This window comes from Ochotona curzoniae, unplaced genomic scaffold (assembly GCF_017591425.1).
Source record: "Ochotona curzoniae isolate NIBS_2020 unplaced genomic scaffold, NIBS_Ocur_1.0 contig_3520, whole genome shotgun sequence".
Lineage (NCBI taxonomy): Eukaryota > Metazoa > Chordata > Mammalia > Lagomorpha > Ochotonidae > Ochotona > Ochotona curzoniae.
The window spans coordinates 282741-344429 of NW_024465894.1; the positions used below are offsets into that span (position 1 = coordinate 282741).

Below are 61689 nucleotides of genomic sequence, written 5' to 3' on the forward strand. Positions count from 1 at the left end.
AAAGGGAAGGATGCACTGGGATCCCCCATGTGCTGGATCACCCCCAAAACAGCCACAACACCCAGAGCTGGGGAGGCCAACGCCAGGGCCCCCCTCCGGACCACCTCCTTCCTCTTTGCAAGCTGCTTTAGCAGGAGCTGCATCCGAAGTGGAACATCCCTGTGCTCCACAAGAGGGAGACTTGGCACTGGTGTGTCTGGCGTTCCCTCCCCACCCCCACCCCCACCTCCAAGTGAACTTTTGCTTAACGCCTGCAGGCCAGTCTTGGACAAAAGATCCATCTTGCTCAGGAGCCATCAACAGTTGTATTTACTTACGGTGGTGTTAGATGGCTCTGAAAATCTCCGCCCCCTCCTCCTCGTTTGAATAGTTGGGTGGGTGTTCTCCCCAGAGACTCCAGTAATATCTAAATGGAGCTTTTTCCATACCAAAGCAGGCAGCAGACTCATACTTAGCAAGTCTAGGTCTTGTCTCTGGGCAGTTCTGCATCTTACAGTCTTGGGGTTTTGTGGCCCTTGATACCATCTCGTTGCTTGTAACCCCAGAGGCATTCCATTGTATGGAGATACCTCTGCTCCCCTTAATGGGACCCTTAGTTATTCCCGTTTTTCCTGCTTTTATTGAGAGAGATAAAGGAGCATCCTGCTGAATCCACACCTGTCTGTGCACACCTGCTGCCTGAGCTTCAAGAACTGAAACTGCTGAGTCACAGGGTCTGTGTAGGTCTAAAATCTTGTCGGCAACAATCCCATCTCCCATCACGGCTCAAGTATTACTGCCCAAAGCAGCCAGGTATTACCTCCCTCTGTGTGTGGGAGCTGAGTTCCTTCGGAAAGCCAGAGGGAAGACCATGGCTCAGCCCCTTCCCGCCCGCGAGTCCCAGACCCTGCTAGAAGGCAGCGTTGCTCTCCAGGCTGACAGGAGCCCTCTGATCAGGGCTGTGACTTCCTGGGTGTGATCATTACAAGGAAAAAACCCATGTGCTGTGGAAGTTGGGGTCAGCCCCAGCACCTCCTCCGTCCCCCCAAAAGGCCCAGTGTGTCAGGGTGGGGGAAGGGTGCTCTGGCTCCCTCTTCTGGTTCTTGCCTTGGTGTGGAAGGACCAGTTTCCGAGGATAGGAGCAGGAGGAAGACCCCGTGTGTTTAAGGGAGGTTGAGCAGGCCATGATGGCCGTGAGGGTGATGATGAGGAAGGAGAGCCAGGAGAGTTGATTGGCCGTGGAAGCAGTCTCCTTCCTGGGTCACCTGCCAGGAAGCGCGCTAAGCATCTCCCTTTGAGCATAAGATCATCTTGAGGTCACACTGTGTGCTCTGCGCTGCTGGAGGATCCACAACAGGGTCCTGGGCTGGGCCCTCGAGGACTCCTGAAGCTAAAGAACAGAGATGTTGAAGTCATGCGCACACGTGGATCTACCCCCTGCTCCACACACAGCCGCACCTGTCTGCTTTGCGAATCCTCCGCTGGTCTGCCCCCAGCAGCTATGCACACCCAGGAGTGTTAACTTTCTGTGCTGTGCCGCTGCACCCCTGCACTGTAAACACCCCCTTCCAGCTCCCCTCCAGCTTTCCCTCCCTGTCTCCCACCCTCTCTGGGCTCTCCTCCCGTTCCCTCCCCCCTCCAGCTCCCTCTCCCTCTTCCTTTACAGCTGTCACCTGTGGAAGGACACCTGCCACGATGCTGCTGGTGCCCGTGGGGGAGGGGGTCCCAGCAGGAGCCAGTCCACTGTGGGCAAAGGGGAAACAGGTGGTCCCACTCACGTGGCCCGGAGCTCGCCTCCCCAGGCAGGTCCGAGCAGGCTCACCCTTGGAGTGGAAGCGTGTGGCTCCTATGGCAGAGAGCAGGGTTATGTGAAGACCTTTTCTTTCTTTTGCTTTTTATTTTTGATGATGTTTACATGGTTGACCAGGGTGGGTGAGACCATTGTTTACACATTTTCTTTTTCTTCTTCTTGTATATGGGGGCTAGGGGGATACAAGAGGAGAAGCCACGCCCAGTCTCCCAACTGCTGTATTACCCAGGGGATGGGAAACTGCCACCCGATGTCACCCCAGGGTCCCCACTGGACTGGAGCATTTTTGGGGGGTTCTGCTCATAGTTCTGAGATGCTGCCGATATCACTGCTCCACAGATGAGCAAATCCTGCTGAGGTCAATTGGCTGTCCTAGTCCACCTCCAAGTCTCCATTAGCCCAGATACTTGCTGTCAAGCTCCACTGGGGTAGTTGATCAGTTTATTCTGCCCTCCAGCCTCAAAAATCTGACGGGTGCTACCGCCCAGCCCAGCTCTGCCCAGCACGCGTTCCGCCCCAGGTGCCACCGGGGGAGCTGCAGCCCAGTCAGAGCGACTCCCAGTAACCCCCACTGGACCGGCCCCCCAGCTCTGGTTCCTGTGCCTGCCAGCATGTGCACTGGACTGTTCCAGTCTGCCCTGCATCCCATTAAGATCTCGTGTACATCATTGGGCATTGAAACCTAACTCAACCCGACTGACTCCACCCTCTAGGCCACACTCATGCCTGTGGGTGCCGCTGCCTATCCAGCCAGGCCCGCCCCCAGTCCTGGTACTCTCGCATGCCAGTGCGAGTTGTAACCCATCAGAGAGGAGCCTACAAGCTCCCCAATGGACCCACTCCCTGCTGTGGATATTGCACTCTCCACGTGGTTCTGCAGTCTAGTTTGACAGGGCTTGTGCCCAGTCCCAGCACTTGCCAGCTGATGCTGCCACACCAAGAACTTACAGATGATGCTCACCCGACAGGTGGGTGCAGGAGTCAGGATGTTCATGCAACACTAGAAAAAAAAAATAGAACTTCACATTTGATTGCTACGTACCACTATTCATTCATTTATTTTTCCTTTTGTTTGTATCCACTGGTTCACTCCCTATGCCTGCAGCAGCCAGGGTTCAGTCAGGCCAGAACCAGGAGCCCATAATCCCATCAGGATGCCAGGAACCCACATTCTTGAGCCACCTCCTGCTGCCCCCCAGGATCTGCATGAGCAGGGAGCGAGAACTGGAGCTGGAGCCAGGCATCTGGCATGGGATGCACATTATTGGCTAATTAACCCCGATAAAACACTCTTAACTACACTAAGTGAGGTTCAGTTAAAGCACTTGCCGCTCGGGGTTGCAGTGACCACCCAGAGCGTGTCCGCTCGCCTGCTCTGCAGGAGACACTCCCACGTGCGGGCATAATGGTGATGGCAGTGCGTGAGCACTGAAGCCCACGTAGTTCCTCTCCGGTCCTCCAGCTTCCTGCTCCAAGAAATACCTGCGCAGGGAGATAAGATCCTACGTCTGCTCTGGTTCCAAGCCCTGCCGCCTGGTCCCGTCTCTCCAAGGCTGTTATGGCCAACACTGCCCAGCCCCGGCCACATTCCTGGATTGCCAGACCCGCTGCAGGCTCACACAGCCAGGCCCCGGCAGCCCTGTAAATACCATTCTCCACTGCTCCCATTTGACTGCGCTCACGTGTTCTTCTCCATTACTGTAAATCTAATAAACCCAGTTTTGCCCGACAAACAGGTTTTTCTGGTGGAATTGAGTCAATAGACTTAAGGTCCAACATACTTTTGGTTGTTATTCCACAAAATGGGAAGGCCTAATGTAGTAGACACGGAAGGCCTCCAAAGTCATCCACCTGCCAGTCCGTGCCACCTGGGACACTTAGGTCACCTGACACGGAGGAGGATCCATGATGTGCGGGAGACCCTGGCCCGGGCAGATCTGGCTCTTTGGCCGGCCCAGGGCTGCAGCCCACGGCCTCCTCTCCTGCTGATGCCAGTCCCTGTGGCAGCGTGGTGGATGAGTGCCTCAAGTCCCTCCTTGACCCTCGTCATCCCATTTAGAAGGTGAGGGTGACACAGGAATGCCTGGCCAAGTCCCTGTGCCCACACAAGGAGACCCAAGCAGACAGAGCCCTGGGCGAGGCCTGACCCACAGGAAGCGCTCTGCCTCCCTGGAGGGAGTCAGGGTGAGGGCCACGATGGAGCAGGGCTAAACACAGTCTTGTGACGTGTCCTTTCTGAGCCATGTGGCCTGTGGGATGTCCCCGCTCACGGTGTGTCTGTGCGACAGCCTCTAAATGCTGCTTTGTATTTGAGAATGTATTTTAGGATTCATTCCCAGGGAGCTGGGTCTGAAGTGGAGCAGCTGGGACTTGAGGCAGCACAGCTGTCATGAGCAGTGGCTCACCCTGCCACTCTGCAATGGCGGCCCTTGGTAGAAGAGCGTGTCCCAGGAGCCTGAAGGACGGGCGTGAGAGAAGAGCTGGCTGCGGTTGCCTTTCCCTCCCCACTTCTGCCCTGCTCCGCGATGGCCCAGGAGACCTTGGAGAAGGAAGGCTGCAGTCGGGGCCTGGGAGTCAGGGTGGCGTGCAGACTCCTGCTGTGGGTGACTCAGGAGCTGCAGGTGCAAGTTCTGAGGACCCCACAGGAAAAGCCCACCTCAGACTTGCGCCCCCCAGTTGGGATTCGGTGGGGAGTGGGAAGCTATGCCTGTGTCCTGTTTCAGCCTTGGCCAACACTTTTTTAAACCATAGCAATAACTTCTGCCATCATTCTGAGTGAGGATTTCTTGAGAGCAACCAAATAATATAGTCTCAGTACAAAGATTAAAAAATAACTCAGTAGATTCAGGAATGGACATTCATATCTGTGCAAATCTGATATACTGTAAAAAGTAAGTTTTATGTTTTTTTTCTAAAGAGTTCGCTTATTATTTTGAAAAAGATTTATTTTTATTATAGTCAGATATATATAGAGGAGGAGAGACAGAGAGGAAAATCTTCCGTCCGATGATTCACTCCCCAAGTGAATGCAATGGCCGGTGCTATGCCGATCCAAAGCCAGGATCCAGGAACCTCTTCCAGGTCTCCCACACGGGTGCAGGGTCCCAAGGTTTTGGGCCGTCCTGGACTGCTTTCCCAGGCCACAAGCAGGAACCTGGATGGGAAGTGGAACTGCTGGGATTAGAACTGGCGCCTGATGCATTCAAGGTGAGAACTTTCAGCCACTAAGCCACTGCACCAGGCCCAAGTTCCTTTATTTATTTGAAAACTGAAGAGATGGAGAGAAAAGGAGGGACACATGGGGAGAATCTTCCTTCCACTGGGTCCCTAACTGCTACCATGACCAGGGCTGAGCTGGGTGGAAGCCAGGAGCCTTGACCTCCATCCTGGTCTCCTGTAGCAACCCAGGGGACCAAGCACTTGAGCCATCATCCACTGCCTCCCCAGGGAACCACACCAAGTTCCCAATGAGTGGGGCCTGGGAACTTGGGATAATGATGCTGTTACAGAAGAGAAAGAGGAAAAAGAGGGGTTCCATTCACTGGTTCACTCTCCTAAGGGCTACACCATAGGGCTGGGCCGGGCTGCAGCCAGGAGAGACGAGTCCCACCCCGGTGCCAGGAACTCCACCCAGGGTTGGCAGTGGGCATCTTTTCTTCTTGTAGGCACATTACCTAGGCCGGAAGCGGAGTGGCCAGGATGAGCACCAGCCCTCTAATATGGGATGCAGATGTCACAGCAGCAGCTTAAGCCCTGTGCCACCTGCCGGCCCTGAGACCCATTTTCCCACAACTTTACATCTGCCGAAGTCAGAGGCAGCGTAGGTGGTGCGGGCAGGCACGGCATCAGCTCTGGGTGCCGGGTGCAACTTTGCCTACAACTCCTCCTACCAGCAATCCTGGTTAGGGGATCCTTGCAGAAACTGCCGTAAAAGCAAGGAAAAGGTCCCTGGGCCCCGTGGACATGGGGAGCATGAGCCACACTGAGCGCCCCCCGGGCAGCACAGGGCGAAGGGGGCGGGGCTGGTAGTCTCAGGATTGTACAGGGGATTTCTGCCAGGACTTGCATTCCCCAGTGTGCTCCTTATCTAGCTGCTACCCACACTCGGTGAATCTGTTATCTCCCATGGTCACTACAGGTCACTACAATCGCCAGTCCTGCAGCTGCTGGCTGGGCCGGGGAGGGGCCGCCACCTGGAATCTTGATCGGCCCTAGGATCTGCAGCGATGGCTCAGTCACATGATGGACAGGTCCTGCTGGTGCTGGTAGAAGGACTGCTTCTGGCAGATTGCAGAGGGGGCGAGACAGACGCCGCCATGCCTTCCACAACCCGGCTTCTAAAATAACATCAGAATTCCTGCAACACTCCATGCATCCCCACACCTCTGGGGCAGGAGCGCCAGGGCACAGAAGTTGCTGGAACTCTCTGGAAGGCTGGTTGTCCTCTGGCCACTATGGTCCCTGTCTTTCCTTCCTGCAAACTACATTCACCCCCAAAATGCTGTCATGCTTGAAGTCCAGGTATAGCGGGCAGAGCCACTGGTAAGGCATTGCACAGAACTGTGGAAGCTCCCGGAAGCTCCTCGTTAAGGTCACGCCACCTCCGCGCTGAAGCTGGAGTGTGGAGCCCAAGGGCCCCCAGGATGACATGGAGCCCCCATCAGCCCTCGAGGCCTCCCACCCTGGGGGTGCAGTGTCCCCTAGGAGGGGTTGAACCCTTTGCAAAGGGTTGACAGGACAAGGAGGGGTGGGGAAAGCTGGGCAGCCCAGGGAGGGGAGCCAGCAGGCAGGAGGCGTCCCCACAGGCTGAGTACAGCACACAGAACAATATGGCAGCCCAAAGTCTCCCGCCTGGAGGGCTCCGGCAGGGATCTCTCCTGGGCCCCCGGAACCACAGCCGTACAGAGAAGGGAACTGTGGGACTGTGCCGTGCTTGGCCACCTGCCTGTGGCACAGCGGCACCGTGGTGGGAGCGCCGTTTATTTGCTGAAGTTGTGTCCCTTGGGAGAATTTCACCCCTTCATTTCCGAAGGTTTTACACGTCTTTTGCTCAGTTCAGCCTATGTACTTTATAGTTTACGTTGCTATTCTGTGCAGTATCTGTTTTAATTATACTTCCCTGTTACTCAGCTCGCTGAGTGAAGAACCCTGTTGAGTGTTTTCTATTGAACTTCTTCCGGGAAGCATCGTTCAGTGACTTACTAATTCGGTTCATTTATGGTCTCCTGGGTTTTCTACCAAAAAAGACTTATTGTCTGGGAACAAAAACATGCTTGCTTCTAGACCTTCTGAATGCCTTTTAATTTTTCAAATTAACTTTTTTCTCTGTTTATTTGAGAGAGGGAGAGGAAGGGGGCAGGGAGAGCAAGCAAGCGTGAGAAGCAAAGCTCCCTTCTGCTAGCTGACTCTCCCATGTTGCTCTGAGGTTGGAGCCAGGAGCGAGGTGTTCCATCCAGGCCAGTCACCGGCCCAGGCGAGACCTGGTTCCCCGAGCCAATTCCACAATCTCCCAGGGTCTGCATGGGTGGGAAACGGGCCGGGGGTCAGGGGCCAGAGGCAGGAAGGGGGCCCAGGCTCTTGGCTCTCAGTGCAGAATGCCAGCATCTCTGGCTGGAGTCCCCTTGTGATGGCAACAGACGCCCTGGTAAGGGATACGCCTGTCCTGACTGCAAGGGGAACAGGATTAGGAACTTGAGTGACAGAAATAAGAGGGCGACAGACACTACAGCAAAACAGCAGCAAGTGTGGAAATGGGCCAGGCCGAAGATGCCGTGTCCATTCCTCTCCAAGCAACCTCAGCCTGAGCAGGCAAGGCGAGGGTGTGGAGTGGGGCTGGGAGTTACTCCGAACAGGCAAGCACCAGCCAAACGCCACAGTGCGAAATCGGTGCATGGGTTTCCCGTGGGGTGTGGCCTCTGCTAGCATTTTGGAGACCCCTTATTGCATCTTTTGCCGCAGTAGTGGGGCTTGAGCCCGGGGTTGAGCCTCCCTTTGCAAAATACCTGCGTTTGATGGACATGTCCAGCTGCGCTCCCAGTTCCAGCTTCCTGCTGGTGTGCACCCGGGGAGGCAGCCATGGTGGCTCAGAGATTCAGATTAAGTTCCCAGCCTGGCTTCTGCCCGTTCGGCCTTGACTGTTGTGAGTATGTGGGAAGCGATGAACAAATTATAAGATTTCTCCACTGTAATCAAGTGAAATAAATGCTTTTTGGAGGGGAAAAAAAAAAGTATTTGTACCAAGTGAATTGTATTTTAATTCCGTGTTGTCATGAACTTTATGACCTATCCTTTTGGTGAAGTCGTAAGTACGATTTTCATCAGAACACTTCAGAGAAACAAAGTGATGGTCTATCAGGTCAATCCTCCACTTGCAATGTTGGCATCCCACGTGGGCACCTGTTCCAGCCGTGGATGCTCCACTTCCCATCCAGCTTCCTGTCTGTGGCCTGGGAGAGCAGGGGAGGGCGGCCTCGCGAAGCTGCACCCGTGCGGGAGACCTGCAAGAAAAATCCAGTGTCCCGACTTCAGGTCGGCACAGCTCTCACAGTCGGGACTCCCAGAGGAGTAAACCAGCGGATGGAAGATCTCTCTCTCCCTCTGTCTCTTTGTCACTTTGCTCCTCCTTTGTAAGTCTTTCAAGTAAAAACAAATAAATCTTTTTTAAAAAGCGGGTGGGTAGACTTGCTAATGGTTGCAGTGGCTTGGTAGACACATGGACACTGGTTGGATTTTTTTCTCTAACAAACCAATGAGGAGGAGGCCTCTGCCCACGCCTGCGAGAGGTCACCACGAATGGCTTGTGATGCGTGTAGTCACAGCCGATTTCCTAGTGCTGAAAGTTCCTGGGGTGAGTCCACGGAGCTGCACACAGGACAACCCTCTCCCATATGTGTACTTGTAACACACACATGGCCTAACACATGTGCACATGTCCTCACACTTAGAGGAACGGCCTCACGTGTTCCCACACAACCTCCTCTCAAATTCGCCAGCTTCGAGAAGAAGGGTGCTTTCTGCACGGTGGCAGCCCCACTCTCTGCCCTCCTGGGCTCCTCAGCCCCCCACACCCTTAGACACTTCACGGCCTTTTGTGGACTGCCGTGGCCAGGACCCACACTGGGCTCAGCCCACACTGCCTCACTTCCTTGTGAGAGAGCCAGGCTGCGTTCTCGCCTCGGCCGCCCCGGCGGGGTCGGCGCGAGCTCCTCCTCTCCCATGAGAGATCACATGACTCTGATGAGTCTTATGACAGGTGATGTCGACACAGATGTCCTGATAAGATGACGTTTGTTGAAATTTCTCCATGAAAAGTTACTTTTTCTCCTGCTGTGGTTAATAATTATTTTGGGAAGTTACTTTTTCATTCCTACTGCAGTTTCACCTACTAGTTTTAATGTCCATTGATATTTCTTATCTGAATTAACTACTGTAATCATAGCTAAATAACAATATTGAACTCCATCATTGCCTGTACATGTATCAGCTGGATGGGGGTGGACACTGGAACACTGGTTAAGTCCTGCTTGTATCTCTCACATCTCATACCAGAGTGCTTGGTTCGAGTCCCGGCAACTCCGTTTGTTTTTTCAGTTTGAAAGACTTGCTTTATTTATTTTTTTAAAGACTTACTCATGTTTATTATGAGTAAGAGGCAAGAGTGGCAGAGAGAAAGATTGCTCTCGTCTTCTGGTTCACTCCCCAAATGGTCACAGCCAGGAACCCGGAACTTCTGGGTCTCCCAAGTGGGCACTGGGCCCCAGGAACTTGGGCCATCCTCCGCTGCTTTCCCAGGGACATCAGCACGGAGGTGGATTGCAAGTGGAGTAGCCAGGATTGTAACCAGCACCCATATAGGATGCTGCATGGGGGCTCAACCTACCACACAACACTGGACCAATCCCAGATCTATTTATTTATTTGAAAGACAAAGCAACAGAGAGGAGGAGACCTTCTACTCGCAGGCGTTGACCCACTGCTCCCCAGTACCGGCTCTGCAACTCCACTTCCCATCCAGCTTCCTGCTAACGGGCACTCGGGAGGCTGCGCATGGACTGACCCTCGTGGGGAAGCCAGGACGGTGATCAGCCGCTGGCTCAGCCTGGCCCACCCCGTGTGTGTCAGACAGGGAGGGAGTGAGCCAGCAAGTAGAAGAAAACCTCCTCCTCGGCTTTTCAAATACATTTATTTTTAAAGATTTATTTTTTTATTGGAAAGGCAGATATACAGAGAGGAGGAGAGAGAGAGAGAGGAAGATCTTCTATCCAATGATTCACTCCCCAAGTGAGCGCAACGGCCGATGCTATGCCGATCCGAAGCCAGGATCCAGGAACTTCCTCCGGGTATCCCACATGGGTGCAGGATCCCAAAGCTTTAGACCATCCTGGACTGCCTTCCCAGGCCACAAGCAGGAAGCTGGATGGGAAGTGGAGCTGCCAGGATTAGAACCGGCGCCCATATGGGATCCCAGTGTGTTCAAGGCGAGGACTTTAGCCTCTAGGCCACGCCGCTGGGCCCTCAAATACATTTCTAATGAGTTGGGGAAGTTTTCCTTCACTTGGTATTTCCTGGAGCAACATCAGGGCTCCTGTCATGGTCTGTTTTTGTTTTTATGGTTGGCTATTAACACTCTGATTCAACCTAACGGATGTAAGCATGTTGCAGGCGTCTGAAATGGTTTAGATAGGTGTGTTTTCTCAGACAATCATCATTAAAAAGCTCTTTTTTAATGCACTGGCACACAGCTGCCGCCGTGGTTTTCATCCCCGTAGCACACGTAGGCATGCGCCACTTGTCCTGTCCCTAGATAACATCAGGGTTTCACCTACGTGTTAAATTATTGTACTGATAATATGAGTTGATTCTAATTCATTTCTGCTATTATTGATATCATCCACTTCCTTTTTGGGGTTTTCACTACAATTTTCTTTTTTTCTTAGGGATTTGTTTCTTTGAAAAGCAGTTACAGAAAGAGGAAGAGACAGACAGACAGCGAGATCTCGCCTCCTGTGGGTTTCTCCTCAAATGGCCGCCATGGCCATGGCCAGGCTTGGGCCAGGCTGAAGCCAGGAGCCTGGATCTCCTTCCAGGTCTCCCGCAAGGGTGCAGGGGCTCCAGGACTTGGGCCACCTTTCACTGCTATTTCCAGGCCATCAGTAGGGACCTGGATTGGAAGTGGAACAGACAAGGCTCAAACTAGTGTCCTTACAAAATGTGGGTACTCCAGGAGGCAGAACACCCCACTGTGCCACAGCCCTGGCCCGATTTCCAGTTCTGCTTGTTTGAGTCCCGTGCTTCCCGCAGGTCGATGTGGGTAGGGCCTTCCTTGTTGTCAATATTCGCCCTGTCACATACAACTTCCCCTTGACTCACGCATGATTTAGGAGTCTTTTCTTCAGGTTTCCAAACACTTAAGATGCTGTCGTTTTTCTTCGAGTAGCTTTAGGGAAAACACGATGATGTTTGCGTCACAAGGACCAAGGGAACAAGTTTTCCTGGCGGAATTGAGGTATCACTGTTTCCATTTACAGCAAAGAAGACAGCTGTGGACACGAGTGTGGTGGGGGCTTTGCCTGGGATTTGTCCTTCATGGGGCGACCCTCCTGGAAGCGAGGAGGTTGTTGTCCCAGGTCAACCAGGCTCGAGGGAGTGGGAGGAAGTTGTAGGCAAACATGAGTTCCCAGGAGACATACAAGATACCCCCTGGCTCGGCAGAGCCCAGGGACAGCACCGCCGGGTGCAGGGGGAGAGGGGAGAGGGGTGCCCAGTGACACCAGCCTCCGCCCTGGGGACCCTCTCCCTGGCCCAGCGACTCTTGTCGCTTTTCAGACACCGGGCTGCCCTGGAAACATTTCCTTCCTGCCCACAGCAGCCAGGGTCCCTTGAGGGTCCCCCAAAGCCAGCTTGATGCTGGGAGAGCTCCGGTGCGGTCTGGAGCTGGCGGCCTTGAGCTTGCTTGTTGGGGTTCAGGATGGAGCTACCTCCAACCCCATCCCCTCTTACTCCCTGCAAAGTTTTGTTTTGCGTTCCCTGCTGGGGCTGCCCTGGCCGCCCAGGAATGCCCGCTCCTGTGCACTCAGGGGGGCTCCTGGCCAGTTCCTCTCTGACTCCAGGTGGGGGGCTCCCGAGGCAGGGCTGGTTTGATGACCTTGGGGCAAGGACCTTGGCTACCTGAAGAAGCCATGCAAGGTGAAGGCTGGTATTTAGTGTCCGTAATTTTATTTATCCAACAGCAGACTAGGGAGAGAATTTGGTCCGTCAGCATGCCTGACGCCCCATCCCAGCTCTGCTCCTGATGCCAGCTTCCTGCCAGCATGTGCCCTGAGAGACAGTGGGGACGTGTGCTGGGTCCCCGCCACCAGCAGGGAGGCCCAGCTCTCCGAGTCCTGGTTCCTGATTCTACCCCGGCAGTTTCCAGCTCTTAAGGAGGGAACCAGTGGATGGATGGCAGATCTCTGTTTTTCTGCCTCTCAGAGAAATAAACAAGCAGGAGGGGAGCTGGTTTGCTCTGGGCCACCGAGCAGGTCTAGGGAAAGCTGAAGTCGGTCTCCTAGCCATCTCTGTGTGCCTGCCAGGCCTCAGCCTCAGGTGTGGGGTCTGGTGGGCGCTGGGGATGTCTGACCCTCCCTCAGCACACATCTCTCCCTGAATCTGTTTCCCCAGCCCGGAAATCAGCACCGATGAGCTCAGAGGCTGTAAAGCACAGCGTTCCGTGGCCTCTGACGCACATGGGCTCTCTGGCCACAAGTGGACAAAGGGCCACAACCTTCGGCCCATAGCTCGCTGCTCTGGGGATGGCTGTGTGACCCCAGGCCAAGCCGCGCCTCTGTCGCATCTGCTTCCTCTTCGGGAAGGGACAGGAGGGTTAGGCAGGACCTTCACGGACGCCAGTGGTTCTGCACGATTTCTGACACCTGCGACACGCCTGGGCCCGCGCACTTGGCCTCTCCAGCGAGGGAGAAGGGAACGGGCCTTCCAGAGAGCAGGATTCGCTCATCTGGAGCCTGAGCCCCCTCCTGGGAGCCCACTGAGGCCTGCACACTCCCCCATGTCTTCCAGGCCTGGGCTCGTGGGCTCCCTGCCGGGCCCAGGCATCCCGCCCCATGCTCTGCTCTCCGAGTCTCCTTTCTACTCTCCCAGAGCCTGGTTGTTCCCTTCCTTGCTAATGTAAGGAGGTTGCACTTGCTGGCCCTGACTCACTCCAAAGCATCTTGTTTTCTTTATCTTTTCATTTACATATTTGTTTATTTGAAAGGCTGTGTTACAGAGAGGTGGGAGACACACAGCCAGAGAGAGGTCTTCCTTTCACCCGCTGGTTCACTCCCAAAATAACCACAACTGCCAAAGCTGTGCCTATTTGGAACAAGGGGCGGGGTGCTTCTCCAGGGTACCCCACACTTGGGCCACTTTCTGCTGCTTTCCCAGCATGTTCGCAGGGAGCTGGGTCAGAAGTGGAGCAGCCGGGATTCACCCCAGGGCTGTGATGGCAGCACTGCAGGTGGCAGCTTTTCCCACTGCACCGCAGCGCCAGCTTTGGCATCCAGGTCTCTTGGGTTAAGGTGACACTGGAGAAAGATCAGGAAGATCATTGCCAGAAACCTGACACAGGAGCGGGCACCAGACACAGACCACTGCACCTGGCTCCTCTTGGGGTCTTCCCTGGGGCAACGAGTGGGAAGGACACTCGGCTCTGTGGACATGTGGCAGGGGTGGAGGGGCCAGGATGGCGACACTGAGACTTTGAGGAGGATCAGCCGGGTTCAAGCTCACCACTAGGTGGCGAGCAGGCTCCAGAATTTGCTCCCGGGCCTTGCTGTGGAAAGGTGGGGGTGCTTTGATGCTGCCGCTGTGTGCCGGCACCCCCAGCTTGTCCCTTACTTTCCCATGCGAGCCCTGACTCTTGGTTAGCTGAGATATGCACTGATTGTAGAAGGAGCCCGGGGGAGGGGAGGCTTCACAGCAGGTGACAAGTGTTAAGTCCCCCCCCCCCACACACACACACCTCCATGCCCCAGGGCTGCTCCCTGTTAACGCTAGAGAATAAAAGTGACAGGCCAGGTGTGGCCCGGCCCCACCCGCCCAGGCCGTCCCGCAGGCAATCTGCTTCCCTGGTCCATGAGGCTGAACGATGGCTTGGCTGGTGCAACTGATGAATTTAGAGATTGGGCCATGAGCCCTCCAGGGACCTCCCATCCCATGGTCTTGAGGTTCTGTGACTTGGAGAACGGGAGTGTGTCCAGTCATGTGTGTGTGTGTTGAAATGAGGCACTGGAGACAATGACATGATGGACGGCAGTTTTGTTCATCCACTCATTCATTCATTCATTCATCAAACATCCGGGCAGCCTCCACTGCTCACCAGACACCTGAGATCAATTAAGAGTGACGTGTATCTGTGCAGAGCAGGCGAGGGGGCAGGGCTTGGTGCAGCCACCAACTGCTGTCTGCACACCCACTCAGCCCTCAGGGCCTGGGTTCAATCCACTTCCATCCCAGCGCCCTGGAGGTGGTGGCTCCCACCAGCTGCTGCTCCTGGAGACCCAGATCGAGTGCCAGGTTCCCAGCTTTTGCCTAGCTAAGCCGTGGCTGCTGCAAGCCTTTGAGATCTCTATCTTTTCCACTGACTTTCAAGTGAACAGTTTCTAGGCCGCCCTCTACCCGCATCAGTGTTCTGAAACCACTTCAAACACCAGCGAAGTCATCAGTCACAAAAATGAGAAGGGCAGGTCACTTGGCCTGCATCCCCTGTGGGCACTGATTCAACGGACGCCCGCTCCACGTGTAACCCAGCTCCCTGCTAAGGCAACAGAGGATGACCTAAGTCCTTGGGACCCTGCACCCACATGGGAGACCCGGAAGAAGCCCCCAGCTCCTGGCATCAGATTGTCTAGCCATCGTGGCCATTTGGGAGGTGGGCCAGTAGACAGTAATTCCCAGTCCTTCTCTCCGTAACTGTCTTTAAAATAAATCTGTCTAATAAGACGGAATGGGCCAAGGATGTGCTGACAACGCCAGAGGAGGTGCATGCCAGTCCTGGAATCTGGAGTCGGAATATTTCATCATTACAAGGAAGGGGGCAAAACAATGCAAGTTCTATGAAACCCAGTTCAACGTCATTTTATGGTTAAAAACAAAAGTGTACATTGTCAGTAGTCACACCTCTGTGTTTATTCTGTGTGCGGCTCCGTCCCCCTCAGCTGCCCGGGTCTCCCCCATTTACATGCCACGTGCGGTCCTCACCCCTGTGACCTGATCTGAAACAAACAAGAACAGTAGGAATGGCTGCTTGCCCGGCCGCCCGGCTGCCCCATCCCAGGGAGGAGGGGGGTGGGGAGGAGTGCATGACTCAGTGTCCTGTCTGGTTTGGTTTGTTGTGTTGTGAGGGGATGAGTCAGGGAAGGCTTCCTGGAAGAAGTGACAGGAACAGAGCCAAGGAGGGTAAGAAAGAGTTAGCCAGAAGTAGGGAGAAGGGCAGGGGTAGGGGGACTGTTCTGGGGACACAGAGAACCTGGCAGGGGTGGCGGGAGACGCAGGGAGGGGGCAGGTCAGGAAGCTGAGACGGGAGTCCTTCATGGTGCAAGCAAGGGCCTGACCTGATTCCGTGCTGAGTCCAGAGAGTTCTCCGCAGCCACAGTGGGAGAAGTGCGAGTGGGGGACAGTCATCGGGCGGGGGACAGTCAGTGTTCGGGGGGAGGTGACTGAGGCCTGGCCAGGGGCACAGGTGCGATGGTGAAGAAAGTGTGTCTGGGTGCTAATGCTGGCTGAGTTGTATGAATGGATGAAGGGAGGTGAGAGAGAAATCAAGGTGGGCCGCCGGGCAGCCGTGCTGAAGAGCAGTACCAGCCATTCTCCAAGGACGCCTGAGGGGCAGCTGCTGACAGCCCTGGCAAGCCTTGGGTGAGTGGGACATGGCCTTCTGGGGCATCAGGCAGGTGCCAGCTCTTAGTGCCAGTGCCTGCCTCGGGGCCATGATGACCACCTTGGAAGAGGATGGGGGCCTCCCACTGGAGTCCAACTGAGGCTCACCTTTGAGGCTGGGAAGAGCGGGCAGGGAAGGGTAGGATGCTCCAGTGAGTGACACAGACAGGGCCCGAGGCCCACCGTGAGGACAGGAAGGGGTCGGCTGGACCAGGCTCCTCCCTGTTAGCAGTGAGCTGGACAAGCGGCCTTGGGGTCCGAGAAGGCTAGGGAAGCTGGCAATTGGCAGGAGGGAGCCAGTGTGTGGCAGAACTGACTGGTGGAGGAAAGCAGAGGAACTGGATCGGAGGTGGAAGCAGAGCCAGGAGGGCTTGGGGCCTCATTTGAAGCAGGCAGCTTCTCTGTAGATGGATGGATGGCCAGAGGGAGGGACAGGTGAGCCAGGGAGGGAGAGAATTAGATGCTTGAGGCCTCGAGGAGCCGGGGAGAGTGGGACAGGTTCCCGGAGGCCTGGCCTTGCACAGGAGTGGCCGTGTGCACCCGCCAGACAGGGAGATAGAGGGAAGGCAGGCCCGGAGAGGAGACCCGGGCCTGGGCGGCCACCTAAGTGCACCTGCAGCCACACTGGTACAACGTGGCCTGTCTCGAGGGGAGTGGGTTGATCCTGGAATGGAGACTCCAGCCTAAGGGTGGGTCATGACCAGGGCCATGCACGCCTTCTGGGAGGTTGGCAGCCTTGGTCCACTCCCCACCACCCTCTGGAGAAGCAGTGGTTACCACGGCAACTCAGTAGCAATCCCACAAGGCTTGTCTCTGCAGGAGCAGCTGTGGACCTGAGAAAGAGCCTTCATCTGCCTAAATCCGCCCTCTGTCAACATGAGCACACTGCCTGTCTTGCTTAGCTAGTTACTAAATAGACGGGAGTCACTCACCGCCTAAGCCAGAGAGGGGGTGCTGGGGAAGGGAGTTTGAGGTGAGAAGCACCTGTCGCGACCTCCAGCCACAGGCAGCCCTCTCGCAGGCACCGTAAGGAGCGGGAACTCGGCCCCATCAGGGCTCCACGTCTGAGACCTCAATGCCCGGAGCTCCATCAGCGACAACCACCACAGCCTGCCTGCACACAGCTTAGGCATTCCATCCTGCAGGTGAGGGGACCTCGGCACGTGGAGGGCCGTGCCCAAGCCTGGCCAGCTACTGAGCTGCCCTCCCAGGATCTGGGTTTCTCTGACGGCCAAGAGGGAGCCTGCAGCTCTGCCCCTTGCCGGGCTGTGTAAGCTCTTAGTGCTCTTCTGCCCATCTGTGAAATGGGAAGATGAACAAGACTCGTCTCACTGGTTTAAATGGGCAGATGCATAGAAAGTCCACAGAGGACATCTCAAGCTGTGCCTTGCGTTTGGCCACTGCTATAATTAGGAAATCATCTCTCTACCTCTCCCTTCACCAGTACGCGATCTGCCGCTCTTTGAATGTGTTCAATGGTTGGACGCGTGCCTCCTAACCCTAGGTGCCCGTGGCTTTAAGAGGTGGCTAGGTGAGGTCATAGGGGTGTGGCTGCCACCACTATGCAGATGGCACACCTGAGCATGCGCCTGCTCTGTCTCTCTGGGGCTCGCTGTGTGCGGTGTCAGGATGCGGCCAGGAGGCCCTCCAGGGCCGGCACGGACGCTGGAACCACCTGGCAGATTCAGCACCTACATGCTGATTTCTCCTTTGTAAATTATGCAGCCTCGGGCATTTGGTCACAGCACCGGGAAACAGACCACAGCCTCAACCTGCCACAGATGCAATGGGCAGGCTGAGCACAAAGACGACACAGCCTGGGAGACGCAGTTTGCAGACAAGGCCCCTGCATCCCAACCACCTCGCCTCTGCTTTAAAGACAGAAAAAGGGAGAGCCCCTCGTCCTCCTGCCTCTCCACGAGTAGGCAGATTCCTGCAGCCCCCCGGATCCTCCAGGTGGGTGGGCATGTGAGGCTCCTCCGTATGCGACCTCAGAGGAGCCAGAGTTCTCTGGGATTTTCCAATCTGAAACACAATTCCTTTCTCCTACCCCTCACCATGCAGACAGACTTAGAGATGGGACTGAATCCAATCCCAGGACACAGAGTGGGCAGTGCTGCCAATGGCAGGGCCACTGTCACCTGGAACAACAGCTCCAGGCCACAGAAGTTTACCCCCTCCAGTTCTGAGCTCTCCTGTCTTACCTCCAGCGGCCAGGGGAGGGGTGATTGGCAATGGGCCAGAGAGGGGAAGGCGCGCCCCTCACCCTCTTCCTCTCTCAGCCAAGCCATGCAGCCTGTTTGCAAAGTCTGCCAGAAGCCCAGTTAGTATTGCGTGGCCTCGTGTGGAGGTGGTGGGCGGGGCCTTGAGGAAAAGGATCACACAGCTCCGACAAGACTTGGGCGTTCCTGGAATGCATGCCCAGCACGGACCCCTGGATGCTCCCTGAACCCATCAAAGGCTTCAGCAGAGCTGTCAATCGCAGCATCACCATCGCCATTGAGAGAAAGGCAGGTGGCCTCACTTCTGCCACTAGCCACAGTGATTGGCTGGTGTGGGACATGTGGCCCTAGATGAGCTCATTAGAGCCCTGGACATCAGGAGACAGACTCGGTTTCCTGCACATTCACTGTATTAATAGTCCTGGTTCTACACAAGAACCATCTCATGCATTTGTTAAAAGTTCACACCCATGGCTGTGTGCACCTGCTGGGATGCCCTGGTGAATCCTATATCCTGTAGGTCAGCGTCTGGCTTCATAGCCAGGCTCAGGCTCCTAGTTTTAATTGCTAACCTCAGCACAGCTTGTGTTTTGTGGTCCATGGTGGCTGCTCCCAGGCTGCCATCACGTCAACATTCCAGCTCCTGATGTCTTGGAAGCTGCATGCAGCATTTCCCTCCTGCCACTTTCCAGAACTTGGGTTCCTGAGCGTAGCTAGCTTTAGGGGAGGCTTGGCGTTGTCTGCCTAAACCCCTACAGATACTAACCCCCTCAAGTCTTATGTAAATGGTGAATGGATTAACTTTAATGATGGAGGGATTAAGGTGGAGGCTTGAGTTAATTATGGTGTCTGCAGGTCAGGTCCTTAAGCAGTGATGAGATTGGATTCGGTCGCTAGGGAGGTGTCTCTGGTCAGATTATGACTGCATGGAGAGCCCACGGAGAGGGCTGGGTCGGTGTGCACCCCGATCTTGCACAGTGAGCCTCCCCCCCCCATAAAGAGCTTGCCTTTCACATTGGTCGTAGTGATAAAAGGCTGATGAGGCAGGCACTGGCACTGCAGTGGGTGGAGGAAGAGGAGGCACGGCTTAGCTGTGCAGGGAGTTGGGCCCTGGAGAGTGGGGAGAGCTGTGGAAGTATTTTAACAAGTGGGCACAGGGGTGAGTTGTGTGTGTTCCTTCGTGCCCACGTCTGGGAGGTGACAGACAGTGTTTTGGCGGCTCTTGGGAGATGATGTGTGTTCGAATGCCACCCAACATGGGGGTGGGTGCCATGCAGAACCAGGGGCTGCACGCTTCGCTCTGCCTGTCTGTGTGTGTGAGGAAACACTGGGAGCCAGCGCTGCTCACAGCCGACCCCGCGGTCCCCAGCAGGACACAAGCCGCACCCGGAGCTGCTCGCCAGCAAGGCCCCCGTGACCGGACACAATGGGGCGTCCTTCTCTTCTGAGCAGCTGAGGCCCCCAGCCACCATGAGTGCCAGCTTCGCTTTAACGTGGCCTTATGTCATTGCCACGAAGTTATTCAAATTATGTCAAATTGGTGCCCAGCTTTTAAAAAAAAGTTTGTTCATTTTTGTTTATTTGAAAGGCAGAGCAAGAGGGAGAGAATCAGTCCCCGAGTGCCTGCAATGGCCGAGCAGAGCCAGGCGGCAGCCAGGGGCCTGGGGTTCAGTCTGAAGCCTTGAGCTGCGCCCTAGCAGGTGCACATTAGCAGGGACTGGCTGAGAGGGAGAGGCGGGATTTGACCCCAGGCACTGTGATCTAGACACGGGGGTTCAGTCTGCTGCCCCTTGGCACTGGGCGCTGTCTGCTTTCTCGCCCGTCCAGCCCAGACCTGGCCCCCGAGCCCCGCTTAGAGCCACTCAGCAGGACGCCAGCTCCCTCCGTCCACGCCTCTCCAACAGGATTCTGCTGGCTGCCTTCTGCCACAAACTCCATCAGCCCACGTCCATGGGGTGGTGGGCACTGACAGTCGCACACATGTGTGCTTGGTCTGATGTGTCTCTTTACTGTGGCAGAATCCCAGCTCCAATGCAGGAATGCCTTCTCTCAGCACGGGCTGAGGCCATGCACAGTGCAGGCTGCAGGCTCGACCACTGGGCTCTCCTCCCGGGATCCTTCCAGCTCTACCACTTCCTCACATTCACTTCGTTCTCAAATTGAGGGCAAGCTGACCCTCAGGGCCCTTTACCCGTGTCTGTCCCTGCGCAGACACTCCCTCATGCTCTCACTGCTCCCTGCGGGCCCCTGCTCAGGCCTTGGCTCTTCACAGAGAAGCAGTGACACTCCCCCCCCAGGGATGACACCACCTTGGACTTGTTAAGATTTACCTCTAGGGCCCGGCACAGTAGCTTAGTGGCTAAAGTCCTTGTCTTGCATGCACCAGGATCCCATATGGGTGCTGGTTCATATCCTGGCTGCTCTACTTCCCATCCAGCTCCCTGTTTGTGGCCTGGGAAAGCACTTGAGAGTGACCCAAAGCATTGGGACCCTGCACCCGGGGGGAAGATCCAGTAGAAGCTCTTGGCTTCAGATTGGCTCAGTTTAGGTCATTGTGGCCATTTAGAAGTAAACCAGCAGATGGAAGATCTGTTTCTCTGTCTCTCCTTCTCGTTGTAAATCTGACGTTCCAACTAAAAAAAAATCTACTAACGTATATATTAGATGTATACATATATGTGTGTATATGTGCACACACCTCTTTGCATCCTCTATGGAACTGAGGACCAAAGTCAGGCATTTCAGGGGAGCGAGAGGAGGAGGCAGGCGCGGGGCAGCACTGGGCCAGGGACTGGCAAGCCCTGGGAGGCTCTGAGCTTTGCTCCAGGCACGTGGGCTCGGGACGGGGACCCATGATTTTGCTGCTTTCACACTTCTCCTTTCTTCTCTAATGACCATGGATCACTCTTAACAACAAAAATCATCTTAAGTATTGGCTTAAGGGAGCCTGGCTGAAACCAGAGACTCTGATATATAGTTTTTTTAAAGCTATACTGCCGGAGTCCAGCTGAGTTCGGAACTCGCGAAGGGTGCGTGGATGAGGCGCAAAGAAAGAGAGAAAGAATAGATTCCACTACACCTGAAGACAGAACACCTTTGATTAGCATAGGATCAAAAGGGGAGTTAGCACCCTTGATTAGCATATTGCCACAGGATGCAGCCCTAACAGCGATAATAGCTCTTTGGCTAAAAACGGCACCAGCAACATTAGCTTCTAAGTTCCTATTGATATTTAACAGTAACTCCGCAGAGGCAGGCAATGCCTAAATAAATTACAGAAATCTCGATGGGGTTGTCCATGCAAAGCGAGGTGGAGCTGCATTCAGGTGTTGTAGAGACATCCGCCGGGCCTTGCCACACAGCGGGAAGTTCCTTGCGGCCTTGCCTGCAATAGAGAGATACTCTTCACACCTTCCTGTCTTCCACACCCATCACACGGACCCCAGCACTATACATTTACAAAACAAGTAGCAAGCCCACCTGTCATTGCTTCACTTACGCATCACAGGTGAGTTGGGCAGCGACACCTGTGTTGGGTGCAGTAAATGCCAGCCACCACCAAGTGCCACTGAGTGAGGCACGCCCTACCGCGCTTGGGGAGAAAGTCTCAGGTTGATCCAGTGCAAAAACCAACTGAGAAAAGCTGGCAGAGTCCCAGGGGATGGGCACAACGACTTATTCCTCCTTTATGAGAAAAGGAAGCCTAAGAGTCTACACTCTGCAAACCAGGACCTGCCGGAGCTCGGCTTGTTGGTGGCAAAGAGCTCCATACCTCTGCAAATCCAGGTGGGGATTCTTCCAAAGAAAATACACCTGGAGGAAGGCCTGGAGAGGACCTGGGGGCCAGAAGACCTGAGCTCCTGAGGCCTCCTTGCTGGAAGACCCCGGCCCTGCTGAATCCGTCCTCACCGCAGGCCACAAGTCCTTTGTTCCCAACAGGACCTGCTGCAAACTGTAATCAAGAGGGGAGGAACTTTAACGTAATGGTTGCCCACAGTTGAAAGCCGGTTTCACATGCAGGGAGCCAGGTGAGCAGGACCAGAGGGACTGTGTGATGTGTCAAGGTCAGCACCAGTAGGAGTCCTCAGAGGGCACCTGGCTTCAGACTCTGAGAAGTTGCAAGCTTGTGGGTCAAAGGGAATGGACCACTCATCCCTTCAGAGCCTAAAACCCCATTGGGTCAAGGGGGCGCAGTCATGGGGGCTTGGAGCACCCCTTTCCCAGTGCTTCCCCGACACGCTGGTGAGGAAGACATGGAGGAGGAGCGAGTGCCTCCAGCACAGTGGGCTCGGGGGACCTTGGTGAGAGGCAGGCAGAAAGCCAGCAGCACTGGGGACGCGGGGGCAATGTGCTGGCTCGCAAGGCACTCTCCGCCTGTGGCAGGCTGGCAAGCGGTGCCCACCGAGAGCCAAATTCCACAGTCTGTAGCCGTTGTCATCCATATGGTCTTGAAAACAGCCCCAGGCAAGACGTAAACAACATGGCTGCTGTCACCCCAACATGGCCAAGCGGTTGTGACGGAGAACAGATGGTCCACACAGCCGCAAATATTTACCGTTTCTGGCCAATTCCAGAACAAGTGTGAGTGTCTTGGGTGGGCTAGAGGCCAACTGAGGCAAGCAACGGAGAGGCCCCTCCCCCATTCCCACCCTCCCATCAGCAAGGTCAGAAAGCAGTTCTCCTCCAAGAGGTGGCAGGGGTCTCCTCTGGGTCAGAGTACCACGGGCCCCCAGCCCACGTCTCGCGCTCTCAGGGACCGTTAGAGCCAGGGCATTCGAGAATGCTGGATCCCAGGCCCTCGTCTAACCAGGGCCTGGCTCCTAGAATCTTCTCATCAACACCCCTTTGTTTTGTGTTCATTTAAGCATTTTTAAAAGTAGATAGGTGCATAAATAGAAGTGAATCATAATGATTGCGAATGTCTTGGTATTTTTTCTCTTTTTGCTTAAGTATCTCCCTGTGTTACATCCTACAAAATAACCCATCTTAGCAACATACAACTACCGATTTTCTCTACATACATGTAAAAATGTATGCTTTTTCATATCTATTGCTTTTTCCTTTTTAAAAGATATGTCATTGTTTTTATTTGAAAGGTAGATTTATAGAGAGAAGAGAGACAGAAAGAGAGATCTTGTCTCTGCTGGTTCACTCCCCAATGGCCACAATGGCCGGTGCTGCACCGATCCAAAGCCAGGAACTTCCGGGTCTCCCACACGGGTGCAGGGTCCCAAGGCTTTGGGCCGTCCTTGACTGCTTCCTCAGGCCACAAGCAGGGAGCTGCATTAAGTGGAGTAGCCAGGACACAAACCAGTCCCATATGGGCTGCTGGCATCAATACACCACAGCAATAGCCCCTCCATGCTTTTCAAAACCAGGGCAACATTGTCCGTTTCTGCTGCTATCTCGTTTTTATCACCTAAGGCCACGCCTGGATGAACTCGGGGTCACCCAACGGTGGGTGGGCTTTGATCCTGGGCACTGACAGGAGGATGTCCTGAGCCGTGTCTTCGTGCGCTGTACCTCAACACCCATTGCTAAAGTGTCAGTTCCTTGGGGCTCAAGGAGGATGGCTCGCCCTGCACTGTGGGTATCCTATACTGCGTCACCAAACGTGCACACTTATACTTCAACCAACTCACTCTTCCTTCCGAACTGCATTTTTTGTTTTGTTTTAAGATTTATTAATTTTATTGGAAGGGCATATTTACAAGAGAGAAGAAACAGAAAGATCTGTTTGCTGGTTCACTCCCCAAGTAGCTGCAACGGCTAGAGTTGAGCTGATCCAAAGCCAGGAGCCAGGAGCTTCTTCCAGGTCTCCCACGTGGGTTCAGGGTCCCAAGGCTTTGGGAAATCTTCTGCTGCCTTCCCAGGCCACAAGCAGGGAGGTGGAAGGGAAGTGGAGCAGCCAGGACTGGAACCAGTGCCCATATGGGATCTCGGCGGGGACAAGGTCAGGATTTAGTCACTAGGCTGTTGTACCAGGTCTCCTAACAGTGTTTTAAATCTGTGTCTTACTGCCTGTGTTTAAGGTGTACAACGCGACTCTGGGACACATATGTCCCTTGTGAAATGCCCACAAGCTGTGACGTCATGCCTCCTTTCCTCTCTTCTCCCAGCCGACCCCACAGACCCAGCGCGCCTGCGTCCCAAGGGCGGTCCCACAGGCGGCCTGCAAGTCTCTCCGTGCATTTTCTCACACTTTTTTTTTTTCCAGACTTCAATGAGATTGGGTTGTCCATCTTTGTTTTGGGTTATCCATCTTTGTTTTGGGTTATCCATCTTTGTTTTGGGTTGTACCGCTTTGCAATAAAGAAGAAACAAAAACGAACAGACACAGACAGTGTGCAGTGTGCTCAGGCCACGGTGCCCATGCCCTCGGGCAGCCGACCCTGCCCGGCCTCCCCCGCGGGGCAGAACAGCCCCCCGGCCTCCTGCTTGGCGCCCTTCCAGGCTGCCGCGGGAGTCTTCCACATTTCGCTGGGCCAGATGGCCCAATCAACAGCTCGGAGCTCAAGAGGGATGAGTCATCACAAACACACACTTAGAAATTCTAAAATTAGTTCGGTGTAAGCCTGTTGTTTTCAGTTTCTCTGGCTCTGCCAGCCATGTTTGCTGACTGAGCGGTAAACCCCAACACTGGCAGATGCTCGTCTGGTGCTGCGGGAACTGAAGCCCAGTAGAGCACCCAGGGCGAAGACACTGGCATCACACGTGCCCGCAGTGCTCTGCTCCGGGATGGGGGCACCCCCCACGGGACACCAGTGAGGCTGGAGAACACCCACATGGAACACCGGATGCCGAGATGTTTTGAGAATGGGCAACTGAAACATTTTTCTCCACCCTCTGAGATGCAGTGCCTGGGGCCTGTGAATCTAGGCAATAAAAGTTGGATTTGTGGGAGAAAAGAAAAGAAAAATCCCACGTAGGGGATTTCATAGGGACAGCGAAGCAAAACCGAAAGAAATGGTTAGACTTAGGGTCTCATAAAAGGAAGCAGGCTTTGGGCTTCCATGATAAACCGTGGGAAAGGTGGCAGGAAATACGGCGCTTTGCAAGTACGGACCCACGTTCCCGGATTCAGCCGGCCAGCGCTGGAAAGATTTGAACAAGAGATGCAGCTGCAAGGAACGTGCAGAGGCTGCTATTGTTCCCTGGGCGATGTGAGATAACAAGTGTTCCCGTGGCATCTGCATCATATTAGGCGTCACACTGACCTGGAGGGGATGTGACGCGTGTGGGAGGACGTGCGTGGGCTGAAGGCAAGCAGTCTGCGTCGCGATGCTCTGCGCACTTGGGAGCCCCATTCCGCAAGCACGCTGTCCTGAACCCCGCACACTGGGGTTTATCCTGCTCCCATCTCTCTCCGCAGCCGCCTGGGGGTGACGGCCTCTCTTAGGGGCTCTGTCTTGGTTCTGCAGGATCCTCATCCAGCTGCGGTTCGCTCACAGCTTGTGGCAACTCCAGCGTTAGTCTTGAACCTCCATGCCGTGCCACCCTGGGACCATGCCATTCCATCTCCTCTCCCAGCAGCCTTGGCTTCTCCACACCATCTCCTGCACTTGTCACCCCGGTGGTGTATCCCGTGCGGGGGTGCCCGTCGGTGTGGGGGAGGTGTCCCAGGGTGGTCCAGGTCTGTTCTGCCCATCACAGCGGCCTCCTTCCCCCCCACCGCCCAGCCCCAGGACCCAGCATCCCATCTGCTCCGTACATGTCAGCCTCACGTGCAAGGCCGTCTAAGCCCCCAATCCCTGCATGGACAGTGGGGCAGGCTGGCCCCCGAGCAGCACAAGTCTGACATTTCCGCCACCCGGAGGGTCGGTGACAGGCTGCAGGTGTGGGGCCGGGGGACTGAGGCAGGTGGGGGAGATGTCCCCCAGGCAACCACCTGCGCCTCAAGCGACTCTTGTACCAGGCTCTGGGAGGACAAGGCCCTGCCCTCAGGGAGCCTGGGGCCTCCCCTTGCAGCCCAGCGTGGCCATCTCTGGCATCTCTCTGAGTCACCTGCCTCTCCACACCCACCTGTCACAGCTCCAGGCCAGCATCACCTGGGCATCCCCTGGGCGCCTGGGACAGGCTGGAGACCAGGGAGCAGAGGTCCCAGACTCACGTTGCCCACCTTTCCCCACCCCCACTGCTGCCGCACCCCCAGTGCCCCTCGATGGGGGTTGCAGAAGCGAAGGGTATCTCTCCCTCTGAGGGATACATGCAAGTTTTGTCTCTACCCATCATCCTCCGAGAACCTCCAAGTGTGTTAAAGGGACTTTCTGAAGAGAAGATAGAATCACACGCCCCATCCAGAGATAAGCCGGCCTGTATCGCAGCTTTATCTGGCCCATTCTGTTTGGAGGCTGCCCATGGGACATTGAGACTGGGTCAAGGAGGAACGGCCGGCAGCACACCTGTCCACCCACCGGGTGGCAGTGTTAGGGCTCCAGCGAACCGGGCTGCAACTTCAGGAGACTGCTCCAGGAGCTGCTCATGCAGGTCAATTCACAGGGTTGCCAAGTGGGTCAGATGAGGGGGTGCCCTGCCTGATGCCCTGCTTGCCAGGAGGCACTTGTGGACTTTCCGGTTCATCTTGGAGTTGCCAGCATATCCCAGTGGCAGCGAGCACACCCCAGGCAGTGTCCCATCTACCCTCCACTCCAACTGTGAGAGGCTCCAGGGGCGAGCCCAGGCCCCCAGGAAGCTACCCGCAGCTGGCGGTGAACAAGTGGGCCTGAGGGCAGGGAGTCTGGGAGGGCAGTACACTTGCTAGACTCTTCCACAGGGCTCCTCCTCACCGATGGAGGAAAGCCTGGGGTCCTTTCCCAGGCCACTGGCCTCGGGTTTCACCTGTCTGACATCTCCATCAGGACAGGCCCTGCATCCCAGGGACCCCCACTTCTCCCAGGTGGTCTGTGTGACTCATCTTCCTGGTCAGCCCCCACCCACACACCACACACGTGCATACCACATGACATACATGTGTACCACACACCACAGACACACGTGTGCACCACATACAACATACAATCACACCACACGGCACAGGTGTGCACCCCATACACCACATGTGCATCGCATATCCCACACGTGTGCTCGCCCACACATGTGCCCTGCATACCCCACACACCCTCCTCTTCGTCCTCTTTTATCTTCCTCCAGGCCCTCTTCTGTGTGGCCCGTGCTGGTTGGCTGGCCCCTGCTCAGGAGCGGCCGCCGTGCGCAGTAGGGATGCTGGTGCGGGTGTTAGGCAGGACTCGACGCCCCTGGTTCTCCATGCAGGCTCCAGCCCCGAGGCCTCGCGCTCTCCTGGACGGGCTCCGTCTGCCCCCCGGTGGCCGCCCACGGTCATGGCCGCCTGCAGTCACGGTCTGGGGGACGCAGGTGCACGTTTTGGAGTATCCTGGTCCTTGTCCCTAAGGAACAGGCTTCTGGCCGTTAACTCGTAAGTCAGATCAGCAGAATCTAGAGTCTCCTGGGAGGAGACTGCTAGGAAATCTTTTCATCTCCGAGGGCCAGATTGGCTGCTTTCAGCTCTATTGTAGAACAGAAAATGTAAATTAACAGGTGTGCCTGTGTTCCAACAAACACAGTGAGATTTGAAATTTTTTCTACTTTTAAGGTTTTTAAAAATTTATTTTTATTGGAAAAGCATATTTACAGAGAGGAGAGACAAAGATCCTCCATCGGCTAGTTCACTACCCAGATGCCCACAGGCCCTCACTGGAAGTCAGTGTCCACACCAGGCCTACCAGGCTTCGGATCGGCACAGCATCAGCCGTTGCACTCACTTGGGGAGTGAATCATGGGATGGAAGATCTTCCTCTCTGTCTCTCCTCCTCTTTGTATATCTGACTTTCCAATAAATAAATAAATCTTTAAAAAAAAATCAAGGCGAAAGATCTCAACCACTGCAGGCGTCTTTTTTGTCATAATAGTTTTATTAGTTTGCGTACTGTTTGTCAACACTCCGGTTCTTCTCTCCTAGTTTGATACACACATCAGCTCACTCATCCTCTTCTCCCCATATTTCATAAATCGTGATGTTGTTCTGTGGGTCTGGAGGCGCCTCTAAGCTTTGCAGCCTGAGGTTGTTGTTAGCTGCCATAGCAACCTTGAGATTGCGCACTTTGGACACAAATTTCACCAGGTCCATCTCGAGCTGCGTCAGCGTATTGAACGCGTAGTCTCTGTTGGGGGAGCCACTTTGGTGTTTCTTTGTTGGAGAGCGAAATGTACAGCCTCGAAGATTAAGAGGATTCTGCTCCTGCCAAGAAAGCAATTCGGGTGAGTGAGGCCGTGGACGTGGCCGGTCTGGGCATAGTCCCCAGCAGAGGGCTCTGGCGTGGGCAGATAGTGGCCTAACCTGGCCTGCCAGCTGCTGTAGCAAATAAAGTTTTATTGGAAAACACCCATGCTCGTTCATTTGTAGATCATCTGTGTGTGCTCTCACTTTACAAGGGTGGAGTGGCCCCAGTGGAGACCATGCGGACCCCCGCATTAAACGTATTTGCCATCCGGCCCTTGCTCAGAGAAGGCCAATCTTTGCGCTGGTCAGCCTGGACGCAGCATTGTGAGGTGCCGCAGGGTTTGCCTGTGCTAGAGCGAGCTGTCCCTCTCCCTCCCCTCCAGTGGGGTTTGCCTGTGCTAGAGTGAGCGAGCTCTGTCCCCCTCCCTCCCGCGGGGTTTGCCTACACTAGGGCTCTCCCCTTCTCCCCTCTCATGAGATTTGCAGAGCCACCTTGGGGACCAGCAGCGGTCACTGCCTGACCCCTCAGCCCTCTGCAAAGGTCTCCAGGAAGACAGTGGATTTTACCATACTGAGTAATTCTGTCCTGAAACACCCCTTAAGTTTTTGAATCTACCCTCAATTTGAAAAAAAAAAAATTGTGCAGGCAAAAGACAAGTACAGAAAGTCAGCTTCGGTGGTTTGTCCCAATCTCAGTGGATTTGGGGGCCATCATCTTCCCTGAGGACATGCCAGGACGTGTGTCTGCTAACCTTGACCATGACCGTCAAGCCTACTGTGTGTAGCTGTCTGGCCTTCACCTGCATCTCTGAGCTCGCGTGGGGCTGGGAAGACGTGATGTGGGAAGACGCCGCTGTGCTTACCTTGTTCTTCTCACTGTCTCCTCGAAACTTGAGTATCACATACAACACAATAACAAACGAAAGCCAGAGCCATTTGCTTCCAAGCCAGCCTTGGGCGTGCTCTGGTAGGTTCTGCCTAATCCGGAAGTGCCCTCCGCAAGGCACCTTTCCCTGGGGCTCTTTGCCTTTCTCTCTCAGAGAAGAGAACATGAAGGCATAGCAACAGGAGAGGCACAGGGGTAAGACCAGGAAGCATTTCAGCATCCGCATGGTGGGCAGAAGTTGGGGAGGAGGGTGCTCATGGTGGGGTGGCTTGCTCTCGCAGCTGGGAGACCCAGGTGCCTAGTGTTGCGCTGTCAGTGATGTCACAGCTCAGGCCATTGTGATGAGGCCCCAGTGCATGCTGGGAGCAGGGCTTAAAGGGAGACTGAGAAATTCCCAGCAGGCACGGGAGAAGACTTAGGAAGAAAGAATAGAACTTAAAGAGGGAGAACAAAGGACTGTTCTAGATTCAGCCTTTTAGGAAGGCTTCCTGGGAAGAGATTTGGGTACAACCCGATGTGGATAACTTAGCCAGTAAGTCAGGGAGGGAGGGCTGTGTGAAGAGCCCTGGGTCGGAAGAGTACATGCTGTTTGATCGCTGAGGCCAAGTTCAGGAACAGGCCTAGACTCACAGGTCAGTGCATTAGAAACTGTGACACTTGGGGGATGGGACACAGGACATGGTCCTTGGCGGAGTGTAAGCCTTGGACTTGCATTTACCTGGGTCACTCGTGTGGCAGTCTTCCTCTTGGAGACCCTGATTCATTAGGCATCTCAAGCGGCCAGCAGTACGATCCAGCGGCAGAAGCCACTCGCCTGTAATGCTGTCAAGTTTGAGTCCTGGCTGCTCTGCTTCTGGTCCAGCTCCCTGCTAACGCACCTGGCTCAAGGAATGGGAGGCCTCAATGTAATTCCTGATTCTTGGCTCAGGCCTAGCCTGGCCCTGGCTGATGCAGCTGCTTGGGAAGTAAAGCAGCCCACAGACGTCTCCTCCCTCAACTCCCCCATCCCCTTGTCTTTCAAATACTTTTTGTAGTGGTTGTTGTTGTACACATTTTTTTGATAATCTTTGCATTTTTGATTAGGGTGTGAAGGGTCAAGGGCTAGAGGAAAGTGGGTGAGATAATTATTTTCACATTCTCTTCTTTCCTTTCTGTATCTGGGAGAAGGGGAAAGATAAGGGGAGAAGCCACACCCAGCCTCCCAACCATCCCAGGGTCTTTGGTGTGGGGCATGCGCCGAGGGTCCTGTCAAGTGGTTTTCATAGTTCAACAGTGCTGTATTGCTGCCGATCTTGCCACTTCAGTCACGATGAAATCTCTCCAGACTCCACTGGCTGACATGGTCTACCTTAGAGTCTCCGTTTGCCCAGGTATTCACTGCCAACTCTTGGCTGGGATAGCTAATTTATTTTGTCCTCTGTTATAGTACCAGGTGTCCTCTGCAGGCTCCAGTGTACTGCCATGTCCTTCATGTGCACCTGGATATGCTGTCCACTGCTCTAAGCCACTGCGGAGGCCCAGCTTTGACACATGCATTCCACAATCAGATCATGGAACCTGCAATTTTCTCCATGGTTGAAATTCTGAATCCAGTGGTTCAGATGAGGCAATTCCCAAAGAAACTTCACCTGACGTGATCCGAGACCTAATTCTTGTGTGTGCACGACAATATTGGGTCCGGCACAGTCCGTCGCCCAAATCAGCCTCCATGCACACATTGTTTAGTTGCAATTGCCAAGTCAGTTATCTCCAGCCCTGTCTTCTACACAAACTAACAGCTGTTGCTGTCCAGTCCAATCCTGCCTACAGCACACTTAGCTCCCACGCAAACCAGTGGGAGTTGTAGTGTAGGTGGAATGGTCTGCAATAACCCCCACCAGGCCCACCCCCCGCCCTCGTTACCATCCTTGCCAGTATGTACAGTGGACTGTTCCAGTCTGTCCCACACCCATTCAGCTCTCATACATGTCAGTGGGCACTGACGCCTACTTCAACCCAATCAGCCCCCCTATCCAGTCCACACACCTGCTGGTGGGTGCCACTTAATGTCTAGCCATGCCTGTCCCAGTCCTGGGTCTCATGCTCACCAGTTGGAGTGGCAACCTAAGAGAGAGGTGCCCACTGTTTCTCTAACGGACTCACTCCCACTCCTGGATCTTGCACTCTCCAGGTGGTTCTGCAGTTGAGCTCAACAGAGTTTGCCCCCTGTGCTAGTATCTGCCAGCTGATGCTGTGGCAAAGCCCAAACAACCCACACCTGCTCTGGCTTATGCATGCATGTATCAGTAGATACAGTACGCCTAGCCTGTCCTGTCTCCAATCCAGTTCACATGCAGGCCAACAGGTGTTATAGCCCTGCCTGGTCTGGGGGGGAACTCCATGCAGGCCCCCTACTGGGTTCACTCCCTACCCCTCGGGCCTTATGTGTGCTGATTGGGTGCAGTGGCCCAATCTGTTAAGGCCTGCCTAAACTTGGCATTTGCCAGTGGGTGCTATAGACTGGTTCAGCCCAGCACTTCCACCTTTCCAGCTCACACTGGTGGGGACTACAGCCTAGCCAGCCCAGCCAGCCCCCAGTCCTGGCCCTAATGTGAACTGGCTAGTATTCAGGTTGGACCTGGCATGACCCACACGCCATTCTGTCTTTCAGATTTGCCAGTGGGTGATACGAACTGGCCCAGCCTGACCTGCTCCAGACCTGAGCCAAAGGTAAGCCTGTGGTGCTGTAACCTGGCCTGGTCTGGGCTGCTTCCTTTCTTGGTTCTCATGCTCACTTGCAGGGACTGTGTCCTGACAGAGGAGTTCCCCAAGCTCCTCCATCAGATGCTCTCCCAATGTCAGATCTCACGCACACCAGTGGGTCCATGGGCCAGGCCTACTTAGTCTACCTCCTGTCCTAGCAGGAACAGTGGCCTTTCCTGACTGGCCCTCACCCATTCTGGTTCTGTTTGGGTGCTACAGCCCAGCCAAGCCTAGTCCACAACCAGACACAGCTCGTGCATGGCTCAGCAGGGGCAGACACTTGGCTCAGCTCATCCTACACCCACCCTGTTCTTACGAGCTCCAATGGGTGCTGGAGTCTAGCCCAGTCTGGCACACCCCAGACCCAGTCCACACCCATACCGAGGGAGATTGTAGCCATGTCCAGACCAGACTACAGCCCCACTCTGGCCCCCATACTCGCCAGTGGACCCACAACCCAGTCAGGGTGTCCCCTTAGCTCCCCAACCAGGCCTGATCCCAGATAATGATCTCACGTGTGCCAATGGTTGCCGACTCAGCTTGGCACAGCCCAGCTGGCCCCTAGTCCCAGCTCTTGCTGGCAAGTCCTGCAACTGGGCCCTGCTCAGTCTACTCTCATCCCTGGCTCATGCAAACCAGTGGATATGGCAACCTAGCCTGGCATGACCTTGCACTCCATCCTGGTTTCTGCACTTGCCAGTGGACTATGGCTTGCTCGGCCCTGCCAGGTCCGTCCCCTTCCAAAACCAACTCACACACTTGCTGACGGATGGAGCTGCCCTGCCCGGCCTGCCCAGCACCCAGGCCTGGGCCACGTGCTCAAAAGCAGAAGTTATGACCCACTAGGGAAGTTTCCCAGGTTCCCCCTCTCGGGCCACCCCAAGACCCAGATCTCACTCACATCAGTTGGTGCTTGGCCCTTACACCTAACGGTCTGCCCCGTTGGTCCTGGCCTTTGTTTTTTTTTATTTTGATTTTTGAAATTTATCATACAATTCTGTATAGTCTCGGATTCCCCTCCCCCCATTTTCCGCCCCCACAATTGATTCTTCCCACAATGTGACACTCTTCATAATGAGTTACAGCTCCAGCTCCATCAGTCTGCTATTTAAGTGTGCCCTGACAATACTGGTATAGACAGTCCCTGCTAATGTGCCCGGGAAAACTACAGAAGATGGGCTCCTGCCTTCTGCCTGGCACAACCATGGCTGCTGTGGCCATCTGGGGAGTGACCCAACGAATGGACAATCTCTCTAACTCTGCTTCTTAAAGAGCTGAGACCAGACACCTAAGTGTTGGCCTGGCGGGAAGGCGCAGTGAACCCCGACTACAGCCCATGTGACGGAGCAGCCATCGGAGGTGCAGGCCGCCGCCTCATACAGCGCCCCATGATTGCAAAACCACTCCTGTCTCCTATGATGCTGAGGCTGCCATGCTGTTACCAGAACATCAGTGGGAGGAACAGGGGAAAAAACAGAAAAACAAACAGGAGAAAAGGCAGCTTTATTCATGTGCCGAATCATTAGACGCTCAGCTACAACCTAACCTCGGCTATCTTCACATCTACAAACTGGGGAAGACTCCCCAAGTGCCAGGCCCACCCTGGGCTGCAGTGAGGGGACATGGGCCTTCAAAGACTCAGCAGACAGCAAGTGCAAACCTGTCTTCTCCAGAGGCAGAAAACACTGGAATTAGCATCAAAATAAACCAACCCACATCCCAGGACACCTGCAGTCTGACGTCACCACAGGCAGAAAAGGTGCAGCAAACACCACTTGGCCGCCATGGAAGACCAGGAGCAGCAGCAGGTGGAAGCGTGGGCGTGGGTTGTGAGCCCCTGTGCAAGCCAGCCATGGCTTCCCTAGACGCAGGGGCGCCACACAGCAAGTGACCACATGGGCTGAGAGGGTGGGAGGACAGCTTTATACCATCAGGTGCACGAGCCACCCAGAGACCCCGGGACAGCGAGGCGTGCCCTTCAAAAGCAGTAGGACGTGTGGGTGACCCAGTGAGCTGACTCCTCCTTGGAGCGCTTGGCGGAGCTGTGGGTTGTGAAAATGGACTTATAGGTCTCGGACTCGTCGCTGTCAGCAATGGATCGCTTTGGGGCTCCTCCTGCAGCCTTCCCAGCTTTTCCAGAAGAGCCTCCGCTCGCTGCCAGAAAAACGAAAAACACCATTGTTCGGGCTGAAGCAGAGATCCTCCCACAGCGCCCCGCTCGGAAGGAAGCCAGCAGGCTCTCAGAGGAGTGCCAGAGTCAGGAGGCAGGGGGCATTACAAAGTTCATGGAAAGCACAGGTGTGAGAAAAACAGACCCAGAGTTCAAAGCCACTGCCTAGCTCCATCTTCCAGACACTTTCTGAAGCACCCCTTTATCCACAGCACAGTCAGTCCCGAAAACAGACTGACCGCCTCGTTTCCCTGCCACTTAATCCCCTGCCGATGATGGCCTGCCAGGCACTGGTGGTCCAGCCTACAGGGGCTTCAATGCGGGCAGGGGGTCCATGGAGGCACCGGGAGCCTGCCAGCCAGGCTCCGTCAGGTGACCCACGTGCAGGGCCTGGCTGGTGCTTAAGACACAGGCCGACGTGCTCCGTCACCTAAGCTCTCAGTGAGCCTGGGGGATCAGAGCTCCTGTCCGACACCTGGGCAGCATCCATCCCAGGCGGGCCCGTGCTGCTCAACAGCAGCAACACAAGCACACCTGGGCAGACCTCTTCCGGCCTGACCGTCTCCTGGACAAGCCTGGCTGGGCATCTCTGTGACCCACTAGAGCTGGCCTGAGGATAAGCTTGCCTTCTGTCGTTCACGCACTCCCCCCTGCCCCAGGTAGCATGGAGTCTCAGCGGACATACCTGCCCCTTTGGGAGCTGCGCTGGGTTTCTTCTCTCTAGGTTCAAGGCTGGAATCTTCAGGCTTCCCTGTCTTCACTTTTGATGTCCCTGAGGATTCTATAAAGTGACAGTAAAAACAAGCCCGAGTCACCGAGGGAAAGGCCTTCCAGCCCATGCACTGCAATGCCCATCTGTCCCAGTCTCTCACCTTCGCTCACTCCTGGGGCTGACACACTCTCCGCCGCCTTGGGTTTCTTTGTTTTCTGTAGAGACAAAGAGGCCTCTGGAGGGTGTGCTCCGTGCGCTCTGCCCCCAGCCCAGCCACCGCCCAGTCCCAGGAGTCCTGTGTGACGGCTGAACACTCTGCTAGCTCAACCTGTGCCTATGTCCCCAGGAACTCACTCTGCCTAAGAATGCATCTGTAGGACCAGCACAGTGGCTCACCCGGATAATCCTTCACCTGCAAACGCTAGCATCCCAGATGGGCACCACTTCGCATCTTGGCTGTGCCACTTCCCTTGCAGCTCTCTGCTTCCGGCCTGAGAAAGCAGTGGAGGGTGGCTCCAGTACTTGGGCCCCTATGAGTACACATGGGAGGCCAGGAAAAGGCTCCTGGCTCCTGGTTTCAGATCAGCTCAGCTCTAGCCGATGTGGCCACTAGGGGAGTGAACCAGTGAATGGAAAATCTTTCTCTCTGTAAATCTGTCTTTCCAACAAAAATAAATACTGGGGGGGGGGGGGCGCAGAATGCACCTGCAGATGCCCCACTGTGGCCCAGCCAGTGTGGCCATTCAGGAGTGTAGCAGAGTAAAATATCATTCTCAATTACTCTGAAATAAATCTTTGGGGGAAAAACTCGGTACTAATTTCCTATATTCCAAAAGAAAAACCGCCAAGCAAAGGGGCTGGCACCATAGCCTAACAGGCTACAGCCTCCACCCATAGCAGACCAGCATCCCCCATGGGCACCAGTTTCTGTTCTGGCTGATCTACTTCTAATCCAGCGCCCTGCTTATGGCCTGGGAGATCTCTGTCTCTCTCTGCCTTTCAAATCATAAACAAACAGATAATTAAAAAAATAAAGATAAAACTATAGAACATTCTAGCTAATTCTTCTAAACTCTGGGTTGCTCTCATTAGAGTTTCAGGGACCAGCATTTTGCTCATCACATGTTACCTTCCAGGGTCCAGGAACTTAGACTCTAAAACAGGATACAGATACCTTAACCTTTAGGCTAAAGGCCCGCCTCTGGCAAGATTTTTTTTTTTTTTAAAGCAACAACTCATGCTAACATCACCCAGCTGCGTACAACTGAGTGGCAGAGATGACCAGCAGGACCATGCTATTTCCCCAGATGTCCAAAAGGTGGCAGTAGAAATACATAACCAAACTCCCGGAAGGCCCTTCTGAAACCAAAGTGCAGGCAGGACTCTGGCTAGCTGAGCTCCCTTCCCTGCTGAGTCTGACTGGAAAGCACCTGGAACGATACGGGGACCAGCACGAAGTGCCTGCCCTGCTCACAGCTCTGACAGGCACGCTCGGGGAGGATCTGCTTCCTGGTGTGCTGTTCTGTAAGGCAGGTGCCCAGCAGCCTGGGAATAATCTACAGTAAGTGCTGGCTCACTGGGCTCCCAAGCGGAAGTCTGTGAGAGAACTCAATAAGGTGAGACGTAAACCACAGTGAAAATCGTCAGCAGTTCAAAGGAGCAATTCTGTCCTTACTGTGCGTTTATTTTTATCAGAAAGTCACATTTACAAAGAGAAGGAAAGAGAGAGATCTTCCATCTGTCGATTCAGTCCCCACGCAGCCACCACAGCCAGAGCTGAACCAACCCTAAGCCAAGAGCCTGGAGCCTCTTCCAGGTCTCTCAAGCAGGTGCAGGATCTGAAGGCTATGAACCCTCCTCCACTGCTTTCCCGGCCACAGGCAGGGAGCTGGATGGGAAGCGGAGCTGCTGGGATATGGACCAGCACCCATATGGGATCCCAGCGCATGCAAGACAAGGACTTTAGCCCCCAGGCTACCAGGCTACCGTGCTGGGCCCCCATACTGTGTTTTAAAAAGCTGTTTTCTCAATGGCAGCAATAAAGAATAAGGCATTCTGTTTGCCAACTTGTTAAAAAAAAAAAGACCTCAAGCTTTCACTTGCTCTCAGCTCTTTTTTTCTTTTTGCTTCTATGATAATGCAAATTTAGAAAAACAACTTGGAGTTCATAAACACATTTTCTAAACCTGCCTTTCAATCTTAGCACTACCCTTATGACCAAGAGGCCCTGTAAGTACTTCTCATGAATGTTCTATTAACACTAAACTGCTCCCCAGGGGCCAGTGCCACGGCACAGCTGGTCAGGCTGCCACCTGCAATGCTGGCATCCCAGATGGGCAGCAGTTCAAGTCCTGGCTGTTCCGTTTCTGGTCTAGCTCCCTGATGGTGCACCTGGAAAAGCAGTGTAAAATGTCTCAAGTCTCTCAGACCTTTTTATCCACAGGGCGACCTGGAAGAATCTCCTGGCTTCAGATCAGCCCGCTCTGGCCATTGAGATTATTGGGGAGCAAACCAGTGGATGGGAGACCTTCTTGTCCTTTCTGTAAGTCTGTGATCCATCTGGACACTGGCAGGAAGCTGTCTCAGAAGCAGAGCAGCCCAGACTTGAACTGGCGCCCCCACAGAGATGCTGATGTGACAATGACAGCTTACCTCACTGGTTCACACTACCAGCTCTTGGATATTTTTCAATTAAAAAGTTATTGTGGGGGCCTGGCGGCGTGGCCTAGTGGCTAAAGTCCTCGCCTTGAACGCACCAGGATCCCATATGGGCGATGGTTCTAATCCCAGCAGCCCCACTTACCATCCAGCTCCCTGCCTGTGGCCTGGGAAAGCAGTCGAGGATGGCCCAAAGCCTTGGGACCCTGCATCCGCGTGGGAGACCTGGAAGAGGTTCCTGGTTCCCGGCTTCGGATCGGCGCAGTACCGGCTGTTGCGCTCACTTGGGGAGTGAATCATCGGACGGAAGATCTTCCTCTCTGTCTCTCCTCCTCTCTGTATATCTGACTTTGTAATAAAAAAAAATCTTAAATAAGTTATTGTGAGCCTGTTCACTGTGTTATCATGTAAACAACACTTCTACTGCTTCTGCAAAGAACACAACACACAGTGTTCCCCTCTGCAGCCCCCAGAGCTGCCGCCTGCCCCAAGAGCTGACTTCCTGGAGAGCAGGGAGGCTACCTGGAGGATGGTTCCTGGCCCTTGAAGGGCTAGCCTCTTCCGGGCAGTGGCGATGGCAATGAGGGCTCCCAAGAACCCACCCAGCCTGCCAGCCGATTGTTGGGCACCTTCCAATCTGGGGGCGTGGGACCTTCAGCTGCTACAGTGGCAATGAGGTTTCACTTTGTTTTGTTTTTCAAGTATGAAAGCTGAGGATGTGCTGTTAGGGCCATGGCAGCGAGGACAGCGACACTGCTGCCTCTCCCCGGGCTGGCAACCCCTCCTCACAGTGATGCCACCACCCCCACTTCACTGACAACAAAGTTATGTAAGAGCCAACATGGAATGTTCTAGAACTCAGGCCCGTCTCTGATCCCTGCCAACAGCCTCCTGCAGGGTTACAATCGATTCTGCAGCATGGGAGAAGGCCGAGCAGACCCACAACCCGAGGATGCCCCACTTACCTTTCCCAGCTTTGCTCTCAGCCGTCTCTCCTCCATCCTCTTCCTCAGCATTTCTACATCCTCCTTGGTACCATTGAGCACAATGATGTCATCCTCCTGGAAGGCAGCCCCACACTGGGAAGGCAAGAAAGCAAAGGCCGTCGTCACGCAGGGCCCTCTGTCCCAAGCATGGGTCCTAAGCTCCAGGTCCTGCAACCTGCTGTTTGCATCCTGGCTCAGCCAGCTCTCAGATCCCAGCCCAGGCCTGGGAAGGCTCCGTCCACACAGGTATTAGCGTGAGAACCCCCCAGAGTGCTACCTGCCAGGGACCTGCCTGCAAGCTTCGTCCTTGCAGTGTCTGTGAACTTGGATTGGGGGGGTTGCAAACATCGAATGTACATTTTTTAACTGAACAAGATGGCTCGTGGTGCCAACACAGTCAGTGAAAGTAAGGGGGTTGAGGCTCAACAGCTGCCTCCCAGCAGAGGCTATGCCAGCAGCACAGCAGAAGCCCCAGGCACTGAAGGGTCCTTGGGGACATGGTATGCACACTGCTGTGTTTCATAGCTGGGAAGTGATTGCCATGTTATCCCTCAAGGCAGGATTCTTGCAGCCTCTACAGCCATGTCTGCTTTCCCATGCAGCTAAGCATCCTGCCCTGACCACAGGCTCAGCTCCCACAACACAGACCCTCCGGGAGCCACAATGGAAAGCCAGGGCTTCTCCGGATGCTACATAAGAAGAGACAAGATTGCAAGATGACTTTTATTTATCCCTTTAACTAAAAAGGGTCATCTATCTCAATTCTGCCAACTGTACAGCATTTGGGCACTGGGCCTGGATGTCACGACTGCACCCAGCAGTTCTCAGAATGCCCGCCGGGACCTGCGCCGCGTGCATGCTCTTGCTGCCTGTTGTCTCATTGGGTTTTCCCAGCAGGTGATCTGGTCCTGAAGACACACTCAGCAACCGTTTCCCAGTATGTAAGTGGAATCGGCAAGGATGAACTCCCCAGGGATGTAACAGCAACAACACAGACTGCCAAGCAACCCAGTGTGCTGAGGAGCCGAGTCACTGCCAGACGCCAGGGAGAGAACGCTGGGAGCTAACTACTGCCCTGCCAGGACCCCCTCCTGGGCGGCTACCACCACACCTGCCCCGCCAGGACGCCCTCCTGGAGGCTGCCACCACTCCTGCCCCACCAGGACCCCCTCCCGGTGGCTGCCACTGCTCCTGCCCCACCAGGACCCCCTCCGGTGGCTACCACCACTCCTGCCCTGCCAGGACCCCCTCCCGGCGGCTGCCACCGCTCCTGCCCCACCAGGACCCCCTCCGGCGGCTACCACCATTCCTGCCTTGCCAGGACCCCCTCCCGGCGGCTGCCACCGCTCCTGCCCCACCAGGACCCCCTCCCGGTGGCTGCCACCGCTCCTGCCCTGCCAGGACCCCCTCCCGGCGGCAGCAGGAGGAACACTCCCTTGTGAACACTTTGTTAACGCAACGGTCAACAGCAGGAGACAAGCAGGTATTACTTTTGAGGTATGAAACACTTTTCTTCTCCCCACTATTGTGTTGAAATAGAAGTTTTAGAAGATCAGACACCTGAAATGCCTGTGCTCCAGCATCTTTAACCACTGTTTGTTAAACACCAAGAAAACATAAGCGTAATATTTTCACAGTGTGAATGGCTGGGACTGGGTCTGGCTGAAGCCTGGAACCAGAACTGAATCAGAATCTCTTATATGGGTTATCTGGGCTGTAAACTAGTGGCTTGGAATCCTGTTTCTCTCACTGGCTCTCAAACAAGTTAACTGTTTTGCAATTTCTTTACATGGAATTACATCTATAGTGAAAACGAGCATATCGGCAATTGCGGAATGGGGTGGGCAGGGTGGACTAAAGGGACAGGATAAACTGAAGGCCAGTGAAATGCTTGTTTTCTTGGTGTGGGGCGCTTCTGTGGGCATACATGTAAAAACAGATCAAACTGGACATTTGAAATGCATACAGTTTAGTATGAATCATAAAGTTGAGGTAGGGGAGTTACAACCACCTGAATTCTATCCATTGTTCTCTTAGGAAGTTTGAAGGCAAATTTCAAGCTACGGTGATGAGAACACACTTGGAGCCCAAACCATGAGCCAGCTTCGAGCCAGCAGGCCGGGACTCGGGGTGTGTGTCGTCATCTGCATCTTCCTTTTCCTTTATTTAAGGAATCCAGTTCCTGAGGACCCAGAGGAGGGGCCCACCTCCGCGGGAGGGCTGGAGTGTGGCTTTTACCCAGATGAGCTGTGTTCAGCGTTATTTGAAGGGAAACCAGCAGCCCCCCAGCTTGCAAAATTCTGTAAGATCTCTCATCAATCCCAAATACTTGCTCACTTACACACATCAGGAAACTGCTCTGGCATTTCCCAGGGGCTACGTTTTATAACCAAACCCCTGTCGGCAGAAGAGGGCAACTTTCCCTTGGCATATATTATCACTGTTCCTAAGGAGCCGGCGTCGTTCGTGCAGCTTCTCAGAGCGGTTTACGCGCCTCAGAACGCTTACTGCATCCACGCCGACAGGGAGGCCTCCGAGCAGGCCAGGGCTGCCGCGCAAACTCTGGCCGGCTGTTTTGAAAACATTTTTATTTCATCTGAGAGAGAGAAGGCAACTTCTGCTGCTGTCACAAGACTAGAGGCAGATATTAACTGCATGGAGGATCTAGCTCATCCCAAATTCCAGTGGAACTACGTCATCAAGCTTTGTGGACAGGACTTCCCAATCAAAACCAACCGAGAAGTCATACACTACCTCAGGAGCAGAGCGAGGGATAAAAACATCACTCCAGTCAAGGCCCCAAAAGCTACATCCACGACAAGGCCGCGTCGCCCCGACTCCAGTGCTGAAGAACCTACCCACGTGTCTCCAAACAGAAGAGCCCACGCCGAGCCGCCCCACAACATCACAGTTTATTCTGGCAGCGCTTACTTTGCTCTGACGAGGAAGTTTGTAGAGTTTGTGCTGACTGACATTCGTGCAAAAGACTTGCTGCAGTGGTCCAAAGCCGTCGAGCGCCCCGAGCAGCACTACTGGGCGACCCTGAACCGACTGCCAGGTAAGGACAGGGCAACACAGCCAGGCACCCGGGACAGAAGCAAGCGCCATGCTGTGTCCTTCGTCTCCCTTCTATTCTGCTGGTTTGCTGCAGTATTGTCAATATTTTGTATTTTAGCGGTCTGACATTCACTGGAAGTCCTTCTTTGTTTTTAAAGATTTATTTATTTTCATTGGAAAGTCATATTTATAGGAAGAAGCAGATACAGAAGCATCTGTTGGCTGGTTCACTCCGCAGTGGCCGCAATGGCCGGAGCTGAGCCAATCCAAAGCCAGGAGCTTTTTCTGGGTCTCCCATGTGGGTGCAGGGTCCCAAGGCTTTGGGCCGTCCTCAACTGCTTTCCAGGCCACAAGCAAGGAGATGGATGGGGAAACAGAGCAGCCAGGACATGAACCAGAGCCTATACGGGATCCTGGTGCAAGCAAGGCAAGGACTTTCAGCCACTAGGCTATTGCGCCAGGCCCTCACCAGAAATCTTATTCCCAAACCAACATGGCTACTTCCATTCCCTCTGCAGAAACAAGCAGCAGCGCTCTGCAGCTCTTAGAGAGCGCCTGAAGATTCCAACCCTACCTCTTTGGAAAGGTCTTTATTTCTTCATTCCCTGAATAAAAATACCACTGGAGACCTAGTTCCAGACACTGAGTAAAGCACTTAAGAAAATTCTAAAATTAGCAATGTTCTGTGGTTAATCTGATACAGGAAAGTCCAGAAATCCAAAATATTCCAAAATCTGAAATGCATTTTGGTCCCCAGCGTTTCAGATAAGAGACTCTCATGCGCTTCCGACAGTTTCTCTGAACGGTGGCACTCCTGCCAGTCGGCTTCAGGGCCTTCGCTCAGTGAGTAAGTGGCCGGCCCTAGCGGAAGTGCGGCTGCAAGTCTGAAAAGCCACCAGTCCTCTAAACACTGCAAACAAGCAAATTCCCAGGAATCGGTAGCATCTAACTGTTTGATTTCTCATAACCACTGCAACTTGCATATAACCACGGGTGGCACTCTGAAAAACCAAGGGAGTTACAAAGACCGGAAAGGGATTAAAAGCAAAATGTCAGTTTCCACGGCCAGTGCAGCAACATTCCCTCCCACCCTCCAAGCACTGAGAAGTCCGCATCCAGACTGGCACTCCCCCTCCGTCCATCTCAGGACCACGGCACCCAGGCCCAAGGAGCTGGGATGCTGACCCCACCCTCTGTCCACACTGATTCCTGTCTCTCTTTAGATGCTCCGGGTGCCACACCGCACGCTGCCTGGGAAGGACACATTTGCGCCATTAAATGGAGAAATGAGGAAGGCAGAGCTCACAACGGATGCAAAGGTAAACCCTTCATGCTAATTTATCAGAGGATGCGGCTGCTGCCTCAGCCAGCGCAGACACCCAGTCATGTCTACGCTGAACCCAGAATCATCCAGATTTCCACTCAGCACAGCTGTCCATACAGAGCACACACACAGATGACAGACACAGGCCGGTAAATTCTCAAAAAGTAGACACACAGCTTGGCTAAAAAAACCCCAAAAAACTGATTTTTATTGAAAAGGCAGACTTACAGAGAGAAGGCAATACAGAGAAAAGTCTTCCATCCACTGGTTTATTCCCCAAGTGGCTACAACAGCTGGAGCTGAGCCAATCCAAAGCCAGGAGCCAGGAGCCAGGAGCCAGGAGCTTCTTCTTGGTCTCCCATGCAGGTGCAGGGTCCCAAGGCTTTGGGCTGTCCTCGACTGCTTTCCCAGGCCACAAGCAGGGTTGCATGGGAAGTGGAGCAGCTGGGACATGAACCAGTGCCCATTTGGGATCCTGGCGCTTGCAAGGTGAGGATTTAGCCACTGAGTCACATTGCACCAGGCCCAGAAAGAAAAATTTTAAATAACAGTATACAAGTTCTCTGGCTTTTTCAACCTATTTCTGGAATTGAAACTCAAACACTAATGGAAAGTGAACTCTGTTCCCCCGTTTCTCTGATAAAATAGAAAGCTGGGTAACATGGGCACACACTTCCATACAGAGGCCAGCAAACTACTGTCTGCTGCCTAGATTTACAAGTAACATTTTACTGGGACACAGCCGCACTCACTGGGTACGTCATTCACACATAAAGAGCAGAACTATGGAGTTAGGACAGGGACCTCACCAGGGACACAAAGGCAGATACATACAGGCTGTGGCCCTATGCACAGCTGGCTACACCAACCCACAGCGCAGGGTGCTGTTTGCACCGTGCACACTCTAAGCAGGGAGACTGGTACGACCGGGTCTACTGCCGCACGCACACCTCCCAACCTCCCCAATCTGTGGACGCTCGGAATCGCTTTTCTGAGTTGTGACATGGAGGCTGCCGCAGGCTTGTGGTCCAACGAATCAGAACCAAGTAGACCTTTCTCTTTAAAGTCTGATTACGTTTGGATACTGTCAAGTGCTTCCCTCTGCATTCCTGCTCTGGGAACTGCTCCCGGGAATGAGCTCTCCTTTGTGTCCCTGCTGGTGTCCCCAAGGTCTGTTACCAGGGTGACGCACCATGGGAAAGGTCTGGGAGGAACTGGGACCTGGCCATGCAGATGGGGTCAGCACGCACATTTTGGGAGCTGACTTAGGAACTAACACTTCTTATGACCTGTCCACAGTCAAGAAGACTTAGCACTAACACAAACAGTGACTACATCTCCTTTTGTCATCAATTAAAGCTCCTCATGAAAGCCCCCGTCAAGCAATTATGGAAATACGGTTCACGTGGAATTCTGGTGAAGCCAGGAGCATGCGCCGCCTTGCACGTGATCTAAGCTGGTGGGTAACACACAGTGACACTTCCGGTTCCCTTTGCAGGTCACTACGTGCAGGACGCCTGCGTGTACGGACCAGGAGACCTGCCATGGATCATTCGGTCGCCTTCTCTGTTTGCCCACAAATTCGAGTCCTCGGCAGACCCACTCGTGGTCACGTGTCTGGAAAGGTGGCACAGACGCCAAGTCCTAGAGCAGGCAGAAGTGCCCCTGGAGCCACAATGGCACTTTCAAGAGGAGAGGCCTTTCCCATGAAGCTGGCCCCTCACTGCCCATTCTGTTTCCGGCAGTGGAAACCGGAGGGCCCCGGGCCAAAGAGCGAACACGGGGCTAGTATGCCTTCACACCAAGCGTCCAGAGTGAGGTCCACGTGACCGTGACGACAGGCCACTCCTAGTGCTGGGAAGGGAGTCATCACAGCGGTCACAATTCAAGTGACCGCTGGCGCCGGGCAGAGAGACCCTGCGAGGTCGCCAGCTCCTGTGAGCAGAGGCCGAGGCCGGACTCGAGCTGCAGTCAGAACAACACGTCCGTGTGAGGGTCTGGGTGCCCCTAATAAAGAGCAACCCCGCTGACAATGAAGGCACGCGCCCAGAGCAGTCCGACTCGGCCGAGAGCAGCCTAGCTGGTGAGCCTAGACCTGTTTCTTCTCCAAAATGATTGACCTACGATTTTCTTATCATTTGCGCAGGACAGAGCATACAAGCAAGAGAGCATGCCCCCCTGTGGTTCACGTTCCAGACGCCCCAGTGACCAGGGCCGGGCAGGCCGGGAGCTGGCAGCGCAGTGCGGGTCCCAAGCTGAGCCCTGTCAGTAAGATGAAACTGCTCTGGGGTGGGACAACGTCTTAAGAAGGCTGCCTAAGTGTCCATGGCCTTCACACATCATGACAGGTACCTTCTGCGCAGCTGTCCAATACAGCTCACCGGCACTGGAAGTAGGGCTGGTACAACTGAAGAAGTGGATGCTAATTTTATTTACTCCCTAAACTTATCGTTAGTTTAATTTTCGACCCGGGTGGTGAGGGCCACCATGCTGAAGGGTGCTGTCCGAGGGAGCCATGAGTGCTCCTGGCCACCCCTTGGCTCGGAGCGCTGCTTCGGCAGCTGTGGTCAAGAACTTCACAAACTGTCAGAGCTCTCAGCCCTGCACAAGGTGCATTTGCCTTGTCAGTGGAGTGTCCAGGGAGGGGCAGCTGTACAGTCAGTAAGCCGCAGTCGTGGAGCGCGGCCTGCAGGCCCTGTCCTGGGTGTTACCGACTCCCTGAGGCATGATATCCAGCAGATCCTGGAGGGCCCCGTGGAGGAGGCCAACGCTTCAAGCCAGGCTGAGCTGACCACTTGAAGAGACCCCCTCCACCTCCTACAGTTTAACTTTTCTCCTTGCACGGCATCACCTCCAGGAGATGAGTGTAAAAAAGCAGCACGTGCACACACGTCTCTTTTACTTCTGACTTAAAAATGCGGACACAGGGCCCGGTGGCGTGGCCTAGCAGCTAAAGTTCTCTCCTTGAATATGCCGGAATCCCATATGGGCGCCAGTTCTAATTCCCTAAGCCCCACTTCCCATCCAGCTCCCAGCTTGTGGCCTGGGAAAGTAGTCGAGGATGGCCCAAGGCTTTGGGACCCTGCACCCGTGTGGGATAGCTGGAAGAGGTTCCTGGATCCTGGCTTCGGATTGGCATAGCATTGGCCATTGCGCTCACTTGGGGAGTGTATCAAGGGACGGAAGATCTTCCTCTCTGTCTCTCCTCCTCTCTGTATATCTAACTTTCCAATAAATAAATAAATCTTAAAAAAAAAAGGGGGCCTGGCGCGGAGGCGCAGTGGTTAAGGTCCTCGCCTTGCATGCCCGGGATCCCATATGGGCGCGAGTTCTAATCCCCTAAGCCCCACTTCCCATCCAGCTCCCTGCCTGAGGCCCGGGAAAGCAATCAAGGACGGCCCAAGGCTTTGGGACCCTGCACCCGCATGGGAGACCTGAAAGAGGCTCCTAGCTTCGGATCGGCATAGCATCGGCCGTTGCGCTCACTTGGGGAGTGAATCATCAGACAGAAGATCTTCCTCTCTGTCTCTCCTCTCTGTATATCTGCCTTTCCAATAAAAATAAAATAAATATTAAAAAAAAAAAAACGCGGACACATTCCTGTCACCTGCCTACCAAGCCTAAATAAACCAGAAAACCCAGGAAATGCTACTGCCTGATCACACTCCGTACCAAGGCCAGTCCTCCACCATCACTCTGGGATCCCGGGGAAATGCACAGGGTTTCACAGGTCTGCGTGGCCTAAGGGGCAGAGCAAAACAAAAACAAAAGCAAAACCAAAGCCTTCCAGCAGGTCTCTGGCCGTGTTCTCAGCAACAAGCACATCGCGTGCTTTTGCAGCCTGGAATTACCTCCAGTGTGTTTTGTGCTAACGCGGCAAAGAATACAGTGGGGAATATAATTCATCTTTTGGCTAGTGATTTGTTTGTAGTAAAAACAATAAAAACCTAGCAACTCCATCTCTCTGGACCCTGATTACTGAAATCCAGCGCACACACCATGCGTGTCAGAACTCGGACAAAGCTTTTCACACCCTCAGGCCTCTTCAAGTGAGCTGACAAGCAGGATGATTGGTGAGGCTCGGGCTGAGAAGCTGAGACGCCACAGCCCACCAGCACGGTTCCTAGATGCCGGCTGCTCAATCCCAGACCCTGCAGCCCTGCAGCGCCTGAGAGCCACACTTCAGGCACGACAGCCGACACTTAACACCAACTGTCCCCACCACCTGACGGCCGAACACGTGGTGCTGCCCCACCAGTCCCAGCAGTGCAGGAAAACGTGTCACTCACGGCTGGTGGCGGGGCTGCTGCTGGCAAACCTGTGTCACTCACAGCTGGTGGCGGGGCTGCTGCCAGCTGAGCAGCAGCAGAGCACTGCCCGGTGGTGGTCTGGGTAAGGACTGTCCTCACGTGCTTACTGTGCTTACCTTTGCTTTCAGAAGGCACTCTTACTAATAAGGTAAAAAGGCGTCCCCCGACACAGCTCGTGTGGCCACCCTGCAGCAGGCTCCCACGTCTCACTGTGACCCTGAGTCTGCATCGTGAGGCCACGGCCAGCAGTGTGCCGTCCCCACAGTGACCACACTTCCCAGCACCGCAGTTCTCGGAACACAACCCTTGGACTAACTGTACTTAGAAAATCCGTGCCTAGCACTGTGGCCCCTCCTTCCTTCATTCACATTCCCTGCCACCCAGCAGTTCCTGGAACTGCATGACCCCCCTTTTCTTTCGGCAAGCGTAACAGAAATGGCTGGCGCGTGCTGCTTCTCGTGGGGCGCCCAGATTACATTGTTGAGGCTCCCGAGTCGTCCACGTGGTGACATGACTGAGTTTCGGCCAACAGAACCTGAGCAAAGTGTGCCACCCCAGGCTTAAAAGGCCCCAAGGTGGATGATCTTCCTCATCAAGTCAACAAGTCGGAGGAAGTCAGAGCCGCAGGGCAGGAAGAGCCCCAACCTTGAGGTGACCAAGAATGGTCACGGCATCTGCCTCTGCAACGCAAGGGCTGGCTGTTGCTCCGTCCTACTCAGCAGACTCAGTACCACTAACTTCAGAGCCTTTATTCGGAAACTGGGGCTTGATTCTTAGTAACAGCATGAGTTTATCATTTTCATTCATTTTAAGCTGTTACTGCTTGGATCTAAAAGGAAACCATCTGAGACGTTACTGCCATTGCAGAGGGGCACAGTGACAACGTCAAGGCCAGAGCTGGAGTGTGAGCCCACACTGACACGCCAGGCTATCCGCGTGAGTGTGAGAAACCCAGTCCTCATCACAGAGTTTCTGGGTGAGGTTTCACAAAGTTCCTTTAGCAGAGGGATGATTCTAGGACTAGCACGTGTCCAGGCTGCTTCAAGGCTGAGTTCTAAAATCCACAGCCCTGCTGTGGACAGCGGCCCAACTGTCCTCTCCTCCCTCTGCCCTGGCCCTCCCTCCTGCTCCGTCACAGCCAAGCTCTCACACAGCTGGCCGGGCTGGCTGCTGGGTCTCCTTCCGGACGTAGCTACTCCTCCATGGGTGCCTCACCCTCCCTCGGCTGGAGCGCCTCACAGGCTTCCTTTTCATCAGGTGCCACCATCAGTCCCACCATGATCATCTATCTAGGTGTCTGTCTCAACTGGCAGAAACCTTCATGGACCCTACCCAACAGATACGCCACCCAACAGTATCTAGGACTCAACAAGACAACGGGTCTGATGGAACCTGAGCAGAGGTGACGCAGGTGACATACAGTCAGAACCACTGGGGCCTGGGACATCACACCATCTGCCAGGCCAGCAGAACTCACCAAAAACACAAACGCTTTCGGTCCCAGAGGAACCCCTCCATGTGAGCCGAGAACATGAACTCCCAGATCAAGAATCTGCCCCTTCAGGGAAGCAGTCAGGGCACACTCCGGGGAAGACAGCTCCACAGATGAAGATGCAAGCCGTGTTGTGCGTCCCAAAGACTCGGCCCAGTGGGGAAACTGACACACTTATACAATGACATCACAGTGGGAGAGATAACAAGGTGCCCGGGGAATATGGAAGAGCGAGCTCCGGGACTAAGGCTCCCAGAGCAATCAGCCCCTCCAGGCTCGCGGCTGCAGACACAGGCAGCAAGGGGCATGCTGACAGCAGTGCGGGAGTGGTCCCCCGGCCAGGTAGGCGGTGGTCAGATCCCAAGAGGCTGGCTCTGAGCTTCCAGCAACGAGGAACCACGCACGGGTTTTAAGCAGTAACTTACTCTCTTAGGAGAGACACAGGGAAGAACCTTTAGCCGTTTGGTTTAGTTACTAAGAAGGAACAAACTGTATGTGTCAAGAACTTACCGTGTGGCAAACTTCCGCTTTTATCTCTTTCAAAGCTCGTTCAGAAAACACACAGCCACAGCATCGCAGGAAGCAAAACCTGGAGAGAGAGAGAGAGAGAGAGAGAGCAGCGTGGACCATAACAAGAGCTCACAGAGCCCGTTCCCACGGCGTCAGCTCATCTTCCCTGGGTTTACACAAAGGAGAAAGGCTACATTTCCTTAAAAACAAGCAAAACTGTCCAAACTGTAAAAAGAATTTATCAAATCAATATAAAACTTTAAAAAATATTAAAAAAAATCAGAAGGCAGACTAGAAACTCGAAATATTTTTAAAATTGAAGTTAACTAGATGCTTATTTACTGAATATTCAAAGGGGCCTGGAAAAGCAATAGCAAACAATATAGCAGAAAACAGGCAGAAGGCATTAACATAGATTTCACGAAACATAAAGATCCCTACCCTAAAATGCTAAAGAAACTCTTTGCAAAGCCCCGACATGTGAACACGTGAGCGAGGACACAGCCCACGCATCGGGAGTGGACACAGCGTGGCACGGGCGAGGACACCTGGCCGTGTTCAGGAAGAACTTGCACAGAAACACGCTGGCCCACGTGCGAGTGCTGGTGAAGCCCTGAGGGGCACGTGACCAGGCACGAGGAGGAGAAGGAAGCTACGGACCACGCAGCTCACCAGCAGTTCTGCGCAGACCCCCTCCCCCGTCCACAACTGACCTGTGACGGCCACTCATCTCCAAGCCCACCACGGGGCAGATGAACCGCGCCCGCTGCAGGTCGTCATGCTTGTCACCCTTTGTGCTCTCTTTATCCCCTTCCCAGGCCGGGTTATCAGAAAGCTTTAGTTCCGTCACATGCTGCAAAAAAATATCATTAATGTTTTAAAAATTCACATGGCAAAGACAACACCTTTTCCCCTAATGAGCGGTTAAATCAACAGAGAAATGGCTCTTCCAGTACCTTCCCAGCCAAGCTTCTTCCAGCTACTTTCTTTTGGACATCAAGAAACATGGACAGGGCCTGGCGTGATAGCCTAGTGGCTAAAGTCCCCGCCTTGCATGTGTAGGATCCCATATGGGTGCCAGTTCTAATCCTGGCAGCCCTGCTTCTCAACCAGCTCGCTGCTTGTGGCCTGGGAAACAGGAGAGGATGGCCCAGAGCCTTGGGACCCTGCACCACATGGGAGACCTGGAGGAGGCTCCAGGCTCCTGGCTTCAGACTGACTCAGCTCCAGCCATTGTAGCCGGTTGGGAAGTGAATCAACACACGGAAGATCTTCCTCTCTGTCTCTCCTCTCTATATATCTGACTTTGCAATAAAAATAAATCTTATTTAAAAAAAAAAAAACTTGGACAAAAAGTTACATTATCAGTTGTACAGAAAGGAAAACTTAATCTTTATTTATGTCAGAGAGCGAGGCACTGCTCCTGTCCCGTGGTTCACTCCCCAAACGCCGACAAGGCCAGGGCTGGATCTCCCGGGCTCTGCACTGGAAGGATGCCAGAGCTGGACACGACACCGGGGACTCTGGTATGGGACAGGAGCGCCTCAGCTGCTAGGCTAAACAACACTGCCTAACAAGGTTTTTGTTTTTTAAATCTACCAATTAGCAAGTAGATTAATTACATAATTCATATTGTATATTTATTATTTAAGGAAAAATAACCTGTCACATAAAAAAAAATTAGTCTTCAGGGACCAGTGCTGTGGCACAGCAAGCGAAACTGCCACCTGCAGTGCGGCATCCCCTCTGGGTTCTGGTTCGAGTCCCGGCTGCTCTGCTTCCAGTCTAGCTCCCTGCTAATGCACTTGCTAAAGGAGCGGACGGCCTGAGTGCCTGGGCCCTGACGCCAGTGTGAGCAGCTTCTGGCTTCGGCATGGCCCAGCCCTGGCTACTGGCAACAGTGATTTTACCCACTTTTCCCTAATCCTGGACCCTTCTCACCCTGGTTAATCACCATCAAATAAACAAAATAAGTTTAAAAAAAAAAAAAGCCGCATTCACATGTGTGGGAGCTCTTGACCGCCCAGGATCACACCTGGGATGAGGCAGCTGGCAGGGGCGGGAATCCCACCTTTCTGAGTTCAGTCTGTTGACAAGCGTGAGTTCTGTAAAGTCAGTCTCAACCACTGCCACCTGTGGGCACTCTGGGACCACCTGTCTCACCTTCATGCTTTTGATGTGAGATGCTGCTTTCCCAAGAGCCTTTTCCGCAGACTTGTCCAACAGAAACTCAATGACGGCATCTTTGTTATAAAGTCTGTAACAATAAGCATTAGTTCAAACATGACAGCAACAATCAACTTCGAAATAACCAAACACAAAAGGCAGAATCAACTGAGCACAATCCAAAAGTCAAGCACATTTGAACACAGACACATCCTGCATCACTAACAAGACAAAGACAGACACCTGTATAGTTTGAGGGCCAAATGTGACCCAAAAAGGAATTTTACAAAACTGTACAATTTGGATATAACGCGATAGTTGGTTAACCTTCCCCTGCAAGAGCCAGGATATCATTCGGGCACCCATTCACGTCCCAGCTGCCCTACTTCCCATCCAGTTCCTGCTGTGGCCAGGAAAAGCAGTGGAGGATGGCCCCTGTATCCATGTGGGAAGCCTGGAAGATGCTCTTGGCTTTGTGTCAGCACAGCTTTGGCCAAGGCACTCATTTAGGGAGTGAATCAGCAGATCGAAGATCTTTGTCTTTGCCTAGCCTCCTCTATATAAATCTGTCTTTCCAATAAAAATAAAATAAATCCCTTTTTTTAAAGTTGCAAGATTTAATCTTAAAATACATTTTCATCTTTCTTAAAAAATAAAAATAAAAATCAGGGCCCAGCACGATGGTCTAATGGCTGAATTATCTTCTTGTATGTGGCAGGATCCCATGTGGGAACCAGTTTATGTCTCAGCTGCTCCACGTCCCATCCAGCTCCCTGATTATGGCCTGGGAGGACAGAGGACAGCCCAAAGCATCGGGACCCTGCACCCACATGGGAGACCTGGAGGAGGCTCCAGGCTCCTGGCTTCAGATCAGCTCAGCTGTGGCCGTTGTGGTCACCTGAGGAGTGAACCAGCAGATGGAAGATCTTTTATCTCTGCTTCCTGCAAATCTGACTTTCCAATAAGAAAAATAAATATGTTTTTTAAAAAATCAATAAAAAATAAAAATAAACAATCCATGGATTTTTAAATAAGCTAAATGGTTTAGGAGAGTGCAGGGTAAGTTAAAAATCTGGGAATGATATGTGCCTTATAACATTTTCTTGGGACAATTTCTATTTTGTAAAAACAAGAAATGCACTCAAATAGTCAAATAATCAACATCATTTAATAAACTCATCTTGCTTAAGTAAAGGGACCATACCTGCCAAGTTCACAAGCAACTATTGGCCGTCTTAATATTTCTTGACTTAGAGTACAATAGTTCCACTGGGCCACTAATTCAGCATCTTTATCAACCTAGAAACAAAGAAAGCAAAAAGTCCTTTTAATCCAGTTTACTTTTAAAAGATACATGGTCAGTACAACACAGAAATGTCTCAGTAATACCAGACTATGATTTTTTTTCAGCTCAAAGATAACGGCACATGAAGTTGTGATTTTTTTTTTCTTTTGAGATTTTACTTATTTGAAAAGTAGAGTTACAGAGATTGAAGGAGACAGAGCTCTTCCACCCACTGGTTCACTCGCCAAGCAGCCTCAAAGACCAGAGCTGGATCACAACAAAACCAGGAGCCAGGAGCTTCTTCCAAGTCTCCCATGTGGACACAGGGGCCCAAGGCCTCAGGCCAGCTTTGGCTGCTTTCCCAGGACCATTAGCAGGGAGCTGGATTGGAAATGGGGCAGCGGGGATTAGGACTGCCAAGGGAAGGCAGCATCATAGGCAGCAGCTTTCCCCGCCCCTTCACAACGGCCCTAGCAAGCCCGGATGTTTCAAGTCACCAGTAGTTAACACTACGTCAAACAAGGCCTGTCTAAATGAGGCAAATACAAATAGGGAATCCATATCATACCACTGGACACTTCATACAGGCTACACACCAAAATCAATGCTTACATCTTAACAGTAAATTGGGCTGGCCCCACAGGGAAAAAAAGCCATGTATGGAGTTTCAACCACATGACAGGCTCCAAAGTTACAGCAAAATTTAAAGACACAGATGGTTTTTTCAAAGTTCAGCACAAAGAGTATATAATGCTTTATAAAAAATGACCATTTTAACAGTAATAAGTGCTTTGTGTTTATTCACTAAGGAAAATATCCAATTCTTATCTCCTTCTATGCTTTCAAAGTTCCCATCAAGACTTGTTGAAACATCCCTTTGGGAAGTATGGGATCACCCATTCTCAGACACCTGGGCTCTCTCCGAATGGTTGTCCCAGTCTATCCGTGCATGCTCCCTCTGGCATTTGGAGCTGTGCTGCCAAGGACCCTGCAGAGCACCCTGCAGGCCATAAGCCCCCACGGGGGTGTGTGACCCTCAGCCTCGGACTGCCCAGCCTCCAGAATCCTGAGATGATGGATGGATGGATAGCTTTTTCCTTTATCAACGGCCTGGTTTTAAGTATTTTATCACAGTTCTAGACACCCACAGGATGTAAAGACACACAGAAGACCACCCACAGCTCTCAAAGCAAACAGGGTCTCTGTAGAGGATTTCACATCCCACTCTTACACGCCTGATATGCTAATACAGCAGGACAGCATGAATGGGAAAATCAAGCCCAGCGTAGCGCCTACCGGCTGAGTCCTCACCTTGCAACTGCCGGGATCCCATATCGGCGCTGGTTCATATCCCGGTTGCTTCACTTCCCACCCAGCTCCCTGCTTGTGGCCTGGGAAAGAGTAGAAGATGGCCCAAAGCCTTGAGACCCTGTACCCACGTGGGAAACCCTGGGGAAGCTTCTGGTTCCTGGCTCCTAGCTTCAGATCAGCTCAGCTCTGGCTGTTGTGACACTTGAGGAGTGAACCAGTGGATGGAAGGTCTTTGTCTCTCCTTCTTTATGTATATCAGACTTTCCGATACAAGTAAATAAATCTTTAAAAAAAAAAAAAGGAAAAATCATCTTCTGGAACTGCATTTTTTTACAGCAACCACTTCAGCGCCTGCTGTGTGTCCGGCACTGCACTCAGCGCCTCGAGTTAGCAGCTCCACCGCTAACAAGGAGAAACCCGGGCTCCAAGAGAGCTTAGGTTACCTGTCTGAGGTCACGCAGCCAACAGGAGCTAGGATCCGACCCCGGAGAGGTGAGCCTTGCACCAGGAGCCAGGATCCAACCCCGGAGAGGTGGGCCCTGCACCAGGAGCCAGGATCTGACCCTGGAGAAGTGGGGCTTGCACCAGGAGCCAGGATCTAACCACGAAGAGGTGGGCTCTGCACCAGGAGCCAGGATCTGACCACAGAGAGGGGGACCCTGCACCAGGAGCCAGGATCCAACCCCAGAGAGGTGGGCCCCGCACACTGAGCCAGGATTTGACCACGGAGAGGTGGGCCCCACACATTGTGAGCCAGGATCCGACCTCACGGAGGTGAGCCCTGCACTCCACAAGCCAGGACCAATCCCGGAGAGGTGGGCCTTGCACTCCACGAGCCAGGATCCGACCCTGGAGAGGTGAGCCCTGCACCAGGAGCCAGGATCCGACCACGAAGATGTGGGCCCTTCACTTCATGCTCTTAACCATCCCTATTACTTAAAAGAAAAAACAAACAAAAAAGCAGGGCGACTGTCCTTCAAGTCCTTGCCCGGATCCAGGAGATACGGGCTGGCACTAACAGGTACAAGCCTGGGGTCGGCTTCCTTCGTCCACCGCCCGTCCCGCCATGCCTCCCAAACCACACACACACGTGGGGGAAAGGCCACACTTGAGCGAGTAGTACACCGGGAGGAAACGGGCAACCACTCCAGATCCTGGCAACCGCCCCGCCGCCCGGCCTAACAGCGCACGGAGTTCAAGTCCCGGCTCTGCAGGCTTCACCTCGGGGACCTCCACGTCCCCATCCTGACACCCACGAGGGGGGCAGCGAGCCCATCCACGACTGCTATGAGAGCCACCGGAGACGGCGGATGTCCAGCGATGTCTACTCCATACCAGCAAACGCCCGCTGTTCCTAGTGTTACTGGAAAGCCCAGTCCTCCCGACGGACTCCGGGAGCGCAGCGCCCCACCCGGCCCCCGTGGCTCACCTTCTCGACCTTCTTAGGCCCCTTCACTAGCTCATGCCTCTTAGGGATCGTTCCTCCATCGCAACCCATGGCGGAGTCGCAGCCCCCAACCCAACGGCGGCGGAGCCACGTCCAGGGTCTCCGCGGAGAAAGCTGCAGCCACTTCCGGCGCGCCCCGGTGACGCCACACGCCGAGCGCGTCGCGGAGGGCGGGGCGAGAGTGTTGCAAGTGCCGGTTACCATGGAGATCCGGGCGGGAGCAGGCGCGGCTCGGCGTGTGGGCGGGGCCCGGCCTTCCTCCCGGCTGTAGGGGCGGGGTTTCTGTAACTGGGTGGGCGTCTGTCTGTAGCTGGGTGGGCGTCTCTGTAGGTGAGTGGGCGTCTGTCTGTAGCTGGGTGGGCGTCTGTCTCTAGCTGGGTGGGCGTCTCTGTAGGTGAGTGGGCGTCTGTCTGTAGCTGGGTGGGTGTCTCTGTAGGTGGGTGGGCGTCTCTGTAGCTGGGTGTCTGTCTCTGTAGGTGAGTGGGCGTCTCCCTCTTGCTGGGTGGGCGCCTGACGCTGCCTGGCCCCAGCCGGCGTGTCCCGCCATCGGCTTCCCCTGGACTGAGGGCCTTCGGGTGTCCCTTGGGGACAGGGCCGGTCCTGGCGCCGAGGGCAGTGCGGCTGGGTGGCGCTGTCTTTGAGGTGAGCCTTGCAGGAGAGCCCGCAGGACCGAGCGCCGGTGACCAGCCCCCGCATGTCGTGGCAGTGTGCCTAGGACCACCAGCTCCTCATGTTACCGTGCGTGCGTGCGTGTCCGTGTACAAAACGTTACACATAGCTGGTTCACCTGCCTCTACGTGCCTGTAAAAATGAGCCAGAGAAATTTGTTTTTTTTTCCCCCAAGAGCTTTTTAATATTCCTTTCTGTGTATTTCAGTCTTTCATAAACAGTTCCTCCAATTCACATTTTTTAAAAAAATCCCCCCCCCAAGAAGCAGCTTTGGGCCCGGCGCAATAGCCTAGTGGCTAAATCCTTGCCCTGCATGCGCCAGAATCGCATTTGAGCACTGGTTCTAACCCTGGTTGCTCTGCGTCCCATCCAGCTCCCTCCTTGTGGGAAAGCAATCCCAACCCTAACACTTGGGACCCTGGGCCTGCGTGGGAGACCTTGGGGAGGCTCCTGGTTCCAGATCAGCTCAGCTCTGGCCCTTGCAGCCACTTGAGGAGTGAACCAGGGGGTCGCCTTTCTTCTGTACATCTGCCTTTCCAATATAACAAGAAGAAAGGAAGGAAGGAAGTGGGAGAGAGAAAGAAAAGAAAAAGGAAGGAAGGAAAATCGAGCTGCAATTACAGATGATATGGAACATTTTTAAAAAATACTTACCTCTACTTATTTAATTAGAAAGGCAGAGTCAGAGAGAGATCATCCGTTTGCTGCTTCACTCCCTAAATGGCTACAAGGGCTGGAGTTGGACCAGGCTGGAGCCAGGAGCCAGGAGCTTAACTGGGTCTCCCACATAGGTGTCGGGCCCGGGGACTCGAGCCATTTTCTGCTGCTTTCTCGGGTGTGTTAGCCGGGAGCTGGAGCGGAAGTGGACTCCAGCAGGTTCCCGTATGGGACGCCGAGCCTGCAGGTAGTGACTTAACCAGCCGTGCAAAACACTGGCCCCAGTGCTGTTCTATTTTCTCTCTCTCTCTCTCTCTCTCTCTCTCTTTTTTATTGGAAAGGCGGATATACAGAGAGGAGGAGAGACAGAGAGGAAGATCTTCTGTCTGATGGTTCATTCCTGAAGCAGCCACAACAGCCGGAGCTGAGCCAGTCCGAAGCCAGGAGTCAGGCGCCTCTTCCAGGTCTCCCACGCAGGTGCAGGGTCCCAAAGCTTTTGGGTCATCCTTGACTGCTTTTGGGTCATCACAAGCAGGGAATTGGTTGGGAAGCAGCGGGGCCATCAGGATTAGAACCAGGGCCTTTATGGGATCTGGGCGCGTTCGAGGTGAGGACTGTAACCATTATGCTATCGCGCCAGGCCCCTCAGAGTTTTTTAAAAGTTAATCTTTTTTCATCTGCTTGAGACACAGGGAGCCTCCATCCGGGACTTCACTCCCTTGGTGCCTACAGCAGCCAGGGTTGGAGCGGGCTGAAGCCAAAAGCCAGGCATTCAGGTCCCAAGGATGATCACCTGCCCAAGGGCAGGCACCTGCTGTTTTTCCCTGTTGTAGCCTCAGTGCCTGGAACGCTCTGGTCTCGTGTACTCAGTACAGATTTCCTCCATAAACCCACAGACAGTGCATGACTCAAAACGGTGCCAGGCTTTTTATTGCCACGAGACGGCCCTGACAACACCGTGCAAGCCCTGGCACCAGGGACTTCGAGCCTGGCACAGCTGCCGCCAGCACAAGTCTTTCTGCCTAGAATGACCACAGATCCCCCAGTGTGGGGCCATTGCGGGGTGCTGGCTGTGTCCGAGTGAGGGCTGGGGCAGCTGGCGTCCTCTGTTGCTCCTTGGTTTGCTCTTTGGGAAGGTTGGTGCCTAGGTTACGCTGTGCTGTTCCGTTGCGGCTCCTTATCTTCATCAACAGCAGCCATTGTGTGTCGAGAGCTCGCCAGCCCGCCCTGACTCAGCCGTCCCCTTCCGCCAGCCACACTGGAAAGCAGCTGTCATCACCGCCTTCTTCCTCTTCCTTCACCCTCACTGAAAGAATCGCTACGGGGTGGTCCCTTCAGCGGGCATTAGGAAGGGCGAGGATGGAACTACAACACGGAACTTCTTGGGATCTGTGCTGTGTCACAGCAGCTTAAGTCACCACCTGTGATACCAGCCTGCTGCACACTCCCAGTGCAGCCCCTGCTCATGCGCGTGGGAGAGCAGAGGAAGCTGGCCTGCGGACTTGGGTCCCTGCCGCCCGTATGGATGGCATCCGTATGGATGGAGTTCCAGGTGCCGTGGCTTTCTGTTGGCCCAGCCCCGGCTTTGCACACAGACATTTGGGCAGTGAACCAATAAATGGAAAATCTTTCTGTAACTCTGCCTTCCAAATATTTCTAAAATTTTGATGCTAACCTTTTTGGAGTTACTGGATCTGTTTGAGAATCTGATAGAAACTTCAGATGAAAGCCTTAGAAAAATGTCTATTAGCACACGGTGACTGTTGCACACGGTGACTGTTGCACACGGTGACTGTTGCACACGGTGACTGTTGCACACGGTGACTGTTGCACACGGTGACTGTTGCACACGGTGACTCACAGCCCAGGAGCCTTTGCTGCTGCCGTAGTCCTCAGATGCCTCAGACTGCTCCAGGGTTTGGTTTCCTGGTGGTTCTATGCCTACACCAAAGCCGCAGCTGAGCATTCTGTCTGGGCACAGCTGACACACAGACTGAAAATTCATTGAAAGAGTTAACGTAAAAATCATGGATTAGGATTTTTGGAGAATTTCACAAATGCCACTTAAAGTTCATTTGGGGAGGAACCCCAAAAAGAAGATGAAAATGAAATGGAAAACGGAGACAGGCTAAGACAAACATTAGTTTTAATTGGCAGAGATATTCAAAATGTTCTAAAAAATATACCTGCCTTCCGTGAATTGGCCACCCACCCCGCTCATGCAGGCCCCTCCTCTTTTCCTTGGCAAGCCCCGGCCTCTTTGCCCACCTGTGGTCCATGACTTGCAGACACCCTGCCCTCTCCTGCCTTCAGCTGTCCATCCAAGGAGTCCTGGCTCGGCTCCTGGGCCCGCTCTGGACCACCTGCCTTCAGCTCTCCATCCAAGGAGTCCTGGTTCGGCTCCTGGGCCCGCTCTGGACCACCTTCCTTCAGCTCTCCATCCAAGGAGTCCTGGCTCGGCTCCTGGGCCCACTCTGGACCACCTTCCTTCAGCTCTCCATCCGAGGAGTCCTGGCTCGGCTCCTGGGCCCGCTCTGGACCACCTTCCTTCAGCTCTCCATCCGAGGAGTCCTGGCTCGGCTCCTGGGCCCGCTCTGGACCACCTTCCTTCAGCTCTCCATCCGAGGAGTCCTGGCTCGGCTCCTGGGCCCGCTCAGGACTACCCTCCTTCAGCTCTCCATCCAAGAGAGCACCGCTCCTTCCCATTACCCCCTCCTTCATGTTACATGTTTGAATTTTGCTATCTTGTTCTCCATGAACTTTGCATCAATTTTTATTTCTTTGAAAATACTGTAGTAAGCGGGGAGGGTAACGACAGGCCACTTGGGATGTGTTCTGTGTTGGAGTGCCTAGGGTGGAGTCCCATTTCTGCCTCGACTCCTGATGCAGCTTCCTGCTCACTCCCTGGGGAGATCACCGGTGATGGCTCGAGGACCGAGTGCTTATCCCCCACGTGGGACAAACCCAGATGGAGTTCAGGGCTCGTGACTTCAACTTGAGCTAGGCCAGGCCACTGCAATGACTTAAGGAATGAATCAATGAATGAGATCTCTTTCTCTCCTTGCTTTTCAAACAAATAACAAAGAATAAAGTAACGGCCAAAAATGACCTCATCCAAACATTTGTCTCGATCACTCAAGGTATGGAGCCCCCTTGCATTTGCAGGCACCATGGAGAACTCTTCCGTTTGAATACCTTGCGTATCAGGGCCTCCTCCCTGTTCCCTGCACAGGCTCCGGGCAGCAGGCTGGCGCTCGGGAAGCATCTCTGAACCGGACAGTGAGGGAGCTGCCTTGATGCACTTCAGTAGGATGCGTGCACAAACAGGCAAGGTTTGGGAACCCGAAGGGCCCACGTGGCAGAGCTAAGATTTTTAGAAAGGTGCATGGTGAACGAAACAGCCGCCAGCGGAAAGCAACGCGCTTGTCTTGCTGAAGATCTGTGTGGTGGTGGGGCCCTCACCACTCATGAAGTGTAACCTAATTGAGGTCAAGCTGTTAGCACCACCCCTGCCGCCACAACACCCCACGCTTCCCCTTCCTTCCTTGGGAGGAAATGGCACAGAATTATGGGCATCCAAAAAAAAAGACTTAGCCAAAAAATCCAATTAAAATTTTTTGAGACATTATCCTCCGATTAATGAGTGGAAAATCATATACCCGTAACCATTCTTTTTTAAAAAAAAAAAAAAAAGGAAGGAAACACATTTTGCAAAGAGCAGCATTTTTCTTTCTTCCTGTCCAATGGCCTTGCACTTTATCAGCAAAGATCCCCATGAACTCATGTAGGAAAAATAAAAAAATAAATAAAAAGGAAAGATGTGTTTGTTATGTCTTAGCAGTGGTGGCTCAGGAAGGAAGGACTGTGTTCACGTGCATGGTGTGTTATGGCAGTGCCCTGGTAGTCACGGAGCCATCACTTAGATGGACAGCTGCCGCGGTTCCGGAAGGTTCCGGAAGAGCAGCAGTGAGCTGGCAAGGATTCAGCAGGTGCTGCTGCTGCGTCCTGTGTCGCGGTACGCACTCACTCTCCGCTTCCTAGCAGTCTTCCAGCGGCTGACTCTTGCTGGTGGGTCCTGTTGGGGTTCTCTGTGAGTCTTTGCCTTTCCACACATCTTGGCAGAGCACCCATGGCATCGTAGTCTGTGTTTTCATGGGCGTTTGTCGCCAGCGGCCTTGAAGACAGAGACACTGCTTTCCCCTTGCCCAAGGCCAGAGGACAGATGAGTCCAGCCTGAGAGACTGGCTGCCTCCCCGTGTGGCAACCCTCGGTCAAGGTTACCCAGCACCCATGATGAGATGTTGCGGATCCCCAGGCTGGGATTTTCTGGGCTTTGACGCCAACGTGCACCTGGCTGGCTTGTGGAACAGGAGGAATGATGTGCTGCTGAAGTGTGAGGGGCTTGTGATGTTGTGGGAAGGAGGCCTGAGTCTCACTGTGGAGAAGAGGAAGTTCCACCGTGTTCGGAAGTGGCTCCACTGCTGTGACACCAAGATCCCGTATGAACGACCCCGCTTTCGGCTGAAGTGCCTGAAAAGGCAGTGCGAGATGGAATGAGTACTTTGAACCCCTCGTACCCATGTGGGAGACGGGGCTGGAGTTCTAGCTCCTAGGTCCAGCCTGGTCCAGATCTGGCTAACATGCAGCCATGTGGGGAGTGAGCCAGCATATGTATGTGTTTGTGTGTGTGTGTGAGAGAGAGAGAGAGAGAGAGAGAGGAGAAAGAAGGAGATTCAGAGAGACTTTATTGTTCTTTCAAATCTTTTTGTAAAAAGATTTATTTTTATTGGAAAGGCAGATATACAGAGAGCAGGAGATCAAGAGAGAAAGATCTTCCAACCACTGATTCACTCCCCAAGTGGCTGCAACAGCCAGAGCTGAGCCGATCCAGTGCCAGGAGCCAGGAACCTCTTTCAGGCCTCCCACATGGATACAGGATCCCAAGGCTTTGGACCATCCTCTACTGCCTTCCCAGGCCACAGGCAGGGAGCTGGATGGGAAGTGGAGCAGCCTGGACATGAACTGGCACCCATTTAGGATCCCAGGCGTGCAAGGTGAGGATTTAGCCACAAGGCCCCCCAATAAATAAATCTTAAGAGAGAGAGAGAGAAGGCCTGCTTGAAAGGCTGGCCTTTGGTGAGTACG

The 61689-nt window shown here is 53.9% G+C and overlaps 3 protein-coding genes across 3 annotated transcripts; 1 reads left to right on the forward strand and 2 right to left on the reverse strand.

Moving 5' to 3' along the window:
• Window positions 1–27844: 27844 nt before the first annotated feature.
• On the reverse strand, window positions 27845–29365 carry FAM209A (family with sequence similarity 209 member A). The gene is made up of 2 exons (XM_040981041.1): window positions 29026–29365; window positions 27845–28180 (listed from the first exon to the last, which is right to left on the reverse strand). The coding sequence occupies exons 1-2, from the start codon at window positions 29272–29274 to the stop codon at window positions 27920–27922; spliced, it is 510 nt and encodes a 169-aa protein (XP_040836975.1). The 5' UTR covers window positions 29275–29365; the 3' UTR covers window positions 27845–27919.
• A 3911-nt stretch (window positions 29366–33276) lies between these two features.
• RTF2 (replication termination factor 2) lies at window positions 33277–55359 on the reverse strand. The gene is made up of 9 exons (XM_040981276.1): window positions 55201–55359; window positions 52380–52474; window positions 51173–51266; window positions 49723–49862; window positions 49010–49088; window positions 38296–38409; window positions 34833–34887; window positions 34646–34741; window positions 33277–33944 (listed from the first exon to the last, which is right to left on the reverse strand). The coding sequence occupies exons 1-9, from the start codon at window positions 55267–55269 to the stop codon at window positions 33769–33771; spliced, it is 918 nt and encodes a 305-aa protein (XP_040837210.1). The 5' UTR covers window positions 55270–55359; the 3' UTR covers window positions 33277–33768.
• LOC121157052 (beta-1,3-galactosyl-O-glycosyl-glycoprotein beta-1,6-N-acetylglucosaminyltransferase 7-like) lies at window positions 40411–44407 on the forward strand. The gene is made up of 3 exons (XM_040981039.1): window positions 40411–41374; window positions 42597–42692; window positions 44196–44407. Exons 1-3 carry the CDS (start codon window positions 40411–40413, stop codon window positions 44405–44407), a joined length of 1272 nt encoding a protein of 423 aa, XP_040836973.1.
• Window positions 55360–61689: the final 6330 nt, after the last annotated feature.

Excerpts from the sequence above, each read along its gene's own strand:
- LOC121157052 (XM_040981039.1), top strand. The coding sequence starts at position 40,411 with ATGAGCCAGCTTCGAGCCAGCAGGCCGGGACTCGGGGTGTGTGTCGTC. Across the intron at positions 41,375-42,596 it reads GACCCTGAACCGACTGCCAG|ATGCTCCGGGTGCCACACCG; the intron begins GTAAGGACAGGG and ends GTCTCTCTTTAG. Across the intron at positions 42,693-44,195 it reads AGCTCACAACGGATGCAAAG|GTCACTACGTGCAGGACGCC; the intron begins GTAAACCCTTCA and ends TTCCCTTTGCAG.
- RTF2 (XM_040981276.1), bottom strand. The coding sequence starts at position 55,269 with ATGGGTTGCGATGGAGGAACGATCCCTAAGAGGCATGAGCTAGTGAAG. Across the intron at positions 49,089-49,722 it reads GAGATGAGTGGCCGTCACAG|GTTTTGCTTCCTGCGATGCT; the intron begins GTCAGTTGTGGA and ends CTCTCTCTCCAG. Across the intron at positions 38,410-49,009 it reads AAGCGGAAGTTTGCCACACG|TGTGGGGCTGCCTTCCAGGA; the intron begins GTAAGTTCTTGA and ends TTGCCTTCCCAG.
- FAM209A (XM_040981041.1), bottom strand. The coding sequence starts at position 29,274 with ATGCGGATGCTGAAATGCTTCCTGGTCTTACCCCTGTGCCTCTCCTGT. Across the intron at positions 28,181-29,025 it reads GAGACAGTGAGAAGAACAAG|GAGCAGAATCCTCTTAATCT; the intron begins GTAAGCACAGCG and ends CTTTCTTGGCAG.